A 60,948-nucleotide genomic window follows, 5' to 3' on the forward strand; every position below is an offset into this window, starting at 1 on the left:
GCTGAGGGTGGAAGAACCTCCAGAGGGGGACCAGATTGGAGCGATTGGAGGTCCATCTTCCTCGCGGAGCTCCAGTGGCGTGACGGGGAGCCTCGGAGATAGAGACTGTGTGTCCCCAGAGTCCAGTCAGTCCAGTCACCAGAGCAATGAGACTGGGGCAGCAACCTCGGGAATACAGGTGAGCACTGATGAGATCAGATTTACTCTGTTTAAGTATGAACTCAGAGACATTGATTAAAAACTGGCTTCTAACTCACTCACTCACAAATCGACATTTAGTTTCCAGTTTAGATGCACCATCTGTATAGATTGGGGGGGGGGGATTGTGAGTATATCTTAAAATGCAGTTGTAAAATGTTTAACATTTTGCTTTTTTTAATTAACGTTATGATCCTCATTGGCAAAAAAGATGACGAATACTTATTATGCAATCCACTCCCACCCCTAGTCTCTCTCTCAGTATATTTCCTTGTATTCTATTACTTGATATTGCCCATGCAATACCATGCTGTGTTCAAGACAACTCAGAACTAAAAAAACGTAATTTAAATTATTTTTATTTATTTATTTATTATTTTTGAAATTAATTGAATGGTTGTCAAACCCAGAATTAAAGGCCGGAATTGCAGGTATCATTTCAGAATTCCAGTGTGTTCGACTTGAGCTTTGGTGATGTCACAGCAAGAAAAAGATGAAAACTGCATAAGTTTGCTAGATAGATATCTAGATTCCTATCCTGCTTCTAGAATATCATTGTATTATAAAAAAATATTAAATGTGTAACATATTACAATATGTATTTATGATTGTTTTCATTAAGCTTAATGAAAGCTCAGTTTAGCTCAGTTCTTCAAAAAGTTTGGAGATAAGTGTATGCTGCAGCATATATTCGGTATATTCCTTCACGGAAAAAAATAAAGTTTCCTGGGGCGTCCTTTTCGTCCATTTTTTTTTCTGGATTAAACATTGTGAACACAGTCACTTGGAAGTTGCAAATTTCCAACTTGAAATTTTGGACTTCCGCGTTGTCTTGAACGCAGCATCACTTGAGGTAGGATTTCAGTGAAACGCCATTGACAGAGATGCGAGTAAGACACATTCGATCACCTTTAACGTGTTCGGACAAATCAATCTTTTGATAAAAATCTCTAAGTCTTTCTGGTGTGTTAGCTTGTTTTTCTGGGTGTGTGGGTTACCTAAAAATATGATTCAGACAAGCAAACTGGAACCAGTGCAAAAGCATCTATTTTACAATGTCAATGTTAAGCATCCAATCAGGATATTATGTGAGCAAATATGTAGCAGTAGTGACTCACTTGAACATACACGATTCACACAAGGCCTGCTTCCAATGTAACCAACCAAGACAACGATCCCGTGTAGTCCTGTTCACAGCAAAGTCACACAACAGTTGTGCTTTAGCAGATATGTGACACTGTGTCCTTAAACAGAATGGAGGGTTTATACCGCACAGCGTTGACAGTATGAATCTAGGTCACTGTGCTCTCTCTTTATCTTTTCCTATCACAGTCCTTTATTGTCTGCCTCTGTCTCTCGCCCTCTCTCTCTCTCTCCTCTCCTTTTGGACGTGTCCTCCAGACGGACAGTGGCTGTACCGTACCCGGACCTTCACTCCACTGTCAGAGGATCGCTCGTGCCAAGTGGGAGTTCTTATTCGGGACTCCTGCCGAGGAGGACGCCGGCAGGGGGGAGAGAAGTGAGAGCTCTGTCAGCCACATTCACTCCCATCTCCCGTTTCCTCTAGTAGCTATTACTGTCACGGCAGCGCTGATACGAAGCGAGCCTCCATGTTATGCCAGCGATTAATGGGGTTGTATTACAGGTGGTCACGATCTCCACCAGAGAGAGCTAGAAAGGGATCTTGGTGACATAGTGTGGGAAAGGTGGCGGAGGATCAGTGTTTTGTTTTAAGGCCTGTGTATGTGCTGTTTAAGGGCTTTACGCTTGAGTGTGTTATGAGGTTATGCATATCTGAGGTTGTTTTTTTTCTATGATTGTATGTCCTTTGTATTGATTTGCTGATTTTTTGCACTGTGCACCATGTGACAAAAGCAAAGAATTTTCCAGTACCTGTAATCCGTGACAGTCAGTCGGTAAATGTGTCATGCCAAGTCTTTTCCCGGTCACATAAGACTTTAAAAGTCTACTAGTGTGTTCCTGGCTGCATTAATGATTGGCAAATTCCAAAAAAAAAATGTAAAATCATAAAATTATATTAAAATGTACATTATTTATAAATTATTATTATCAGTATTGTTGAATTAAAATAATGGTATATTTGTATTGTTTCTAATGGCAAACTACGATCGTGAAAAAAAAACGAACGTTAATCACCACCCAAATTCGGCTTTTTTTTTTCCCCCTTTTCCCCCCAATTGTACTTGGCCAATTACCCCACTCTTCCGAGCCGTCCCGGTCGCTGCTCCACCCCCTCTGCCGATCAGGGGAGGGCTGCAGACTACTACCACATGCCTCCTCCGATACATGTGGAGTCGCCAGCCACTTCTTTTCACCTGACAGTGAGGAGTTTCGCCACGGGGATGTAGCGCGTGAGAGGATCGTGCTATTCCCCCCAGTTCCCCCTCCCCCCGGACAGGCGCCCCAACCAACCAGAGGAGGCGCTAGTGCAGCGACCAGGACACATACCCACATCTGGCTTCCCACCCGCAGACACGGCCAACTGTCTCTGTAGGGACACCCAATCAAGCCGGAGGTAACACGGGGATTCGAACCGGCAATCCCTGTGTTGGTAGGCAATGGAATAGACCGCTACACTACCCGGACGCCCCCAAATTTGGCTTTTTAAGCTGTAACACAGAACTATTTTCTTATTGGCTACAGTGCATTTATTTAAATTGCACAATGCTTTGTGAACAAGCTTCATAGTTGCTGGTGTAATGACCCTGACGTTATCAAAGCAACACATCACATCTGAGTAAAAGTCAAAGTTGAGTTAAAGGCAAAACATCAGCACCAGAGGTAGGAAAGGTTTAGTGTGCATCTTTAAATTTTAGGTTTTGACTCTCTCCCTCCGCGGCAGATTCTTTGGAAGCCGCCACAGCGCCTCCCAGCGGTAACTCCAGCAAGTCCCCCACCCCGACTCCCCCGTCCTCCCTGCCTCTGCTCTCAGCCAATCACAACGTGCAGCATGTGGAGGTGGAGCTGGTGACGCCTCCTCCCGCGGCACCCGGGACGTCGCCCAAGACGGGCATCATCCGGTGGACCCTGAAGTACTCCGAGACCGACCTGGATGCCGTCCCGTTGCGCTGCTACCGCGAGACAGACATAGATGAGGTGCTGATGGCCGAGCAGGAGGACTCTGACTCTGCGTTCGGGAGCAACCGCAGCGTGCTGGGCACGTCCGGCACAGGCAGCAGCCCCCTGGGCAGTCTGCCCTACGAGAGGACGAACAGGGGGGAGGGGGAGGAGGGGGGGATAGAGGATGGTAGGGGGGAGGAAGAGGAGGAGGAGGAGGATGAGGAAGAGATGGTGAGCTGGGCCAGTGTTAGGATGCAAGGAGACGACAGGAAGAGGCAGTACGCCGCCCAGGAAAAGCCGGAGGTGTTCGGGCACCTGCTGAAGAGGTGAACGTGATCATGTGTGTGTGTGCACACATAACACACACGTATGTTTGTTTACACAAGCAGGCACGTGAACAAACACACATGAACTCACACACCAACACATAAGGGCACACATGCAAGTTCACGTATAGTGCATGAACATAGTCAAGTCAAATTGTTTTGTATAGCCCAAAATCACAAGGTAGTCCCAAAGGGTTTTACAATATACAACAGTATACAGCAGGAAGACATAAAACACATCACACACACACACACACTCACAAAACAAGCCTGCAAAAGCACAAAAAAAAATGAAGCGCACACGTGAGTACACATATAGTATGCACACGCACACATTTGTTTTTCTGTGCCTGTGAGTATCCTCACTGAGCCGTCCGAACTAAATGCCTAACTTAATCCTTACCCTAACCTTAACCTAATCCTATTTCTAACCCTAATGTTACACCCAAGTCCTAACCCGAAAATAGCCGTGAAGAAGTGAGGACTGGCCAAAATATCCTCATTTTGTAAAGATGCCCTCACTCTAATGGTTCAAAACTGAAATTGGGCCTTATAAATATAGCTGAACAAGAACACACACACACACACACACACACATTTATGAATACAGTACTGAGGCAGGACTTTCCCTTGACCCATATTTTGATCTCTATTTTGATCACACTCACAGCCTAGTTTTACAAGTAGACCCACAAACCAGTTTTCTGGCGTTTAAGTATAAACTAGTGTATATAACTTTAAAGTACATTTTACAGTATAGCACAACTGTAATGTTGCATCTTTGGTTTGAATTGACGTGAAGATTTTTGCTTCATTCACATGCAGGTAAACAATACAATTGTTATAACTCATTGGATTCTTTTCTTTGTAAATCTCTCTTTCTCTCACCAGGCCGCCGGAAACTTTTTTTGACAACCACCACCCTGCCCTGAAATCCCCAATTTTGGTCTCCGGTCCTCGACACACCTCAGAGGACACCTTCAGTCGCCATTTTGAGTGTATCATGGAGTCCCACCGGGCCAAAGGGACGTCTTACAATAGCCTGGACAGTGAGGAGCTGCTCAGCTCCAGCACCCAGACCATCCTGACCTTTGACCTGCCCACTTTGACACCGGCCATCCAGGCACCAGTCTGCCAGAGCGCCAGGCAGATCGTCCAGCTCAGCTTCGCCCCGCTGGCCCATGATGAGAGGCCCAGCCTGTCTGAATCCATCCTCACTGTAACAGGGGACTCAGACGCCACCCGCGCCCCCTCCAGCGAGAGGCTGAGCAGTGGTTCGGATGACGCGCCCCCTAGAGGAGAAGAAGCACAGCTGGGTAGCAGCTGGTTCAGCAACCCGTCTTTCTCTTTCCCCAGGTAAGTTGGTGGACAACAAAACAAACCGCAGTCAGGATGAACTTAGAAATCCTTCCCTGAAAAAGTTCTGTGGATGAGGAATTTATAACTCTGCTCAGCAGAACCTACATTAATTGCTGTCAATTATTTTTCTTCAATCTGGAGCCATGTATTAACACCAGGCCCATGTACAGCACGGTGGCGCAATGGTTAACGCTATCCCTTTATGGAGAGAAGGTCCTGGGTTCGAACCCCGGGGTTGTCCAACCTTGGAGGGGTCATCCTCTGTGTGGCGTTTACATGTTCCCCCCATGTCTGCGGTGGGTTTTCTCCGGGTGCGCCGGTTTTCCCCACCACCGAAAAAAAAAAGACATGCATGTTAGGGTTAGTACTCCTGTCTGTGCCCTTGACTGAGGCATGGCAAGACGAACTGGAGTTGGTCCCCACTGCTCCTAGCTACACAGCTAGGGTGGGTTAAATGCAGAGTGTAATTTCCCCATCAGAGAATTCGCTATGGGCAAGTGGCCAGTTACATACCCTAGAGATAGACCTATGCATTTGATGATAGTTCAAGCCCACTGTTGTTTGGAGTTTACAGTGTATGTCTTCTGTTTCCACAAGATGGCGCTGTCTTTTAAGTGGTTGGATGTAGCCAAAGCCCAGAACCAGCTAAATTTAACAGGCTAAACCCTGACCATCAATTATTCTCAATTTTTCTTCTTTTTTTTCCTTCTTTTGTTTAAATCCCATAATTGCTCTCTACCAATGTTCTGGTGTGTTGGTTAAAATTATATAAAGCCTGTTTTGACAAAAAGGAATGAGGAGTATATATAGGCGTAGGCGTTTTGGGGACTCACCAAGGGAGAGCATATACCATCTGCTCACAACTTTGTTGGTGTGAATCTAGTATGTGGCTTTTTCTCATGCCAGCCCCTCTCTTATCATCACTTTTAGCCCTCACTTTGAAATTAAAGATCCCTGAAAACAAAGCCACACTCCAAATGGAGGGAGCTTTTTGTTTTGCAAAGTTGTAATGGCCACCTCCAAAGCTTTACCTTTGGACCAGCTGTATCTTACAATGTCTGCACAAGTCACAAGTATTGGAGAGAACCTCATAAGTGGCTGCAAAATCAAAGGTTTTTTTTGTGCAGTTAATGAAACCATAATACATTTTTGACTGACTTTTTTTTGCAGTCGGTATACCGGTAATGAACCATTGTTCAGCAGTGAACCAGTCTCAAGTCACGAGTTTCTCAGTCTTTACATGTCATTCTCCTTCCTCAAAGAAGCACTGCAGTGCTCTTCTGGAGCAGAGCAGCTTAGAGTGAAGGTCACTAGAAGGCTGGCTATGGTCCCTCTGCTGTCTAGCAGGCTGTGCGTGTGTGTGTGTGTGTGTGTGTGTGTGTGTGTGTGTGTGTGTGTGTGTTGCCGCGTGCGTGTTTTCACGGGTATATTTGTGTGCTTGCGTCCACACATCATCGTGTATTGTTAGTGTATATGCAGGCTTGCATGCAAACGTTTAGACACGTGCATGTTAATGTATGGCTGTCTATGTGAACGCATCTGTCAAGCACCATGTGTGCTTTGTGTGTGTGTGCTTTGTGTGTGTGTGTGTGTGTGTGTTAAAGAGAGGGAGAGTGAAATAAAGAGAGAGAGAGAGAGAGAGAGAGCTCCTGCAGGTGAGTTAAGACAGCCAGATGGCTGCTGCAGCAGTAAAGGACTCACCTTCAAAGTCACAGGCCTGAAGACACCATTATAACTCTCCCTAGATTCCCAACTTAAAATCAAGGGATTATTTGGTCTTTATGTCCTGTGCAGCTTGATCCCTTGTGCTGTGTGTAAAATATGTGGACTGGTACCCTCTGGAATGATTTTATCCTGCACAAGATAAATTATTGTGTTAAACATGTTTCTGGTCAGGGTCTATATAACGTTTATATTTCTGGTATAGTAGAGAAATTACTGCTATAAAGCCTGTGAATGAGAGAGAGCTAGGCTATCTTTATGAAAGCTACTCTGTGTAACAGCACTGCAGTGCACAGGGTCACCTTGTTCTACTTACCACTAGATGGCGGTATAGGACCATAATGTCAAAACTCAAGTACTTGAAGGTAAAAGTGAAAATACACTACTCATTCTTGTCATTGATATTATCTGGATTACTTATCAAAAAAAAACGCAATGACACACATGCAGGCCTCGTTGTTAAAGAAATACATATGGTTGGGTTTGGTAGACAGTGATCAGCATTGTTCGACTTGTGTACTTTTCTTCCTTGTTACTCACCTTTCTTATCTACTCTGATTTTAGTGTATTCTGAAATCCCAAGCCCTGCTGCAGTCTTAACTATTACCCATTCACATTCCTCCAGTGTGTGTGTGTGTGTGTGTGTGTGTGTGTGGTGTGGGGGGGGGGCATCAGCAGTAATGCATGTGGTCACACATAAGTGGCGTTTGTTCTATAAGCCCAGGTGTCTAGGGTTTGTGGATAAATGGGCCAGCTTTGGTCATCCTTCACAAACATGTGACATTATTCAGTATATTTTATAGAGTGTTTTTCACAACCATTCCCGTTCTTGGTTTCTTCCTGCCATGTATTGAACAGTGGCCTGATTGTGTGTGTGTGTGTGGCTGGATCAACACTGCCAGCCAAGTGACGCAGAAAAAGGCACCATAATCCAGACTCAAGTCTTAACCGATCAGTGCACAAATGTGACGATTAAGGAGAGAGAAAAGAAAACCGTACAGTAGCCCCACTGTGAAGTCCCTACCCTAGAAGCTGTTTTTTTGTAGTCATGGTTATCCCCATTAGTAATGTCTTTTACACTAAAAATAATATTCCACGCCTTTCAGATCATTTTAAATGAGAACCAAATAATGCTTAACTAGTCAGGTAACTATTTACATTGCACAGGTGTTATCAGGCTTTTGAGACCTGCCCAAATGTGGCAGCCCTGCAACAAAGGAATCCAGGAATCACAAAGGAGGGGAAATATTTCCGAGGGCTTGTCCATACTTTGAAAAAAGTTGGAATTTCTAACCCCCCCCCCCATCATGCCCCCTTCTTCTCTCACATCCTCCTCCTTTTGAGATGGTTTGTGCCGTTAGACAGAGGCCCATTGTGTGGAACTGGCCATTGGATGGAGAGAGGGGGTCCAATTATGTGGTGGAAAACCGTTGAAGCAGAGGCTGACATGAGGAATTCTCTCAGGACCTCAGCATTGTGCTAGCTCTCCATGAGACAATGCTAACAGGTGGCGTGCACCATACTACAGTGCCGGCCTAATCCAGCCAGTTAGCCCCCCACATTCCTTCCGAGATGGCCCTGATACGGAGCGTTATGCAAACCAACCCCACAATGGCCACGTGTGTTTACAAAAGCCTACCTGTACTTTCCCCTGGGTGTTCATGGCTGCAGAGGAAATAGTATGAAAGTACACACCCAATGGGTATTTCTTTGGGTTTTCAACCTGACACCTTTGTCCTTGGGTTTTCTCTCTCTATCCTAATTGCTCGCACTTAAAACAAGGTGGTATGAATTCAAACAACTTACCGACTGTGGGTAACGAGAGAGAGACAGACAGACAGAGAGAGAGAATGGAGGGAGATGGAGACCTTCTTTGGTGAAAGGCAAGCCAGGTTTCACGCCACACTTAGAGCCCAAGGTCAGCAGGGGACAGTGCTAAAGTTTGCACAGTGGAAGAGGGCGGGAGACAAAGAGAGAGAGAGACACAGAGAGAGGGAGAGAGAGAGGGAGGGAGGAGTGAAAACAACACCAAACAGATAGCTAGAGAGAGAGAGAGAGAGACACACACACACACACACAGGGAAAGAAAGGGAGGAGGGAGTGAAAACAATATCAAACAGAAAGTAAGAGAGAAAGTGTGTGTGTGTGTGTGTGTGTGTGTGTGTGTGTGTGTGTGTGTGTGTGTGTGTGTGTGTGTGTGTGTGTGTGTGAGAAAGACAGAGCGAGAGAGCAGGGGGTGAGAGGCATGGACATTGCTGGACAAAACAGTTCCTTTGCTTAGGGGAGGAGGAGTGGGGGGGTCGCTGTGAGGATCGAATGACGGCAAATAGTGTAGGGGGGGGTGAGAGAGGGGAGAAGAAGGGACTCATTCTGTCTCCCAGTCAAAAGCTTTAAGCTGAGGGATGTCTCACTAGGCCTAAAGGGTGTTGCACCAAATTAGCATGGCACTACCCTCTGCTCGGGGACACACGTGGACCCAGGGAGGGGAGCCGGCGATGCGGTCGGTGTCCAGGAGGAGAGCTGGGGCCAGTCGGGTGACCAGTGTGAGGCGCACTGCCAGGCAGGGGACGGGGACAGTGAGGAAGACACCCTCTGTTTTCTGCTGCAATGGCTCTGGTACTGTCGGAGAAGAGCGATATTTGTCAGCAAGGTGCTCCCACCACAGGTAGGTTCCCATTCATGAACCGCTCTGTCCTTCCTCTCAGGCAGCACAGTAAACTCAAATATTACCTTCTGCCAGGTGGGAAAACTCAAATCCTCTTATTTATTCAGTTGTCATACTAGTTGGACTTTGGCTTGATTTGTGTATCGATGTTTCCTTGATTTTCAGAGTATTTGTAATGCTTTGGGCTGCATGGTCTGTACATGCAGGGTAGATGTGTTGTGAGAAACTTGCACAGTGGCTTTTGTAAAACAGATGCCTGTGGCACCGCTCAGGCATCTGTTATTTTGAGCTGCGGTGCTGACATGAAATATCAGCCCTGCGTTTACCTCCTATTCTCTTGCAGCACAGTGCTTGCTTTGTAGGGTTGTCGAGCGAAAGTTGAGTGGTCGACTGTCGCAGCCCAGAAATCTCAACCCAGTCGGCTGCTTTCATGGCTGCTGGGTTTCCTTCGGTCAGTTTTTTTCCCCTTTCTGAAAGAGATAATGATGTCTGTGTGGCCAACTGGGGCCTGTGTTGTGGGTTTTCTTGGCCAGCTCCTCTGTCAAGAGACCCCGGACTGAGTGTTTCTATTTCTTGCTTTTTTGGATCACAAATCTGAGCGGTTGGACCGTCATTGTTTCCTTTGGCTGGCGTGACTTGAATGGTCACACAGCTTTAGGCAATGATATTGGGCGTCCTCCTGAGAGAGCATGGAGCATTCGAACAGGGCGAACTCGGAGGCCTCTTTTCTTCCCAGCCGTATTCCAGCACAGCCCAGGAAAGTAGCGCTCTGCTGGCTCATGGTGAGATAACGGGCTTAAATTATTATCGCAGAATAATTCAGATATGGTAAACTCTGCACTTGTGAACTCGCTAACGCTTTGAAGAGGCTTAATGAGGAAGTGATAATGAGAAGGCAAGGAAACGATGGAGAGGGCAGATTTTGAAAGGAGGTGCAGTATTACACCAGCGCATAATGAATACCATGTGGGTTTTTGTCTAAATATGAAACATTTCGGACAAGCTTTGGTACCCAAATGAGCATGACAATAGATAACAGCCACAGTGCATTTGCTTGTCTGTCTGTGCCCGCTCCTACGCCCTTTTTTCCAACTTTTATCGTTCCTTTTCGTTCCACACATTCCTCTCTCTCTATCTCTCTCCTCCCCTGACTTGTTGTCTCTCTCTCTCTCTCTCAGTCCAATTTCATACCCTACATTTCTCATCACTCCCATTTCCTTATCTCCTTCAACCTACCAGTCTTTCTAACACTTCACATTCGTTTATCTCATCCTGTCTCGACCGCTTTTCACTCCTCCTACTTCCACCTCTATCCATTTCCCGTTCATCCCTCCGTCTGCGTCCCACTTGACTCTTCCTCCTCTCCTGCTTCCATCTCTCTCCATCCCACATCCCTCCTCTACTCTCTGTCTCACTGCTACATCTGTTTTCCTCTTCGGCATTTTCTGTACATCTTTCAATCTGCTTCCATCCATCCCTCTTTTGTTCTCCCTCTTCCTCCCTTTTTTAGTCTCTGTGATTTCTATACTTTTATGTTTTCTCCCTTTATTTCCCTCATGAGCATTTTTTCTTTTCCTTTATCAACTCTCTCACCACTCCTCTCTATCTCTCTGTGTAACACATACACGCATTCACTCACTTTCTCTCTCTCTCACTTGCTCTCTCTCGATGTCTTTCTCTGTGTAACACAAAAACACTCTCTCTCTCTCTCTCCAGATCATCTCCTGTATCTGTGTCTCCCTCCAGAGAGAGAGCCCGTCTGGCCACAGACTCTGAGTTGGACCAGGACCTCAGTGAGCGGCTGGGTCTGGGGAGCAGTGACACCCTCACCAATGGCAGTAACCGAGCTGACGTGCAGGCTGCCAAGCGTCTGGCCAAACGACTCTACAACCTGGACGGCTTCAGGAAGTCTGATGTGGCACGTCACCTCAGCAAGAAGTGAGAAGTTGTGGATTGGGAAAAACATAAATCTTGGTGTTCTTGTTCCTATGTTCAGTCGCATAATTTGCATTTGGCAGTCTTAGACAAGGGTTGTGAAGTGCTATCAATTATTAGTATAGCTCTTGTGTGTTGGATTTTATGAGAAAAATCTATCATTGATATTAACCATCTCGTTTTAATATATACAAATAAGATATCCCTCTGTATTATAGAATTATATGAGCATTAATAGCTGTGATTCCCTTTCTTCCCTATGTAATCCTGAGTGAACACTGATCCACTAGCAGGCTCAGTTTCCTGTGCATGTCAGTTTACATTCTGTCTAAAGTCTGCAGAGGTGTTTTGTATATCTGCCTTCCTCCACCACTGTGCCCCTGGATCACCATGTCAGTCCGTCAGTAGATGAGAAAGAATTTGAGATTCAAGGGTTTTCCTCGTTTTTGACAGACGCACTCTGGGAGTGTCTTCTTTTTTGGTCTCCAGTATGTATGTAGCAGAGTTCTCTGACTGACAGACTGAATTGGGGGCTGGTGAGTGAGATGAGATGGCCAGTATTTGATTGATGTTTTATGTTTTACATTTCTCCACTCCTTTTTCAAACCCCCTTCCCTTTCTCTCCCTCTCCATCTGTCTGTCTGTCTATCTATCCGTCTATCTATCTATAGCAATGATTTCAGCCATATGGTAGCAGAAGAGTATCTGAGCTTCTTCAACTTCACAGGCCTCGCTGTAGACCAGGCATTGAGGTGAGTTAGCAAGGCTGACTGATGTAAAAAAAAATAGACAATTAACGTCTCAATTGAAAACCTGTACTGGATTTGTTATCATTCCAGTTTTTAGCGCCCTTAGCGATTCTCCTATTCAAGTTGATACGAGTTTTATCACAAATGTTTGTGTACAATTTGCCCCTAAATCATCGTAATGGAAAAGCAAGACATTGCATCATGACCTAAAATGTGTGAAAGCTTCGGGAAGGATTTGATGAAACTAATGTTGATGCTGCAATGGATGCTTCTGTTTAAAAAGTGCATGCACCGATGACACGGCACGTGGGCGGCATGGTGGCCCAGTGGTTAGCGCTGTTGCCTCACAGCAAGAAGGTCCTGGGCTCGAACCCCAGGGTTGTCCAACCTTGGGGGTCATCCCAGGTCGCCCTCTGTGTGGAGTTTGCATGTTCTCCCCGTGTCTGCTGTGGGTTTTCTCCAGGTGCTCCGGTTTCCCCCACCATCAAAAAGCCATGCATGTAAGGGTTAATACTGCTGTCTGTGCCCCTGACCGAGGCATGGCAAGACGAACTGGAGTTGGTCCCCGGGCGCTGAATGACGGCTACCCACTGCTCCTAGCTACACAGCTAGGATTGGTTAAATGCAGAGAAAGAATTGCCCCACGGGGATCAATAAAAGTAGTAAAAAAAAATAAATCATGCAGTGTTTTTGACATCCCAGACTAAAATACATTTGCAGCCATGAGAAACTTTGGCTGCTGTTGGTCCAACGAGGTACCTTTCAACAGCGAAAGAGCTTTTTCTGATGGTCCCCATCTGCTCCAAAAGTAAACAGTCTAATAAGGAAAAGAAAGTCAGACATTTGTAGATTTGTGACTGGTACACAGGTAGCTAAAGGACAGGTTAAATATTTTTTTTAGCTAGACCTCATTAAAATGTCAGGTATCATTCAGAATCTTGCACACAGAAACCACTTCAGTGTGGAGAAACTGACCATTTTGCTGAATCTTCTCGCTGGACTTCAACACAGTATATATCTCCTTTTTCAAAAAGGGGAAGCCCACAGTACAGCCACACTTTCTATCAAGATAAACTAACTTTATTTTGCATTTAAGCAAATATGTTTTCCTTTCTAAATCGCTGGAAGTACACGACTGTGTGAAAACGTTGGGGGACCGCCGGCCTGCAGGACTTCCTGCTCTCAGCAGCACAAGTTTACAGATGGTTGGGACATACTGCATCAACTGCAAACAGTCATCAAAAGTCAAATCTGATTTTTCTCCTGTTGAAAAATATGTTGTGAGTAAACATAAAGATTGGTTAGACTGCACCGTGAGCGTCCCATTTTCAAAAAAGAGCTATAATCATGTCTTTGTTTAAGCTTAAACGAAGGCTGTGTTGAAGTCCAGTGAGACATTTCTGCAGAGTGTTAAATTTCTCAATACTGAGGCAATCAGTGAAGCTCTTGTCCTTACGATTATGACTCAAAGTGATGCCCAACAACGTTTTAATGAGCAATCGCTGCAAAAAATAGTGAATCTATTCTCTTAATAAGTCCCTCAGCTGCAGAGCCCCCATGCGCAGCATTCCCCTCAGGGCCTTGGATCACATCTCCTCTGTACCGTCTCGCTCGTGTCTCCTCTGCTCTATATCCCACACCACATTCCTATTCCTAACGCCTCGATGCACAACAACAACGCAGGAAAGGTCTCTGGGTCGCGCTCGCTCTCCCTTTTTGGATAAAAATATTGTGGCTGTTGACACTAGTCGTCAGTTAGCAAATGCAAGCACAAACGTGGCCGTCGTCTTGCAATAGAAGTCCTTTTGTATCATGGTGACCTTCACATGGCCTCAAGTCAGACGCAGGGCTGCACACTCTTGATGCGTTTCAAAGATATTAGGTGGGTGGTTATACTGCCGTCTAGAGGACAGTAAAGGCCCTGCAACTGGTGTCAAGCTGAAGTTGGCAAGTCAAAATTATCAGTTTATTCATCACTGTGCTAAGATAATGATGATGATAGGTAGTACGTTGCATTTTTCTATTAGTTACACTTGTTAAAAACACAATAATCAGACTATTCTTGAGCTTTTGGGTAAAAAATAGGTCACTACTGTATGGTTTACTCCAAAGAATCAGAATCAGGTTTATTGGCCATATAAACTTGCATACACATGGAATTTTACTCCGGTTTCGTGGCTCTCACAGTGTACTTAACATAGAATAACAACACAGCAACACAACAATCTTCATATATATACACAATGATTGACGAAGAAGTTGTGAGGAAAAGTGGTGGTGAGATGTGACTATGGATTTATTCCTCTTGTTAGGGATAATAATCACGGTCTACAAATTGGAGTCAAATCTCTGTTTTCCTGTCATGGATTGCTAGAGATATAACCGTAAAATCAGATAACAGGAGGGCCGTTTGATTGTTTCAGTGGATAATGAAATTGTATCCAATTACAAAATAGTAATCAATTATGTGTAATGGGAAACATTTGAATGTATAAGTCATATTGATGACATGAGTTACATTGAAGATAACCTTCCCCGACCCTGATATGACCCTATTCTCCTCCCATATGTGCTGTAGGACCTTTCTCAAGCAGTTTGCTCTGATGGGGGAGACTCAGGAGAGGGAGAGGGTGTTGGCCCACTTTTCCAAGCAATACCTCAACTGCAATCCAAAGGTTTTACCATCAGAAGGTAAAGGTACTGCTACGGAGGTGTTCCTGTTGTTAACAAAGGGGAAATATGTCCACTTAAAATGATGCTTGATATGTAATGCCACATATGGAGGAATACCGGCAGCACTGAAGATGTCGTTATTCTGTAAGCAGATGTGGTACAAATACCAGTAACCTCAGCATTATGGGCTATGTGGCGGTGCCCCGGCATCAATGATCCTGAGGGCAACTCCATTTGGGAGACCTGAATAGAAAAGATGACGCCCTTCGTGTACACCAACACACAACAACACACAGCACAGGCTAGATTTCACATTTTACAAATTGAGATCAAGTTCAGCTTTTACTGAACGTTTAGTAAGTTTGGACCAACAATTCAAACTGACTAAACAAAGTAAGGTGGGCTGTACATGACGTACAATCATCTTCACTTTGACTGATGCTCATATGAAAGACACGGGGGGACATGATGCAGCACTCACGAGTAAAACAGGTGAGTAACACACCTCTGTGGAGCCATCTTGGTGTAATAGCTGGATAACTCATTTTGGCAGTTAACCAAGTCTTTTTGCAATTATTTTCTGATGCATACAGAAAACAAGGTGTTTTTTTAGGTAAACCGGCAAACTGAAACAATATACCTTCTTGTGCTTTAGATGCAATTCACACTCTTACCTGCGCCCTCATGCTGCTGAACACTGATCTACATGGTCATGTAAGTAGATAACGTGTGTGTGTGTGTGTGTGTGTGTGTGTGTGTGTGTGCGCGCGCGCTTGATTATATGTATCATATTGTGGCCCAAGCAGGAAAGCTCAGTCAGACGAAGGATAAACGAAAGATAATGAAAAGTTTGAAGTGCCCCATTCCTCCCAAAGCCCCTTTTGATTAACTGTGGAGACAGCGTCGGGGAGTTTAAGACCCAGACTGATCACCAGCTGATGCGTGGCCAGTCTGCAGCCCTGCCAGCCAGGCCCCTTTCACCCCTCAGAAAGCCGCTACTTTTACAGTTAAAGCCTCCCTTTGTAAATCAGAGCCATCAGTAGCTGCTTTGTGCGATAAGGCATTGCTGCAGATAGATGATTAATGGAAGCGGCTTTAGAAGTGAATGGATGAGGGATCCGCCTGCTTAAGGAAGGGAGAAAATCAGAGAAGACCGAGTAAAATCAGAAGGACACCCATTGGATTTGTCTCCGTCACTGCCATCATCACAGTATTCATCATCATCATCAAAATTAAGAAGATGACTATGACGTACATGCATGCCGTAACTTTGTCATTGATATGATTATCGTTATTGTCATCACACGAGGTGTCTCAATGGTCACTGACTCTGGCATGCTATACCCATCAGTCTTCTGTTTGTAATGATCATTACCACCAAATAGAGCTAATGATCAATAAAAATATCTATTGAACCTGACCCCCCCCCCCCACACACACACACACACACACACACACACACACACACACACACACACACAATCTTCCCACTTGCACCATCTGCGGTCAGTCAATGTTGGAGATAGATGAAGTCAGGATTGGGTGGTCAGTAGATTTTGTTGGCTTGTGGTAGAGTAGTTTATTTGAATCCCTCATGTAGAGGCAGGCGTTGGAGACATCTCACTATAAATTCAGTCTATTCTATTAACTTTCCTTTCTCCCTCTGATGCCCAAAGGTATCGTGTTTCAGAGTAATGACGAAAACGCTGAAATGATGGAAACAGAAAGGAATTGTTTGCAACCCTGCATGGCTGCAACTGTCATTTAATTAGCGGTGTGAAAAAGTGACTTCGTTGTTGTCTGCCCTCCTCAGAACATAGGCAAGAGGATGTCTTGCATACAATTCATTGGGAACCTTGAGGGAATGAATGATGGCCAAGATTTTCCAAAGGATCTGCTGAAAGTAAGTTATTCACACACACATACACACATACACACACTCATTGTGTGTATCATTGGCTGTATGTGCATTACATTGTCCCTCGGATGTTTGTTATTAAAGTCAGTGGTTTGGCCTTCACCCGACACCAGCTGGTGTCCACCTCCAATTAGAGGCCTGGAAGGGCCCACCGCTTCCTGGTACACTCAAGCTATGGCAGGGGCAGGAGACTTATTGTATTGTCTGGGGCCTCGGAGAAGGAGACAAGGGTCCCCTCAGGGTATGTGTGCTTGGCTTGAGCAGTATTGGATTAGGCTATTAGCTTAACCCTGTTGAGTTTGGTTAGCATAGATTCAAAGCCATCAGACTCCGAGGGCTCTGATGCCTGGAGGCGCATGACACGGGGAAATAACCCAATCAGAGTTAGTTGCCTGCCCGTTGACGCACCTAATGATGATGCCGTTGATTAGTTTTGTCCGCAAAGCGGTCTGTCAACATGCCATGGGTCCCCGGAGCGCAAGTCAACAAGTTGTAATAGGCTATCTATAATGTATGAGGGAGATAGGGGCCAGGTCGGTCTGTAGAAATGAAGGAAATGAATTCTGAAATGAAAGGCTGTGGATGTTATTAAGGGCAGATAGCATCAAGCCCCCATGCAGCCGCACAGCTGCAAGCTGAGCGCAAGCATGATAGAGAGACAGAGGAAGAGACAGACAGATAGACAGAGAGAGGAAGAGAGAGAGAATTAGGCCTAGGACTACCCTGGGTAGTTGTTTTATTAACGCTAAATAGATCCAGGAACAGTCTTTTAAATCATGATTTCTGCTGACTCACACTCCTCTCTCTCTCTCTTTTTTACCCTCAAGCCATGCTCTCTCTCTCTCTCTCCCCCTTTTCTTTCTTTCTCTCGTTCCCTTGTTCTCAAACTCTCCGAGTGTTTAGCCTGCCCACTATCGCTTGCTCCATTCTCTCATAACTGTTAAGTTCTCTCACTTTCTCTCTTGTTCTGTTTCTCTTGAAACTTCATCCTTATCATATTGTTAATGCTCTCTCGCCTCAACCCCCTCCTCACCTTTCCTCTCCTCTCCTGTTTGTTTAGTCATCTGCCATTTCCTCTCCCCTCCTTCTTGCATCTTTCCTGGCCTCATTTCTTGTCTCCTTTCCTTTCCTTTCCACTCTTCTCATCTCTGTTCCTTTTTTTTTCTTTTCTATTCACTGTTCACCTTTCCTCTCTTTTGCTCTCTTATCACTCTATTATTTCCTGCTACAGTCCAAAATGACCGTATTCCTCCTCTGGCTATTTCCTGCCGTCCTCCTATTCCTCATTTCCCCTCCTCATTTTCTCGCCTTCCCATTTCCACCTTTCATCTCTGCTCCGGCTGTTTTCTGGTACTGTAAATGTGTGAAATATAAGATGGAAAAATCCTCTTCTCTATCTCCCATTTCTTTTCGCTGCCATTACACACACACACACACACACACACGCGGTGCACATGCACTGAAAACGTGCGCAAGCAGCATTCAGTAACAACAACACGCGCACAAATGCACACATGCACATTTCCATCACTGACATTTTGCAACTACTGTACCTCACAGCCCCACTCCTCACACCTCCCTGCACAGCCTTTCCTCTTCTCGCCGCCTCCCATAACTCCCTTTCCTTGGCATTTTTTCCCGAGGTTCAAAGTGTTTTATTTTCAGCAGAATTTAATAACAGTGCCCCCCCCCCCCCCCCGCCACCACCACCACCACACTCAACCCCTCAACAGCGGAGCAAACCTTTTGCTGTTCCTTCTTTTCCTCTCTCTCTCTCTCTCTTTCTCTCTCTCTCTCTCTCTCTCCTCAAATTGGATCGCCAAATGAAGCCATATCCACACCAAGGCGTTGACGATTTCTTTTTTGGCTGTATTTTATCGTAAACGTCTGAGTGAGTTGTTCTCTTAATTTTTGACTCCTGGTAGTGAAGGAATTGTCCGGATGGCACTGGTGTTTAATTGCGAGGCTAAAGCAACGTGTCCTCACTCTGTAACCTCCAAAATAAGCAATACATTTAAGGATTAAAATTATTAAGTGACTGATGTGTTGGATGTGAAATACAGATGAGTGACAGGTGATCTTCCTCACCACATCACCCTCAGGTCTTTGTCTCATTTGTTCATACGTGTGTTCATTCGTTCTTTCTTTTTACCATTTAATCCACTCTTTTATCTTGTTTTTTCTTGCATTAGGTCCCTGCTCTCTCGCTCTTTATTCCACTCCTTCAGTTAGTCCCTCAGCACGTCTCTATTTTGTCACCCTCTCCGTCCCCTTCCCTCTCTCTCTCACACACACACATACACCAGTGCAACTCCTTATGATTAAACCCACTGATATGTTTTCCTATTACCACCATAATAGAGTAGAGAAGTGCAAGAGCAAATTGGAGCAGAAACTCGGTGTGTTACACTGAGTGTAAATTCTTGGGTGTGTGTGTGTGTGTGTGTGTGTGTGTGTGTGTGTGCATGTGTATGTGTGTGTGTGCGTGAAGCCACCCTCCGTATCCCAGTCCTCTTCTCTTCCACTTCCCAGCGACAACATTTTGCCCACAATTATTTCTGTATGTCATCCTCATTCATCTCTGACTCTGACCCGCATTTTGCCATTTACGATGCCATTGGAAGCATACATCAGTAGTGGCATGTTTGCACGGCTTCAGTAGACGCAAGTCGCTTTCCCGCCGTTGGTAATGTTGATTATCCATCAGCAGTGACGTTGTGGTAAAGCTGAAGGTGCCTTTGAAGTCAGCCATCAAGATGTTGTCAGATAATTGCCTACACAGCCTGAAGTTATATTCATTATTGTTATGGTTTTATCTCTGCAAATACTGTCCTTTTTTTTTAGACCCAAGGCAAAACAAGTTTAATCTAATTTAGTTTTAATTCAATTTACAGCCCTTGTGATCATGCACAATTAACTCATGCCAAAGAGGTTCACCTAAGTTTTACAACTGTGCGACACAAATATACTAATAATTACACCGCATCCATTTGTCTCCGACTCCAGTTTATCACTGAAGACGGTCAGCTGGGTGTGCCATACATTACAGCATAGTGCACTTGTCTCCTCAAGTACTCAGCATGTTTGTCTCAATCAGTGTGTTGCTATTATAGGATTCATAATGAGGTCATAAACTATCTTAATGTACACCAGGGGACGTTTCTTTCTCCGGTCCCCCGTACTTTAACTCAACTGGAACGTGACAGGCTGACAAACAGACACGCTCTCCCACACGGGCTTCAAACTCTCAGTCAGCTGAGCGACAACTAAGGGTTTCGGTTGTAAGCGTTGGAGAGCAAATAAAAATGACATTTCCGAAACGCCGTTCACGTAAATCGTCCCTTATTCCGATATTCAGAGCATAGAAATAATAATAATAATAATAGAAAATTGGGGCTTTTGAGGTGATATCATGGGCATTGTATCATTTGGTCAAACGAGAAACTGCATTGTCATGCTGTCCCTTATAAAGGTAATGTCACGTGTTCTGCCGTGGGCGGCACGGTGGCCCAGTGGTTAGCACTGTTGCTTCACAGCAAGAAGGTCCTGGGTTCGAACCCCAGGCCATCCCAGGTCCTTTCTGTATGGAGTTTGCATGTTCTCCCCGTGTCTGCGTGGGTTTCCACCGGGTGCTCCGGTTTCCTCCCACTATGAAAAAAGGACATGCATGTTAGGGTTAATACTCCTGTCTGTGCCCCTGAGCAAGGCAATGGAAAGAAGAACTGGAGTTGGTCCCCAGGTGCTGCAGCTGCCCACTGCTCCTATACAATAAAGATGGGTTAAATGCAGAGAACACATTCATTGTAACCGAACAACTGTTCAGTGACAAAAATAAAGTGGCTTTCTTTCTTTTCTTTCACTCATCTGATTCAGCAACAGATCCCCTCATTTCTGTTCTGTGGACTGCCCTATATGAGCTCAGTGTGTCCAAGATGTCCAAGGCTAGATGAGTGTGCCTCTCTGTCTCTTTCGCTTTCTCTTTGTCTCTCTCTCTCTCTCTCTCTGTTTTCTCTTTCTCTTTGTTTCTTTCTCTGTCTCTCTCTCTGTCTCTCTCATGCTCTCTCTGTCTCTCTCTCTCTCTCTCTCTCTGTCTCACTTTACCAGTAGTCAGGGCTTGAAGTGGCAGCTAAGGGTGTGCTGAAGTAGGTTACCAGCCCACATTAGACCAAGGGAACAAATGCAGCTGAAATGAAAATCCTGTACATCTCAATCAGATGATGCCGGTCCACTCCTCTGAAACAGTAATTACGTGCATCGATGTTATCGGGTATGCAGCTAAATCAACTAAGGGGAAGGGGAGATGGATGGCTTATTTGCTTCTGGAAATGGAGGAGAAAATGTGATCCTTGCTTTTCTCTCCCATGCTGATGTGGCCAAACTGTGAAAATGACTGAAATCTGCAGCAGAACTAGTCAGTGCCTGGTAGCCTTGTAAGTCTGGGCTCAGGTGAGCAGTTCATATCTGAGGAGATTTAAAAATGCAGAGACAAAGAAAAAAAAATAAAAGAGCACTCTGCTTTTCTTACACTTTGTGGCTACATACAAAAAACACATTCAGAGGAAGAAGGAAATATCAGTTTTGAATTTTAAAACCAGAAAATAGAAGAGAGCTGAGAGGGAGATTTAGACAGAAAGAGAGAGTCACAGACCGCAAGAGAAAAAAAGAGAGGGAAACATAGAGAAAGACAAAGAGAATCACACAGAGGGAGATAAAGGCAGAAAAAGACAGATGGTTTGAGAGAGAGAGAGAGCTTGCTGTTTAGGTCATCAGAGGCATAGGGCTCTCTATCTTAGACCCAGCGCAAAACGCAGCGCAGCATCTTTGCTAGTTTCAGACCAACGCAGTTGTCCTTTTCCTGCCCAGCACCCAGGGATGAGGTGTGGTCAGGCGCATTGTTGACTCGTTGCTATCTTGAGGCAGCGGAAAGCGATTGACCAACAACAGGCTGGTCTTAAGTCAGTGGTGCAGTATTTTCCTATTTTCCGGCCATTATTCAGATAGTAGGATGCGTCTGCATAGGTGGGTGCACAACGCGCGTACACTCTGCTTGTTACACACACAGGGACACGCAGCAGCGCACAAACATGCAGGGGATTACAACTGAAAACATTACAATGGCAAAGATTATTATTGTGCACATCACGATATCTAAAAAATAAATGTCAGAAAGGAATCTGAGCTTTGGCGGATTCCTGCTGCACATGAGCAGATCAAGTTCCTCCGCAGGAAACCATTTATTCCTCCAACTTGTTGAATCTGTCATCTAGCAATATGACAAGGTGCAAGCCTACTTGGCTTGTGAAGGGAATGGGAGCTGACACTCTGATTGGTTTAATTCGTGTTACGCCCAAAACACACCTGTGATTAATTAAGAGACAAAGTACAACCCCTTTGCGCTTTGTGGCCTACTTTGCACCAGGATTATGTGCCCTTTAACTAGCAAAAGTGGATTTGGACATGCCCTGAATGCGCTTGCACCATGCACTTTAGACCATTTACTATGGACCGTTTAAATAAGGCCCGTAGGGTTTACAGTGCACTGCCTGCACTCCCCAAGCTGTCTCTGTGTTTGCCTTGAGGGCTGGAGGGAGAGGTTTAGGCAAGAAGGGAAGTTTTGATCGGAGAGCATGGGGTGACAGACAGACGGAGAAAGAGAAACATTTTCACTGAGCACAGGCGGTGACACAAGACGACAAAAGAGGAATTCCTCTCTTTGTGTTCTTTTTTTTTGGTTCAGAAATTGGCCGAGTGACCTTTAGTAAAACAACTTGACCTCATGTCCACACAGTTGACATCAATAGCTCTGATAACGACTGTGGTTGCTAAACATCGGAACACAAAAGAGCCATTGACATCAATAGCTCTGATAACGACTCCAAAGTGGCTAAATATCTGAGTTTCAATACCAGCCAGTCAGACTAGCTTGGTCTAGTCAGAAAGGCATGAACTGATGAAGCCTCTTGGATGAGAGGCGAAACGTCTTCATGGATATATACCAAGTCCAGTTGCACTTGATTCAATTCCTTTGGATAACTATGACCTGGATGAATGAGAACATTCACAGACACGTCCACACAGTTACACATGATCAGTAAAACCACAGTGTAGTACATCTGGGTACTGACCAGACCCACATGAGTAATTAGAGACTAAATGCCTTGCTCAGGGGAACATCCAGGGACATGCGGTCAGGGGAGGCAGGTGAGGCAGAGCCTCACCTTTCATCATGAAAAGAAAAAACAAATGATGATAAAATAAATATTAATATTTGTCTACTGATCTGTGCTATAAATGTAATTAATGTACAATTCCAATAATTTAAATCATTTTTATTATCCAAATCGCTGAATTTGCATATTTCCTGTTCAATTAGAGGGGAGATAGGTGAGTTGAGGCAGCGAGGAGTGGAGCCTCACCTCGGATTGCGCAATCCCTCACAAACTGGGTTGAGCGCATGCCTTTTGCTTTCTCACTGTTTGTCACCAATGTAATGTTTGTATACACTTTTATTGTATTTCCTCACTTTCCTTAAAATAGTTAATGTATTTCATGTATGTGTATAACATATTTAGTCTTGCTGATCTTACATAAAACCGCACTGAAAAAGCGCGAGATGAGGCAGCCAGTACCTCTGCCTCACTGAAGGGGGCGTATGCGTGAGCCCACGGGTTTACAGGATGCTTTCTTCTGCTGTTGCTCTTCTTTAACGCAGAGTCAAGTTCACTACAGCAGTTTGTTTATTTTGAAAAAAAATTCTGACTGCAAAATGGTAGATTCTATATCTAAGCTCAAATGTTTCTCAAAACTGGACTTTCAATCAAAAAGCGAAGTAATAAATGATGGAAGACCAATGTCGGAGCTAAAAGGTTTGCTTCAAACAACGGGACAGAAGATAACTTGCTCTTTTCAAACGGAGTGGTACACCCGAAAAGACTGGCTGTGTGGCTGTGCTACAAGAAACCGCCTTTTCTGCTTTCCTTGTCTTTTGTTCTCAACATGCGATAATGTCTGGACTAACACCGGATTTTGTGACTTGACAAATCTACCAAGAAGCCTCAGCAAACATGAAAGATCAACTACTCATATTCAAAGCAAAATTGCTTTGAAAACTTTTGGATCTTCAAGAATAAATTTGGCTTTGTAGAACAACGGAGACTAAATATTTCCGTCCACAATGCTAAGGTAAAGGAAAACCGAGAGATTTTAAAAGACCTCATTAATGCAACCTGCTTCCTAGCCAAACAGGAATTGGCCTTTTATGGTAACGATGAGAGTACAAGCTCTTCTAATCTTAATTAATTAAATACTAATAGTAGTAGTAATAATAATAATAATAAATTTTATTCATAAGCGCCTTTCTGGACACTCAAGGACACTGTACAAAGATAAACAAATACAAAAAGCAAAAACAGATAAAAACTACACGATATAAAAAATAGTAATAGTAATTGTGGAATTACGATGGGAAATTAGGAAAACACGCACGGTGCAGAGCAAATGCGCTCTTTCTCTGAGCCGCTCCTTGTCCAAATATGTACCTTAATTATGCGTGTGTAAAGAATGCTGATGAGATATGAAACACAAGCAGTAGTCAATGTGCAAGCTGCCAAATGAATGGTGAATTGAAGCTACTATATTGGGTTCATACATTTGTAAATCTGACTCTGAAAAAGTCAGTGCCTCACCAGCCACGAACCTCACCGCACGTCACTGGGAACATCACTCATATCTCAGTGCCCAAAGACAGATTAGGACAGTGCATATCAAAAGACAGGCTGTGATCATGAGATGGTGGGAACTTTGTGTTTAGTTTATAGGGGTTGGGAGTTTATTTGTCCATGGATTTTCATTAGACCATCGATGTCCTCGCCACATTCTCACTGTAAGATTTCCGAGTTTTGATTTGTTGAAAGCGGTTATCCTTAATTTCTTCAGTTTTGGTGGATTTGGTGATATATTGTGGTCACAATAGTTTGTATTCAGACTGTGAAATGAACATGATCCCGAACACACAGAAAACATTCATGGGTAGGACACAATTTTCGAGAGTCGCAGATTTTGGCTAAACACCAGCGTGGTTTGCTTGGTAGTGGATTACAGCAGTAGGAGTGTATTAAAGCGGTACTAAACACTTAAATTAGTTTTTTTGAGTTATAAATTGAATGATATGACTGAACGGTCTGAATCACATCAATGTGGGTGTTAATAATGACATTTCTTACCAAATTTATAAAACACCGCATTTCATGGATTGAAAATGGCTCAACATGCCTTCTACTGTTTTAAACCAGCCCTGAACTTACAAGGCCAATGCTGATGTAGAGTTGACCGGTTGGGACTTATCCACATAAAGAATGTTAACGCTGTCTAATCAGAGGTGAGCAACCCACCTCAACCAGCCCCCGCCCTTGAGTGTGAGTCTGTGAAACCACGTTCATTTCCAAATATATGCTGCTCGAGACTCATTATTCACAGTTTACTAGCTAACCTTGCACCTTTATTACATTTTCTACCAACCTTTTGAATTTCTCTCAGTTTACAGTTAGTTATAGTTATATTATTTCATCATTTTCAATTTTGGTGCAATGCCTCGGTCTTGTGCTTTTGACGGCTGTAGAAGCACCACCGGACAACTGGGTTGGTTGGGCTGGGTTCACACCGCAGCTGGGGGAGCAGTTGCTCTGTCACCCGCCTTTCTCCGCTGCCAGAAAGCCATGGCCAGTTTCTTGGGGTCCCCTTCTGTCTGTGGCACATCTGCAGTGTAGTGGTCGAGGCGTCTTTGTGGGGTGATGTTTGATGCCGTGCAGGAAGGCTGGCCAGTGGAAGGGACTGGGTGCGGCAGTGAGCCGGCAAAGCACCAGGCCCTTCTTGCGGCTCTCCCCAGCTACTTGTGCCCATGCTCCTGCCTTACACATACATGCCCCCCTTCCCCCTCCTCAGCCCCTCCCTGCCCCCTCTCTCAGGCCCTCCCCCACTTTTTAGCATTTTCTAAGATTATGCAGTGGGGGAGTTAGCCTCAGACCGGGGGTAGAATTTACACTTCAAGAAGATAATTCAGTGGTAGCTAGGGGTGGGATGATATAGGATTTTATCACAGATTGCGATTAAAAACACTCACAAAAACTTGGTCATGGTGAATTTCGAAAAAGGTGTTGGCAAGTCAGATCCGTAACTTTGGGATAAGGATTGGCTCTAGACGGGAATCCCCATAGGAAGCAAGATGTGAGTGGCACTTAAGTGTTCTGTCATCCAGTCCACACTGACTCCATCCTCCGTAAACGCCTACCCAACCAGATGTTGACGACTGTTCTAGGATGTACAAACCACTAGCATTGAACCATCGTAGAAAATAGGTAAAGTTTTGTTTATTCTTGTTATGTACTACTACTACTACTACTACTACTTTCGGCTGCTCCTGTCAGGGGTTGCCACAGCAGATCATCCATTTCCATTTCTTCCTGTCCTCTGCATCTTCTTCTGTAACACCAGCCACCTGGATGTCCTCCCTCACTACATCCATAAACCTCCTCTTTGACCTTCCTCTTTTCCTCCTTCCTGGGTGCTCCATCTTCGGCATCCTTCTCCCAATATAACCAGCATCTCTCCTCCACACATGTCCCTCTCAATCTCACCTCTCTTGCTTTGTCTCCACACTGTCCAACCTGAGCGGTCCCTCTATTATACTAATTTCTAATCCTGTCCATCTTCGTCACTTCCAACGAAAATCTTAGCATCTTCAACTCTGCCATCTCCAGCTCCGCCCCCTGTCTTTTTGTCAGTGGCGCCATCTCCAAACCATACAACATAGCTGTTCTCACTACCATCTAGTAACCTTCCCTTTCATTCTTGCTGGTACCCTTCAGTCGAAAATCACTCCTGACACTCTTCTCCACTGACATCACCTTGCCTGCACCCTCTTCTTCATCTCTCTTCTGCACTCCCCATTACATTGAACCGTTGACCCCAAGTATTTAAACTCATCACCTCTACTCCATGCATCCTCACCATTCCACTGTACATCCTTTTGTTCATGCGTATGTATTCTGTCTTGCTTCTACTGACTTTCATTCCTCTTCTTTCCAGTGCATACCTCCACCTCTCCAGGTTCTCCTCAACCTGCTCCCTACTCTCACTACAGATCACAATGTCATCTGCAAATATCATACTCCACGGAGACTCCTGCCTGATTGCATCTGTCAACCTGTCCATCACCACTGCAAACAAGAAAGCCATCAGAGCCAATCCTTGGTGTAATCCCAGCCCCACCTTGAACCCATCTGTCACTCCTACTGCACACCTCACCACTGTCACACTGCCCTCATACATATCCTGCACCACTCCTACATACTTCTCTGCTACTCCCAACTTTCTCATAAAATACCACACGTCCTCTCTCAGCACTCTGTAATATGCTTTCTCTAAATCCACAAAGACACAATGTAACTCTTTCTGGCCTTCTCTACACTTCTCCATCAACATTCTCAAAGCAAACATCACATCTGTGGTGCTCTTTCATGGCATGAAACCATACTGCTGCTCACTAATCATCACCTCTCCTCTTAACCTAGCTTCCACTACTCTTTCCCATAGCTTCATGTGTGGCTTATGTAGTTTATACCTCTGTAGTTACTACAGCTCTGCAGATCACCCTTATTCTTGAAAATCGGTACCAGTATGCTTCTTCTCCACTCCTCAGGCATCCTCTTGCTTTCCAAGATTGTGTTAAACAATCTGGTTAAAAACTCCACTGCCATCTCTCCTAAACATCCCCATGCCTCCTAAACATCTCCATGCCTCTGTAGGTATGTCATCAAGACAACCGCCTTTCAACTCTTCATCTTCTTTATAGCTGCCCTCACTTCGTCCTTGCTAAGCCAATCGGTACAAGTCCTTTTCTCCTTCCTTAGTGTCTAACCTCTCATACAACTCACCATACGTCTTCTCCTTTGCCTTTACCACCTCTCTCTTCACTTATCTACTTTCTTCATCTCTATGACTATCCCACTTCTTCTTTGCCAACGACTCCCTCTGTATACTTTCCTGTACGTTGTCATTCCATCACCAAGTGTCCTTGTCTTCCTTCCTCTGTCCAGATGACACACCAAGTACCTTCCTAGCTGTCTCCCTCACTATTTCTGCAGTAGTTGCCCAGCCATCCAGCGACTCTTCACTACTACCCAGTGCCTGTCTTAACGCCTCCCTGAACTCCACACAACAGTCTTTCTTCTTTAACTTCCACCATTTGATCCTTGGCTCTGCCTTCACGCTCTTCTTGATCTCCAAAGTCATCCTACAGACCATCATCCAGTGCTGCCTATCTACGTTCTCCCCTGTCACCATCTTGGTGTCTCTAATCCCTTTCAGATTGCAGCTCCGGCATAAGATATAGTCCACCTTCCTCCAGTCTTCTACATCACCTTTTTTCCCCCTCCCTCTTCTTGAAATATGTATTTAGCACAGCCTTTTCCATCCTTTTCGCAAAATCCATCATCATCTGTCCTTCCATATCCGGATGGCTTGGTGGTCTCTTCCGCCACGCCACCCAGCAATTATTTTGGCCAGGATAATTGTGACATGAAATTTTCTTATTATCCCACTCCTAGTGGTAGTATGCGTGTATGTCTTACAAAGCACTGATACATGGAATGGCTGTTGCTACAAAAATGCCAGGGTAAAAAGTATCAAGTAAAGAATTTTTGATATAATAGAAATCATGGATCATAGTGTCATTATTGTAACTGTGAATTCAGTTGTACGACATCAGAAGGTTTTAGGAGAGTTTGCTAAATACATGGATTGTGCAAGTTCAAGTATTTATCGCTCGATATTCTGGTTGCAATGCTGTTAGCATGAATTGTGGCTGTTTTTTTTTTTGTGAGGACAGATCAAGATCAAGGTTACTGCGTGGAGTCAGTTTGTTCTTCTGCATATATGCGGGTTTCCTCCATGTGTCCTCTATAGCTTCACAGATTAGAGGAAATTGAGACTCTATAATGAGGTGGGCCTTGACTGGCAGGATATCCTCCTACCTCATTCCTTTTCCCTGTTGAGATGAAGACCGGCTTCTCCAAAACCCCTTTTAAGTCCCATGATAATTTTATCTTCTACCTTACGCAAATGGCCAAATGCAGGGTCTACCATGAACATGGGGGATAGTTGCTGAATTTTACAACTACCCTTTACTCTCTTATAAAAATCATCCCTTTCAGTGCATCAACCCCGTGAGTGACACGATTATTAAATCTCCTGTCGGACCCTCAGCTCTGGATTTTGTTCTATTTGCTTTCTCTTCTACTGATTCGAAAGTCAATAATTCTATGTGACAAATGTCCTCCTGGGACAGCGCCTCCTTCATCTGTCTTCTGAGCCCTGGCTTCAAGCAGGTGCCCCATTTTCTCCTCCATCTATCTCCTCTTTCTTTTCTCCTTGCAATTTCTCTCTTTGCAGTATGGTTGGACCGGTGTTTCTTCTGATGATATTTTGTAGCTGTTCTTGTTATGTGATATTTTTTTCATATATATATATATATGGTCTTGGTTCCATGGTGGTCACCAATGAAGTCCCGGTTCAGGTCATAATACAGGTTGCTGCACCTCCCTATCTTAGTTATAATGAAATTACAAACATCTGAACAATGGGCATATTCCTGCTTCTGTGTTTTTGGTCGGAAATTAGAGTGTGTACATATCATACACACACACACACACACTAACACACATACATTTATATATATATATATATATATACAATTAATATATATACTTGTGTTAGCATTCTTGCTGCAGTTGCACACTACTGCTGTATGAAAGCAGAAGAGATCTGAGTTTAACAGCTAGAGTCATGAACAAATCACATAAATCTGCAAACCGTCATATCAGCTTAATTTCAGGGACCACAGTGCTGTCTGATATGCTCTTTGGAATGCCTTAAAACCAGACAAAACCCGAATCTTCAGTGGCGTTCAGACAGAAAGCTGATAGGACAAGCACAAATTTGTATGAAATACGATGCCTTTGCAGTTTTTTTTAATGTTTTATTCATAGTTCAGTTGCAGTGAAGCTGAATTTTAAATATAATTTTGTCACGTTTCCATGTACAAAGGCTTATTTCTATGCTTTTTTTTTTAGTGGTACTGAAACGTGGATCTAGGCAAGCATGCACACATGTAGCACATGCACACACACACACACACACACACTCTCTTTCCGCATATTCTTTGCATCTCTCTTTCTCACCTCACCTCAGCTAGAAGACAAACTCTGAATGCTAATTGCCATCAAAGTATATTAAAAAGTGTGCATCTCCGTGTGTTTGCGTCAGTACCTGCATGTGTCTGTGTGTGTATGCGCAGAGGAGGCAGTTGGGAGACGATGATTTGCTAGCGAGTGACTGAGAGAGGGAGGGAAGGAGGGGAGGGAGGGAGGTACGCACGCATTGACGGCGTGAAGGAGGAGAGAGAGAGTGAGAGAGAGAGAGCACAGTCCCTGTCAGCGTCTTCTCTCGCTGTGATTCAGCCAGCTCTGCTCTCCTCTCCACCGCAGAAGAAGGGGGCAGGAAAGAGGGAATTTAAAAAAGAAAGGGCTGTGGATCGGCGAAGGGGGAGATCGGACGCAAGAGGCCTCATCAGCGGGAGGATTACATTTTATTTTTTTGTCCTTACACACCCGCACCCACGCTGTGTGCAGCAGCGGTATACTGAAACCTGTGGGAAGAGCGATAAAGCCAATAGACACCGACGTACCGAGGTCCTCAGAGAAGTGGATCACGGTCAGGAGGAAGGAGTAGCCGGGTGACAGCCGATGCAGCCACATGCACAGGAAAACTAAGGAAAAACTGATTTACTTTCCTCAATCCATTTTCCAGAGGGGGGGGACTAGATTCGTTCATTATCCCCTGTTGAGCGTGGGCTGAATTTTTTTTTTTTCTTCTGGTCGTCTGCGTGCTGATTTCTTCCCCTTTTATCTCTGCAGCACTCTTTTGTTCCCTTTCACTTTTCTGTCCCAAATATATTTTGTTTGTATCCCCGGGCTGGTGACGCAACCGAGAACGCTTTTTGGAATCCCTGTTCTGAAGTAGGAGGGCAGTCGTCCCTCACTTCATCCTTCTCCGGTGTGTGTGTGTGTGTGTGTGTGTGTGTGTGTGTGTGTGTGTGTGTGTGTGTGTGTGTGTGTGTTCATGTGGCTTTTTTTTTTTTTCTGCCCAACTGTACGTTTGCATCCCTGGAAGCAGAGGGAGCTCACGGTACACCCGTCTCTCTTTACCTCTTCGTTTCCACCCTTTGCACCTGTCTTGTTTCACGCTGGCTGTCCGTTCGCACTTCTCAAAGTGTTGCGTACCATCTGTGAGTGTGTCAACTGGTGTCTCTGTGTGCGTGTATATGTGCGTGTAGCCGTCCTTGTGTTGGTGGTGCAGCCCGTTTTTGTTTTTTTTCGTGAAAATGTGGCAGCTGGGAAAGTGCCACCTCTTGGGAACTTGGCAGAGGCCTCGGTAGAAAGGTAATGTTTATCCTCTTTGCTAACAGCTGTTTGGAGAAAGTACGGGGTTTTTTGTTCCTCCGTTGGCCTCCCCTGTCCTCTCATGCATTCTCCCGCTTAAATTGGATGGAAAGGCATATGACCTGAGAGAACACACCTAAAGAAAAGCCCTGGATTTGTCCCAAGATAAATAATAAATACGTTTGCTGCGCTGTCGTCTCCAATAGGCTCACCTGTGAAAGAAAGCGTCTCTCTCCCACAGGAGAGAGTCCAGTCTGAATTTCCGCTGGGACACTGACTTCTGGTAAAGCGGTCGTTGTCATTTTCGTGCATGTATAATACATGGCCGTCGGATCAATTATTCACAGTCGAGTGGGCATTCTGGTGTTGCCTGGTGGGCGTCGATCATGACATTCAGGGCACAGGCTTTTGGGATTTGACGCCATCCTACAGCATACGCCACCGACTGACCGACTGGCAGTAGCCCTACGATGTGCTCCCTCCGTGAGGCCTCCCTGTCCAGCAGCTGCTTTCTGTGATAACTGAAGTCTATTTCTGCCGTCTGCCATCTGCTTTGGCACAGAAGCCTCTCATGTTGTAGCCCGAGACCAGTCAGGGCCAAGCCGACTCTTATTGGACGTCATACAGATTAGAACCGCATCTCGCATTCTCTCCCTCTCATTGGATTAAAGACTTCATCACTGATTATACATCACCATATAACTTTGGCAGGAAGTAAGAAGTACAGAGACAAGATATTTGGTGGATGGGAAGTTGTGTCGCAGATTCGCTCAAGCGGAGGAGAACCTATTTTTGAGTTGACGGCATCCCATCCTCTCTGGCCATGATCGGTGTAAACAGCTTGCACTCAGCGGGGCGCTTGCGCTCACGCTCACTCTGTTCTGTCCGCTATGGACGGGACTTTCGGATGATGGACCCATTTCGATATCCCAGAACCCCCCGCTCCCGTTCACTGAAACCACTGGTGTTCCCAGACCTGCTCGGGAAGGCACAAGATGGACAGAACCATCCACAGGCCCGAAAGAGGAAGAAGGTACAGTATGCTGAACACTGTTTAGTGTATGGAGTTCAAATAGCACGGGTTGGTTTATTTCAAAAATAGAGAATCCACATGCGTTGAACATTTTAAATCAAATAATTTTCAGTCAACTGTTTTATCACTAAAAATTACTGCAGCTTGATTGTGCAAACTGCCAATTAAATCACATCTCGGGAAACCCAGAACCGAACCTGTTTTTAAACTCGGAGTCAATGTCAATATGTTGCCTGTCAGGGGGATTGTACTGTGCCATATCCAATATCCCATTGTCAAATGGCATCTTGTCATTCAGAGATAATTAAAAGCTAAATTTGTTAAATGGCAAATCTTTTTGTATTATGGGTGCAAAAACAGTGTAACAGCTTCTCTCCATCTGTAGATGAAATAAATGAACAGCATAGCAATATTTCATGCACTAGTACTTACTGCATGATGTTATACTGCAGGCTGTGCTATTAAATAAAAGCTTGTCAAAGTCTTGGCTGTTATATGGCTGGATTTACAAGCACCTTGTCTAAAGAGGCTTGTCTGTGTTTGTACATGGAGACACTTGTGATTTACCATAATGGGGTGGAGTTGATGAAGCAGATTGTCTCATTGCAAAGCCTGATGGGCCATACTCTACAGTTCACTGTGTAAGTCAGTCACTCAAGGCTAATGGCCCCCGTCGGCTGGCGCTGTGTGACGTTGATGAAGCGAGTAGGTGAGGGTGACGAACATCCATCCTCAATGAGCTCTGAGGCTGAATGGGATTGATTGATGCCCTGACTGATGCAACCAACCCCACCCTCCTTACCGCTGTCTACCTTCTTTGAACCCTCCTCCACCCCAGCCTCTGTCTCCTAAACCCAGAAGAGTTTCCTTTATTTCCCAGTTGAAGTGGACAGGTGCTTAATTTGTTTGGTTTGGTTTTAAAAGTGTACATTTTCTCCCAAAGGTAAATATTCCTTTGGTAGATTAGCTCTTTGGGCTGTGGTGCATCCTCTTTGCATGCATGTCTTATAATCAATGAACCGCACATCTTCAAATGCACAAATGTTGACATTTGTAAAGCCCACTTTTAGCAGGTTTCCTATGCAAAAATATTTCCTTGCTGAAAATTTGTGTTACTTATCATCAAATATGTTGCATGGAAATTGCTTACCATAGAGCATAAAACCAACTCGTCTTTCATCGTGGTTGTATGCGGTTAAAGGGTAAGTTTGGGCACGTAGAGTGACTTGGCAATGTGATGTTTTGCCTGGTCTTGTGGCCATTTCAGAAAGATTTCTTTTTATTTATTTCCACAGAATGAGCCTCAGCCATCAGAATAGGCGGCTGCTCTCCCAGCAGCAGCAGCAGATCAATACACTTGTACAGCTGACAAATTCACTCTGAACATTTTATGTCAACCGGATCCATGCTACAAACGAGGGGCTCGGCAAAAGCGCCAGCCACATTGAAATGGGCCAATTCTGGCTTTTCCCGAAAAGACCAACACTATCTGTACCTCTTCAGGTTATAAATATTTATGTAAGATGGGAACACAGCTGGGGTTTTCAGATTTTACAGCATATATGAAAAGTAACCTTTGGAGACCAAACCTCAAAAATTGTAGAGGTCTAGGCTCGCTGGTCATGAATATTCATGATGCCCTGGCAACCACGTATTTTTGATCGGGCCCAGTTTCAAAGAGAATTGGGAGGAAATTAAGCTGACTAGACACACTGCATTAAACCCATTCCAATGACTTCTTGGATAGGCTCCAGCATCCCTGCGACCCTGAGAGCAGGATAAGCGGTTTGGATAATGGATGGATATATATACATGTTTTTTTCCCCTTTTTTTTTTTCCCCAATTGTATCCAGCCAATTACCCCCTCTTCTAAGTCGTCCCAATCTCTGCTCCACCCCCTCTGCCGATCCGGGGAGGGCTGCAGACTACCACATGCCTCCTCTGATATAGTCCATGGGCCAGAGCCCAAAATTTCCTATTTCGGTACACTCAAGGTGGCAAAACTTACTTATAATTTTTGAAAGGATCCATGTCTGTAGATGATATTTTGGTATGATAACCATTCCTGAGTGGCAGCTGTATCACAGTTATCAGCTCATGAAGTTAACCACCCCCTAAAGTAAATTGCATTTTAGACGCTGGTGCATATCCTGGTTTAGCCTCATGGTCAGGACATTTTTCAATGTTCTATAATATTGTCTTTGGTATCATTTTAAAGGGGACCTTCTTAGCTTTCATTCAAGCCCTGTTGTGGATATTTCTCACAAATATAGAGGTCACTTGAGCTCTTCAACCCGTCAATAACACACATCTTTCTGCAATGTTCGCCTAAACTATATACTTTCTTTTAGGCCTGTGGCATCTAGGAATATCAGGGACACAAAACACAAAAACTGGAATACTCACAGAACTGTAAAGATTCAGGAAATGTATAATATACCCATACTATTTCATTGTGTGAGGTGATTGTGAACCTTAAATTAGAAGGGCATTATTACTAAGAAACTAACTAGACCAAAGCCAGTTAGTCCATGGGTCAGACCAGATATCGATATCGCCCAAGGTGACACAACTTCACTGGTGCCATTTTATTTGGTACACCAACAGAAGTAAAATAATACATGATAACCTTTCCAAATGAGCAGCTATTTCATTTTTCTTTCAGGAAACCTGTTTCTGTGCCTCTCACAATTGTGTATTTGCCCAGATTTTTACAAATATAGCATTTCAACACCCCTGGTACTGATTAGCCTAGCTTAAACTCTGGGACAGTTCTTAGTTGGCCAACAACCAAGGATAACCAGTACTGTGTACTTCCATTCATTGTGCTAAGCTAGGCTAACGTGCAGCCAGATAGCTTTCTACTAAACACATATAGAGGAAACTGGTATCTATCTTCTTGTCTCACTCTGGAGAAGATTGTAAGCTAATTTCCCATAATGTTAGCATGTTCTTTTAATGTATATGTTAATATGATTAGTTAAAGTGGCTACGAGGAACTTTCATCTTGTGTTGATTTTAGCGGCCTCATGTGGACAAAATACAGCTGTTGCATAGCAACTAGGTAATGTATCTATTTGTGGCTATGTAAGATAAATAATGGTAATATGACGCTGGTGAAGCAAAGTAAACTTTGTTTTAGTAGTGTTCATACACCTAAGTTACATTTATTTGTTTGTATGTGGCAGGTGAAAACTGACTGAATATGGCCACTGGTGAACAAGCAAGTTTTTACCCAATACCAAAGCGCCCACGGGTGGAGTGCATTATCCACTGTTCTGATGATACAGATAAGCTGGTTTCACTACAAAGTGTCGACTCATGGAGAACTCTGCTCAGGGCAGCTCAGATACGAAATCATGCACCAGTTTTGAAACTGGCAAAAGACATTCCTGAGGGACAGATTCCAGCAATCTACTACCACAGAAAGTGTCGCAGTATCTTCACTATGAAGCAAATTCTTGATGGCCTCCTTGCAAAAGAAAAGAAAAGTTGTGTCTCTGCTGAAGAGAAACAATCTAAGAGAGTAGTTCGACATGCTCCAAGTACATCTAGGACTTATGATGCAGAGTGCATATTTTGTCAGAAAAACAGCAAATATTCCAAGAGACAGAATACGTGAGAAGTACTGGTGCAGTGTCGAGAACTGCGAGCTGATGCAAAGATCAGGAGTGCAGCCACAAAGAAAAGGGACAGCAGAATCCTTGCCATTGTGAGTAGAGACCTTGTAGCAGCTGAAGGGCACTACCACAGGTCATGCTATAGACTTTACACCAAAGAAGAGGTTTCCAAAGGAGAGGTTGCCAGCAATGAAGATGATGATGCTGCAGCCCAGTATGAAGCTGCTGTGAATAAGGCATACAATGAGCTGTTCCTCTTCATCAGGATGGAGCTTTTTGGCAATCCTCAAGTGATGACAATGACTGATCTCTCTTCTAGACTGGTAGCTTCAATGAACTCCCAAGGCATTGCCCAAGTCAAGGAATCAACCAAGAAGCACATAAGGCGAAACCTGGAGAGTGAGTTTGCTGGAGCCTTGCAGATATTCCCTGATGAGAAAGGAAAATTCCTCCTCTATCCCGATAACTTGTCCATGAGGGAACTTGCCAAAGAAAATCAGTCTCTCAAAAGGGAGCTGCAGACCCTGAAAAGTGTCAGTGCACAAGATGTTATAGCCAAAGCAGCCATCAAATTGAGAGCAGACATTAAAAGTCAAGATGTTCCTCAAACCTGGCCGCCTGAAGTCAAACCAGAAGCAGAATGTCCTACCATTCCAGAGTCGCTCATTATCTTCCTGTACTCTCTACTCACAGGCTCAAATGATCCTGATCATGCATCCCAGAGAGTGCAGTGCCTTCTGCAGTCATTTGGCCATGACATAGTATATGCAGTGGCATGTGGAAATACCAAGCCTTCCAAGCACATTGTTCTGCCATTCAGTGTCAAATCGTTGACAGGAAATGTAGAGTTGATAAACATCCTCAACCGACTTGGTCACAGTGTGTCCTATTCACAGATGGAAGAGATCAACACTGCCCTGTGTCTCCAGAAACTCTCATCATCAGGGAGTGGCATTGCCCTTCCAGCTAACATCCATCCTGGCATATTCACAACTTTAGCCTGGGACAATATCGACCATCTTGAAGAAACTGTCAGTGGTGAGGGAACATCTCACAGAGTCAATGGGATTGCTGTGCAAGCAAAGCCAGTCAACCCACTTCCTGTCCAACCCATGCCCACTGTTCCCAAAACAAAGAAGAGAAGCATTGATGGACCCCCACCAATGTTACCAACTTACAATGCTGGACAACGGGTAGGGCCACCACAAAGCAAAAAGTCAGATGCCGATACTGCAGCCAATACTAAGCTTGCCAGAGAGAAAAACCTTCTTTGGGTCCTAGCACGCATGTCACAACAAGAAGAACAGTCAGTCAGCAGCTGGACAGGCTTCAACATCCTGACTCGAGGAGAGATGACGGTCCTCCCCGACAATATAGGCTATCTGCCTACCATCAATGCTCCAGCAACACAAATGTCTACTGTCAACGAGGTGCTTAACCAGTCACTGAGCATCATGCAGTGCTTAGGCCTGAGGAAGATTGTCTGTGTCTTTGACCAAGCCCTGTACGCGAAGGCTGTCGAGATCACATGGAAACACCATGACAAGTTCCATGATATCATCGTTAGGCTTGGGGTATTCCACACCATCTGCACACTGCTGGCAATAATAGGAAAGCGTTTCCAAGATGCTGGACTCAAAGACCTCTGCATTGAGTCTGGCATGATTGCAGAAGGCTCAATTGCTGGTGTTATGGATGGCCGCAAGTACAACAGGGCAGTGCGACTACACAAGCTCCTGTATGAGGCTCTCATGCGACTGACCTTGAATGGTTTCCTGTCCTGGTTGGAAGAAACTCACAGGAATGACATGGTTCACCTGAATGAGACACCGAAGACCATTGACAGCCTTGGGAAAGAAGTCTCACAACATGCTTTGAAGGAGGTCCTCGAGAACAGCTCTTGTACACGCATCATGGATCTATTTGAAGTCTACCGTGAGTTCCTTAGAGGTGGAAACGGCAGCCTCTCGAACTTCTGGATGTCCTATTTGGACATGGTTGAAATCTTGTTGGGGCTCATCCGAGCATCCAGAGAGGGAGACTGGATGCTACACTTGGCTAGCATTCGAGCAATGATCCCATGGTGCTTTGCTTATGACAGGATGAATTATGCACGCTACCTCCCCTACTACTACGCCCAGATGTCTGAGCTGCCCATCACACACCCAGATGTGTACACAGAATTCATGGAAGGAGGCTTCTCAGTCCAACTGGGCTCCACCAATCCCTTTGGCCGAATCCCTGTTGACCAAGCTATAGAAGAAACGGTGAACAAAGACACCCAAACAGCTGGAGGGACAAAGGGATTCAGCTTGAAGCCAGGAGCTGTGACCAAATATTATCTCACAGCTGAGTATAGAAGCATGTACCTCAGACAGCTGAGAGACCTGACAGGTCAAGGCAGGTGCAAATGGTCTCATCCAGATCTACAGAGTCCAAGGATCAAGAGAGATGAAGCAGATGTCCAGTCTCTCATGGACCTTATGGAGAATAACTGGCTCAATCCTATGTCCCCTGATGAGATTGATTTGGTTAGCCTCTCCACTGGCAACACGGCTCCACCTGATGTGACCATAGATCTCTTGAGAGCTCTTGAGAAAGGAGAAGAGGCCTACCAAGCATTCCAGCAAACAAGCTTAGATGCAGACCCACCACCTGTGAAATTCCACGACAAGATGACCAAGCAAAGTCTGAAAACATTCTCCAATGTCAGCACAAAACAAGCTCATGGAAAGAAAGCACAGGATGTGGTTCTGAAGGCAGATAGAAACCTTTTCAGTCACATGATCCTGGTGGCTGAAAGCAGGAAGGTGAATCTGAAGGATGTCCTTGCCTACCCATTGGGCCCACTACCATGGGCACTGGCAAATGCTGATGGGTCCTTACGAAAAACAAACAAGGCAGCACTTGCCAGAGAGCTTGAAAAGAATATCTCCTGCAGAAGACATCCCAATCCCATCTACTTCCATCATTGATGGGATGAGCCTGGTCCAAAAAATGAATGGCAACAACAAAACCTTTGCACAGGTGGCAGAGTCAGCCTTGACCCAGGTCCTCCATGAGGGAGCACAGAGTGGGAGGATTGATGTTGTTTTTGATGTCTATCAGCAGACTTCGATCAAAGATGCTGAACGACTGAACCGGGGTGGAGACATCACTCTCCAGTACAAGAATCTTGCAGGGGGACACCACGTCCAGCAGCGGAGAAAATTTCTGTGCAGTTCCTCCAACAAGACCAGTCTCATCAAGTTTCTGGTGGAAGAGTGGAAACTCCCACGATACAGAGCTATGCTGCATGGCAAGGTGTTGTACATGACCTGTGAGGAAACCTGCTACAAGTTGACAGAAGATGGGTGTGAGGAAGCAGCAGAACTGCACTCCACACATGAAGAAGCTGACACCCGTCTGCTCCTGCATGCATTGCATGCAGCAAATGCGGGCTCAAAGTCAGTTATCATCACAGCTGAGGACACTGATGTCATGGTGCTTTGTCTTGGCTTCCAGAAGGACATCACCTGTCCCATCTACCAGAAGTGTGGGACTCAGAACCGCACACGGTTTGTCGACATCACCAAACTGGCAAGTTCACTTGGAGACAGCATCTGTGACAGCCTAATTGGCTTACATGCCTTCACAGGCTGCGACACTGTCAGTGCATTCGCTGGTCGAGGGAAGCTGACTGCCCTGAAGATAGTGAGAAAGCACACTTCCTGCCAAGAGACTTTTAGTCAACTGGGACAGATATGGAATGTGAGTGATGAGCTGTTCCAGAAAATTGAGCAGTTCACCTGTCGCATGTATGTTGCTAATAGCAGCACTGCTGAGGTGAACAAACTGCGTTACCAGCTCTTCTGTACCAAAAGGGGAGAGGTTGAGTCCAGCCAGCTGCCACCATGTAGAGACTGTCTCTTTATGCATGTTCAACGAGCCAACTATCAGGCAGCAATATGGAAGTGCTGTCTGCAGGCTAACCCTGTGGTGCCAAGCCCTACTGAGTATGGATGGACAGACGATGAAGGCAAGCTGGCCATTTACTGGATGCGCTCCCCACCTGCACCAGATGTGGTCTTGGAAATGCTAACATGCAAGTGTGTGCATTCATGCAAAATGCCAAGCTGCATGTGCCTGTCAAATGGACTTCCATGCACAGACATGTGCAGGTTACAGACCTGCAGTAACCAAAAACAGCAGGATGGTCCAGAACTGGACTTTGAACTTGGGGAGTCAGATGATGAGAGAAACGAGCAGTTTGATGAATGACAGTGTGATGATTCTGATGGTATTACTGTGGTAGTAGTCTATTGATGCACAGGATGTTGATTCTGGACTTGGTTACCCAGAGCTTGATAACAATAATGTAACCATATTCACATATACCCATTACCTTACCCATTACCATTACATACACTACCGTTCAAAAGTTTGGGATCACCCAAACAATTTCGTGTTTTCCATGAAAAGTCACACTTATTCACCACCATATGTTGTGAAATGAATAGAAAATAGAGTCAAGACATTGACAAGGTTAGAAATATTGATTTGTATTTGAAATAAGATTTTTTTACATCAAACTTTGCTTTCGTCAAAGAATCCTCCATTTGCAGCAATTACAGCATTGCAGACCTTTGGCATTCTAGCTGTTAATTTGTTGAGGTAATCTGGAGAAATTGCACCCCACGCTTCCAGAAGCAGCTCCCACAAGTTGGATTGGTTGGATGGGCACTTCTTTGAGCAGATTGAGTTTCTGGAGCATCACATTTGTGGGGTCAATTAAACGCTCAAAATGGCCAGAAAAAGAGAACTTTCATCTGAAACTCGACAGTCTATTCTTGTTCTTAGAAATGAAGGCTATTCCATGCGAGAAATTGCTAAGAAATTGAAGATTTCCTACACCGGTGTGTACTACTCCCTTCAGAGGACAGCACAAACAGGCTCTAACAGGTACTATTTAATGAAGATGCCAGTTGGGGACCTGTGAGGCGTCTGTTTCTCAAACTAGAGACTCTAATGTACTTATCTTCTTGCTCAGTTGTGCAACGCGGCCTCCCACTTCTTTTTCTACTCTGGTTAGAGCCTGTTTGTGCTGTCCTCTGAAGGGAGTAGTACACATCGGTGTAGGAAATCTTCAATTTCTTAGCAATTTCTCGCATGGAATAGCCTTCATTTCTAAGAACAAGAATAGACTGTCGAGTTTCAGATGAAAGTTCTCTTTTTCTGGCCATTTTGAGCGTTTAACTGACCCCACAAATGTGATGCTCCAGAAACTCAATCTGCTCAAAGAAGTGCCCATCCAACCAATCCAACTTGTGGGAGCTGCTTCTGGAAGCGTGGGGTGCAATTTCTCCAGATTACCTCAACAAATTAACAGCTAGAATGCCAAAGGTCTGCAATGCTGTAATTGCTGCAAATGGAGGATTCTTTGACGAAAGCAAAGTTTGATGTAAAAAAAATCTTATTTCAAATACAAATATTATTTCTAACCTTGTCAATGTCTTGACTCTATTTTCTATTCATTTCACAACATATGGTGGTGAATAAGTGTGACTTTTCATGGAAAACACAAAATTGTTTGGGTGATCCCAAACTTTTGAACGGTAGTGTATACCCACTAATGATATGGGATTACATGTATCATTGACTAAGTATATGTAAATGTCAATGTTGTTTAAAATATTAAAATAGTTCATTACCTCACTATGGTATTCCTTTTTATCATGTATTTTGATTGTGTATTTAAACAAATGTATAGAGACCAGTTTGTGACCTAACTGGCTTTGGTCTAGTTCTCATTTAAGGCTCACAATCACCTCACACAATGAAATAGTATGGGTATATTATACATTTCCTGAATCTTTACAGTCCTGTGAGTATTCCAGTTTTTGTGTTTTGTGTCCCTGATATTCCTAGATGCCACAGGCCTAAAAGAAAGTATATAGTTTAGGCGAACATTGCAGAAAGATGTGTGTTATTGACGGGTTGAAGAGCTCAAGTGACCTCTATATTTGTGAGAAATATCCACAACAGGGCTTGAATGAAAGCTAAGAAGGTCCCCTTTAAAATGATACCAAAGACAATATTATAGAACATTGAAAAATGTCCTGACCATGAGGCTAAACCAGGATATGCACCAGCGTCTAAAATGCAATTTAGTTTAGCGGGTGGTTAACTTCATGAGCTGATAACTGTGATACAGCTGCCACTCAGGAATGGTTATCATACCAAAATATCATCTACAGACATGGATCCTTTCAAAAATTATAAGTAAGTTTTGCCACCTTGAGTGTACTGAAATATCGTCTGGCCCATGGACTAATACAGGTGGAGTCGCCAGCCGCTTCTTTTCACCTGACAGTGAGGAGTTTCGCAAGGGAGACTTGGCGCGTAGGAGGATCACGCTATTCCCCCCAGCCCCCCCCCCCCGAACAAGTACCCCAACCGACCAGAAGAGGCGCTAGCGCAGCGACCATGACACACCCACATCCGGCTTCCCACCTGCAGACGTGGCCAATTGTGTCTGTAGGGATGCCCGACGAAGCCGGAGGTAACACGGGGATTCAAACCGCCGATCCCCGTGTTGGTAGGCAACAGAATAGACCACCACGCTACCCAGACGGCCCATCAAACCCATTATAAATCCAATTTTGTTTGACTAAAAACCACAACGCACTAATGTGATATTCTGAACCGGTCAGAACATGAAAACTGCAGAATTCCAAGTGAAAACCGTCCACCAGAGGAAGTGTGAAAAGGAAGAGATCGACCCTCGTAATGAACGAGAACCCTCTCCCCAGATGGCTATGGTGGCCACTGTGAGAAATGGAGGGAGCGTGGAGTATCGGTCAACAAGGAGACTCCAGCCATCCTAATGCTGGATGAAGTGGTGATGAACTGCTCACGGCTATCATTTCAATCACTTTAGCTGTCACAGTTGTCTGTCTGCTGCTTTCTCCTGCTTTGATCTGCACCCGAACGCCACAGCGTGATGGCTTAATGTTCATATGCCCTCTCCTTTTCACCTCCGTGGCAGACCCGCTGCTAAGCAGAGTCTCTGTATCACATTCGGTTGGCGTATCCCATTTGTCAGTCAGTGGCGGGATTTGAATGAGAAGAAGTGTCTCGGCTGTCCAAAAGATTTTGCGGCAGTGAAAAGGCCAAACATGCTGTGTGCCCTAAAGCCTCCTGTACTTCTTAATGAGGCACAGATGGGAGGAGGTGCTGGGGCTGCCCCGACTCCCTCAGCCCATCCCCGATAAACGAATTCATACTATTCAAGGGAAAAGATATAAATGTACTCATGAGGGTGTTCATTTAGGCTTCATTTTGTCGAGGAAAATTATGAAAGCTGATGGTTTTCTTCTCAAAACTTTGAAAATCATCAAAACATTATTATGGAAAATACATCAAAACCAGACAGAATCCAGTTTAAAAAGTGGAAAGGAAATCATAATTGAGAATCGCACACATAGACAGCATAAAACCCTAATTACAATCATTACGCTAAATGACTATTTCACACTATTGGCAGATTTTCTCAGATTGCAGGTTCAACAGTGAGTGAACTCGTTCTTTCTGAGGTATGTAAATATGTATAGGCTATCCAGTACTTCTTCTGGGGTACAGCTAACTCTACCAGTACAACCAGTCTTTCTTCAAACCAGTTTTACAAAATTACCTTTTTTGGGGGGGGATTTCCCCCCCCTTTTCTCCCCAATTGTACCTGGCCAATCACCCCACTCTCCGAGCCTTCCCAGCCACTGCTCCACATGCATCCTGTTATACATGTGGAGTCGCCAGCTGCTTCTTTTCACCTGACAGGGAGGAGTTTCACCAGGGGGACCATGCTATTCCCCCCAGTTTCCCCTCCCCCCTGAACAGGCGCCCCTGACTGACCAGAGGAGGCACTAGTACAGCGAACAGGACACATAACCACATCCAGCTTCCCACCCACAGACACGGCTAATTGTGTCTGTGGGGACGCCCGACCAAGCTTAAGGTAACACGGGGATTCGAACCAGTGATCCCCGTGTCGGTAGGCAACGGAATAGGCTGCTACGCTACCCGGATGCCCCAAAATGGCCTTGTTTTACCATTTCTCAGTCTGTAGACAAGCAGAGACAGAAGTATATAGAAAGCCAATATGGCTGACATTATGGCAGACTAAGAACAACGTTGTTTTACTTGGTTCACACCTGACTAATCTCCCTTTGCGTGTAATTTTCCATATGTGTGTAGCTGCGCTATAACTTACTTTGCTCCATGAGCATCAATGAATTAGTGATACACTAAATTATTCATTGGTTGATTGATTTGTTCATCTGTGCATCGACTGGCTGTTTGGTCATTGGTCATGGCTATGTAACTGATGAACTGGTGTCTGAACGGCTGATGAATGGATTGATCGACCGAGAGAATTAGTTAAGCTCAAGCAGAGGGTTGACGGAGGCTGGCTGCTCTCCCCTGTCGAGGACAAGTGATTGCATCAAACCAGCTTGCTGGGTATATAGATTGTATAGACAAACACAGTTCCCCTGCTCATGTCCGCCCATTAAATTTGAACAAATCACCCGCCGAGTGCAGGAGAAAGCATATGCTATTTGTCAGGATGATCTAAAGGTGTGCTATTCTGGTTTCCTCCTACAGGCCCTATACAACTCGATCAAGAATCAGAAGCTTCAATGGACACTGTAAGTAATTCACCTCTTTTTCTCCCTCTCTCTCTCTGTACTTGTCCTCCCTGATCCACCAAGGTTGTTTTGTTTTGTTTTCTTATTTCTAGGTGTCCAACTAGTCACAAGTAAACACACGCATTAGAAGAGGTAGGGAAGAGATTCTCCTAAAGAGCCCACATGTGTACAGTGAAGGGTATTGATTAACTTGTTAGCATTCTCATTAATGACGTGAGCATTGTCTGGCATGTGACGGAAACATTAGTGTGTCAAGGGTTGCTATTCTGGATCGCAGCTCCAGAGATGCCAATTAAGTCACTTCCTTTCCAAGCTTTGTTGCCATAGCGATGGCACCATGGATACGACTCCATAGCTACAGCATTGCTCTCGTCTCCCTGAATCTCTCACTAGTCACACACACACACACACACACACACACACACACACACACACACACGCATGCACACACATAGACACAAATTCTAACACAAACAATATACAAACAAAAACACACACACTAACAAGTGTATGAAACATACAGTAAGCTTTATGTATCAGTCCATATGTAGGGAGAGAGAGAGAGAGAGAGAGAGAGAAAGAGAGGCTCTCTACCTGCATTCTGTACAAAGGTGTGACCACAGCCTCCCACTACCATCCCAAAAATAGCAGCCGTGTTCCCGCAGCAGCTGAAAACTGGTCAGAGGAGCAGATCGAGGAGGAGATCCACAGAGAGGGAGGCAATCCAGTTCAAACATTCCCACTGAAATATACATCGCTATTAAAACTCCGTCACCGCTACGCACCACGCAGCAGGCCAGGGGGTGGATAGATGATGTGGTTTTTCAGGCACGTAAAACACCTCATGGTCAGCTGTTAACTTTAACACACAGACCCAGAGCTGCCCCCCCCCCCGAAGCACAACATCGTCGTTGTTGTTGTGATGGAGATTTTGAGTGACACTTATTAACAACTCTCTCAGATCTGGAAAACCCAGGGCCGAATGTGGGATCAGTAAGACCAGAGGTGTCAAAGTGTTGGTCAACAGGACACACATGTTCACAAGTTGGTTTTTCTTTTCTATTTCCCTGACACACAATTGTGTAATGTTCTTGTGTTGTCTGGCTTTAGGAGGCAGTTGTTCATGTTCGCGTACAACATTTTAACTACCCGCCATCACGGGAATACCAATATTTCAGTGGTCTTTTGTGGTGCTTTTTGTGCATGAAGCAGTGTTATCTGTGCCACCACCGTCACAACATTATTGACTTTATTCACATGTGTTTTATCACTACAAAGACGAAGTAATAAACTGAGGTCTCGATACAGGATGAAGATAAGGAGTCACGTGACATGACAACTAAAACCTGAGTGTTTCCTCGGCGCTGCAGATGATGTCTTTTCTTATAGCCATCATTTGCCATTGGTACGCTTGCGCGAGAAAAACAAAATCACTGATGTGAAACATGCAAAGTATGTTTTTCCAAACTTAAGGAAATAATGTGTGTAGATATTTCTTCCCATGATTAATTTGCCTAATTTACCCCCAGATCGGGGTCTAAATGAAACACGCCGCCTGCCTCGCTGTACTTAAAAGACCGAGGACTGAAGTGTCAGCTTTAGATGAGCAAACACCTGGCAGTGAATAGATATTGTCCATGTGAATTCTGCCATCTACATCTGATTATCTGAGCGCTTGTGTGTTTTGATGTGTGTATGGGAGTGTGTGCATGCACGCTCTGATGAGATGAGAAACACAGCGATGGATCCTTCACACCCCCACAGAGCAGACACGCACATGGCCAATCTCAACGGTGCAGTTGGATGCTCCCACATGTTCTGCAGTCACGCACACGCCACGCATGCATGCGCGCTGACACACACACACACACATACATGCACACATACGTGCATGCATGCACACACACACACACAGTCACACTTATGCACAACATATGCAAACAAACACACATGCTTCCTCATTCAGGAGCGGGGGTGGAGAGGAGCTCTGGGGGTTCAGAAAAACGAGGTTGGGTATCAAGCAATCCAGAGAGAGAGAGAGAGAGAGAAGAGAGAGAGAGAGAGAGAGAGAGAGAGAGAGAGAGAGAGAGAGAGAGAGAGAGAGAGAGAGAGTCAACAAGTCAAAGCTATAGGAGGATACAGATTTCTGTATAGAAACGGCAAGCAAGTGTGGTTTAGGAGAAGCATAAAGAGGTTGAAAGAGGCTGAGAAAGGAATAGCGCGGCAGCACGGTAGGAGACGAGCGTAGCGAATAATAAACAGGCTACAGTACATGAAGTGATGAAGGTAGGAGGAGGAAGAGGGAAAATGAGCCCCATCTGCTCGATTATTCCTTTTATTCTGCTAATCCCCGTCTCTTCCTCCCTCAATGGCTCTGATCATCCTGTCTTTCTATTGTCTACTGCCACCACCTCGCACCTGGTGGAGCAGAATGGTTTCTTTCAGTAAGACAGTAAATTGTAGAAGTCAAGTGAATTTTATTTGTATAGCCCAATATTACAAATGTAAATTTAAATAGAAGTGCTTATGAAGTCTGGATAATGTAGTCTATTGTGCATAGATTGAAGATTGTGCCCATGATTGGTTGTATTTACGATGATGGTCATTTGAATGAACATCCTGTGATATGGATTAAAATGGGTAAAGAATAAACAGTAAAAAAAATGTGAAATGGCTTTCTTGCTGAATGATGACATGCTTTGCAGGGTAGGCATTGGCTGGATAGAGGCAGAGAAGGGTGGATGGATGGATGGATGGATGGCTGGATGGGTAGATGGATGGTTAGTTGGTTGCCCTCTTTCACTTCACTTAAAGTGTTTAGTTCTAACAAGCCAGAGGAAATTCACAGGTGAAACAGAGCATATCCATCTACGTTGGTCATCAGTGCAGCAACATTAGCTCAAAACCTCCAGTATGCACGTCCAAAAAAAAAAACTGATCAACCTGTTTAGTCATCCCTCCCTCTCATCACGTCACTATCCCGCACCCACCACTCCTCTCTATCTGCCTCTCACCTATTGTCTGTTTATAATGTTCTGAAATGGTTCCACTTTGTCTTTTCTGGCTTTGTTTCCTCTCCCCCATCTCTGGCTCTCTGTCTCTCTCTCTCCCTCTCTCTGTCTCTCTCTCTCTCCTCTCTATCCATCCCCCACTAAGGCTCCTTTCTACTTTGTGTCTGTGTAGAGTGGGAATCAGGCAGGCCAGCAGTTACCAGGCAACAGGCTAGAACTCTGCACACATGCTAACTCTTGGCTTTCTCTCTCTCTCTCTCTCTCTCTCTCTCTCTCTCTCTCTCTCTCTCTCTCTCTCTCTCTCTCTCTCTCTCTCTCTCTCTCTCTCTCTCTCTCTCTCTTCTGCATGGGGTTAACTGATCTTATGTACCGTTAGTTACTCCTAACGTGGTCTCTGGGGGGGCGGCCATTTTTTTTGTTTTTGTTTTTTTTTTTTTTTTTTTGTTAGGGGTTTTTTTTTCACATGGGCAGGTGCACAGACACATGGGGTTTAAGGCTGACTGTAGGGTGTCCTGCTTTCTAAACTGTAAATTATACAAGGAGCTTATTTCACTTTTGGTAATTTTTTTTCTTTTTTGGTCATTGTTTTTGTGAAGGAATATTAAATGTGTACTACTTATCATCTAAATAACATTTAGACAGATTTCTCTCCCTCCTGTACATTTCAATTTGCCAAAATAAAAGAACTAAAGATATATTATTGTTCACATCACTGGAAAGACAGTTAGGAGAGCCGAGTCCAGAGAGATGTTTTTTCCTGAGTTATACACACACACACACACACACACACACACACACGCACACACACACACACAACCACACTAAAGGCATGAAATGAGGGGGGTCTTTCTGACCTGGGAGCAGTTAGTCGGTAATAAAGCTGACGTTGGACAGAGCGAGTGCTAAGTAGCTCATTAAAACCCTCGCTTGCCAAGGTGGCTCCTCAAGGCCACTTTCTAATGAGGGATGCTTTAAAATGCACAATCTTTAAATCCCAGATTCGACTTCCAGGCCCTTAAAGTTAACAAGCAATACAGTTATGATCAGCTGTATTCTGGGACATGTAGTCACATGCCATCGCTACAGGCAAAACCACAAGCTGGGGCTTGGGAAGTTTCACGTTGGGACGGAGGGAGTAACTTTTCTCACCTCCAAAGTGTTTTTCGTGAGCTATGACAGGGCGACCAAGGAAGAGCGGCACGTCTGCAATTTTATTTCCAAAGAGAATCGGTCCCTAGAGGCAAAGATGCCCCCATTTTTCACCTCAAAGCTGCAACAGGATCGATGGTGTCGCTACTCTGCTGTGTTGCTTTATGATCAAGGAGAGTGGACTGCTCCCCAGGAGAACAGAAGGAAAGCACAAAGAGATGGGAGAGAGAGAGAGAGAGAGAGAGAGAGAGAGAGAGAGAGAGAGAGAGAGAATTTCATTCACTCAGCTTTCCCCTAGATAGATGGAGCTTTGTCTATACCTTGTGCTAAAGAGGCTGCATAGACGCCAGCATTTAAAAGCAGTCTTACTCAAGTGTAGTAGATAACAAGTTTACTTGCAAGGAGCCTGGACTTTGTAAGAAATCTCTGCGCCTATTGTCCTACGCTGTTCCTGGTGTAACGGACACAGTGTGAGAGGCAGAAGGACAGGAACGGATGATGATGTGTGAGTGTGCGCGCCAATGAGGCATGACACACAAGTGTGGATCACCGCAGAACTTTTTTTTTCTCTTTTGTTTGTCTCCATAGTGATGAGGAAGAGCTGCGGAAATCGTTTTCAGAGCTCGGGGACAGCCTGTGTGAATCCACCGCCCCCAGATCAGTGAAGCGGGTGGGCAGTAGTGGGAAGCCCCTGTCGGAAGTGGACCAGCCCTCCGGAACGCTGCTGTACAAGAACGGCTTCCTGGTCCGCAAAGTCCACGCTGATTCAGACGGCAAGAGAAGTACGTGTTAGACACACTCTCATTTAGCAATCTGAGTTCTGTCATTACATGGAAAGAGAAAAAAATCCCAGTCAGGATTGCAATGTTGAATCCCAGTTCGAATCCCTGTATTAACTCCGTCTTCGTCAGGCATCCCTACAAACACAATTGGCTGTCTGCGGGTGGGAAGTCGGATGTGGGTATGTGTCCTGGTCGCTGCACTAGTGCCTCCTCTGGTCGGTCAGGGCGCCTGTTCGGGGGGGAGGGGGAACTGGGGGGAATAGCATGATCCTCCCACGCGCTACATCCCCCTGGTGAAACTCCTCACTGTCAGGTGAAAAGAAGCAGCTGGCGACTCCACATGTATCGGAGGAGGCATGTGGTAGTCTGCAGCCCTCCCCGGATTAGCAGAGGGGGTGGAGCAGTGACCGGGACAGCTCAGAAGAGTGGGGTAATTAGCCAGATACAACTGGGGAGAAAAAGGGGGAGAAAATCAAAAAAGAAAAAAAAGGATTGCAATGTTGCGTCACAACATATTAAGTAGTACAAGATCCATCCAACAGATAAGTGTTGCTTCAATACCACCCATACTCGTCTCTCTCTTTCATTGTGCATCTTCTCTCTTTCATTGTCTATCACCACTGCTCAACTCCATAGTAGAGAGTAAAGCATCAAGTCTATAGGACTATTATACATTTGGAGAACAGAAATCGGAAAATTAATGTAGATCCCATACAAGAACATGATTGACGGCAGGGACGGTTGCAGCTAAGTCTTTTCTCCTGCTCACAGCACCAAGAGGGAAGAGAGGATGGAAGACCTTTTATGCTATTCTGAAGGGACTCATTCTGTATCTGCAAAAGGTGAGTTGCTCACACTCATTGTAGACATCACTGTTTCCCCTTGTGTTTTTCTGTGGTGACCTGAGTCATAACATATGGGTGTGTGTGTGTGTGTGTGTGTGTGTGTGTGTGTGTGTGTGTGTGTGTGTGTGTGTGTGTCTCTGCTGTATGGCAGTAACATCATCTGAAAGAGTGAGGAGGGAAATTTTTGGTCTGATATGACAGTTGGCAAACAGTAATCTTTACATTACCAAACTGTATGTTTTGGTGGTTATCACCAGAAAGTTGCTATAAGTATCTGTAGGCAAAGAAAGGCCTTGAGATGGCTTCTAGACTGTAAGAAAGATAAAATAAATAAATAAATCAATAGAATACTTAAGTAATGCTCATCATAGTTGGCTCAGATGTTATTATAACCATGTTTTAAAATGGTCTAAAAGCATGATTATTGTTGGGATTTGTAAACACTTTGACATCGAAGTCACATGAGTATATAAATGTTGACTGCACAGCCTAGTCTGCTTTGGCAAAAATGTGATAGAGAGCACAATTTGGTCACTCACATGTATTTTGAAACTATTGAAGTGTTGAAAGTCGCATATTTGATGTTGCCTGTATGGAACATCACGTTGTTGGAAGCAAACCATTACAGATCGCTGCCGACTTTCATTTCCTCATGAGTTGCACTTTCACACCAGTAATCGAGTAAAGAAAAGTAGGTAACACTGATGGTGGACATCTCATTTGCATTTTTATAGTTAATGTTTTACCTCCTTACACACAATCTTCAAAGTTGTTTATATGTGCGGAAATATCTTGTCAAGTAATCGCTCCAAGGAAGTTATTGGGTTGGTCCCATTTCCTGTTTACACATCTAAAAAGTACAATGACATAATATGCCTGTGCAGACAGTCAGACTCTGGCAATTTACAAAGGGCCCATATGGAGCGGTGGTCCTGGCTTGGACTAACAAGAGCCTCTGCCAGCTTCTCTGGCAGCTTCTTCCTCCCACCGGTTCACTGTGGTCGGGCAGAAACAAGGGTCCCCACCAGGGAAGTTCCTGTGGAGACAACATGGAAATGTTCTCTGGTCCAACTCCAGATTTGTCAGTTTAGACCAGAGTCACCCAGGGTGAAAACAAAGTACCCAAGTTGAGAATAAGTTATCCTGGAATGTTTTTGATTCTGCCCCATTAGCTCAGACATGTCCTTCACCTATCAAGGTTTACCACATTATTGTTGATATTAGCAGGTTGTATAAGTAGTAGTAGTAGTAAGAGGAGGAGGAAGAAGAGTAGCAGTGGTGGAAGAAGTGCTAGGATCTTTTACTTAAGTAAATGTAGCAATACCACAGTGTAAAAATACTTTGTTACAATTAAAAGTCCTGCATTCAAAATCTTAAGTAAAAGTACAAAAGTATTAGCATCGAAATATACTTCCATCCATCCATCCATTATCCAAACCACTTACCCTGCTCTCAGGGTCGCGGGGAGCCTATCCCAGTAGTCATTTGGCGGCAGGCGGGGAGACACCCTGGACAGGCCGGCAGGCCATCACAGGATAATAGCAAAAGTAAAAGTACTCATTATGCAGAATGGCCCATTTCAGAATCATATATATCATATTATTGGACTATAATTATTGATGCATAAATGCGACAGGCATGGGCACAAGTCCATGAATACTGGAATGGCATCCAGCGCTTTACCTGTGCCCCCATCCATAGGGTTAGTGGTTGTGTCAGGAAGGGCATCTGACATAAAATTTTGCCAAATCAGTATGCGGATTGACAAGATCATACCGGATCGACCAAGGCCCGGGTTAACAATGGCCGCCATTGGTACTGTGCCCTCACATGGTACCGATGGAAACTATAAAATCTGCTGTGGTGACCCCTGAAAAACAGGGGACAAGCTGAAAAAAGAAGAATTATTGATGCATAAATGAGTTCATCACTTTAATGTTGCAGCTGGTAAAGGTGGAGCTAATTTTAATTACTTTATATACTGCTGGGTAGCTTGGCCTGTAAAAATATATCATCATTTGTTAGTTGATTTATAATTTGTATTAATAATCTACACTACCGTTCAAAAGTTTGGGATCACCCAAACAATTTTGTGTTTTCCATGAAAAGTCACACTTATTCACCACCATATGTTGTGAAATGAATAGAAAATAGAGTCAAGACATTGACAAGGTTAGAAATAATGATTTGTATTTGAAATAAGATTTTTTTTACATCAAACTTTGCTTTCGTCAAAGAATCCTCCATTTGCAGCAATTACAGCATTGCAGACCTTTGGCATTCTAGCTGTTAATTTGTTGAGGTAATCTGGAGAAATTGCACCCCACGCTTCCAGAAGCAGCTCCCACAAGTTGGATTGGTTGGATGGGCACTTCTTTGAGCAGATTGAGTTTCTGGAGCATCACATTTGTGGGGTCAATTAAACGCTCAAAATGGCCAGAAAAAGAGAACTTTCATCTGAAACTCGACAGTCTATTCTTGTTCTTAGAAATGAAGGCTATTCCATGCGAGAAATTGCTAAGAAATTGAAGATTTCCTACACCGGTGTGTACTACTCCCTTCAGAGGACAGCACAAACAGGCTCTAACCAGAGTAGAAAAAGAAGTGGGAGGCCGCGTTGCACAACTGAGCAAGAAGATAAGTACATTAGAGTCTCTAGTTTGAGAAACAGACGCCTCACAGGTCCCCAACTGGCATCTTCATTAAATAGTACCTGTTAGAGCCTGTTTGTGCTGTCCTCTGAAGGGAGTAGTACACACCGGTGTAGGAAATCTTCAATTTCTTAGCAATTTCTCGCATGGAATAGCCTTCATTTCTAAGAACAAGAATAGACTGTCGAGTTTCAGATGAAAGTTCTCTTTTTCTGGCCATTTTGAGCGTTTAATTGACCCCACAAATGTGATGCTCCAGAAACTCAATCTGCTCAAAGAAGTGCCCATCCAACCAATCCAACTTGTGGGAGCTGCTTCTGGAAGCGTGGGGTGCAATTTCTCCAGATTACCTCAACAAATTAACAGCTAGAATGCCAAAGGTCTGCAATGCTGTAATTGCTGCAAATGGAGGATTCTTTGACGAAAGCAAAGTTTGATGTAAAAAAAATCTTATTTCAAATACAAATCATTATTTCTAACCTTGTCAATGTCTTGACTCTATTTTCTATTCATTTCACAACATATGGTGGTGAATAAGTGTGACTTTTCATGGAAAACACGAAATTGTTTGGGTGATCCCAAACTTTTGAACGGTAGTGTAAATCTTCAAAGTAACTAGTAACTAAAGCTGTCAAATGTAGTAGAGTAAAAAGTACAATATTTCCCTCTGAAATGTAGTGGAGTAGAAAAATAAAGTAGCATAAAATGGAAATATCCAAGTAAAGTACAAGTACCTCAAAACTGTGCTTATGTACAGTAAAGGCACTTAGTTACATTCCACCATTGAGTAGGAGTAGTAGTAGCAGCAGCAGCATATAATAGTTGCAAGCTTAAAAAGAATTAGAATGTTGCTTATTTTATGTTTTTCAGCCCTTTCTGCTTTAATGACTGAATTAACGATTACATGTTATGAGTCAAAACCTACTGGTGTGTTCAGAAGTATTCAGCACTCCTAGTGTATCATATTCACTGTGCTCTGATTTAACAAGGGTGGTGGTGGCAAACTAAAACAAAGGTGTATGATTTTTCAGCAAAATAATCTAAATGCATGTTATTAGGGCTCTGTCAAATATCATATACCATCTGCAACCTTTCCTTAAATCTGCACTCGCAATATATGGATGAGCAAAGTGACCAGAACGAAAACAACTTCTCCCTCATTCTGTGGACCGTGATGCTCTTAGTCAATATTTTCCTGTTCTTTCTGGTTTATGCCCCCCTCCCCCATTTCATTCCAGGGTGAGTACAGGCCTGACAAACAGTTATCTGATGATGACCTGAAAAATGCTGTGTCCATCCACCACTCTCTGGCCATGAAGGCCTCGGACTACAGCAAGAGACCCAACGTCTTCTATCTGCGCACCGCTGACTGGAGGGTCTATCTTTTCCAAGCACCGTAAGTCCCTATCTCCATTATATCCAGCGATCCAGTGGGCATGATTACACTGTCTTGGCAACACGCCCATAAGCGTGTTTGCTTATATGCACTTACACACACATTGTACACAACATCATGCAGTGAGATACACACACACACAGAAACAAATACATATACTAGTATATGCACACAGACAAATGTGTCAGTACATGTGCACACACATATTTGCACACAAATATGCAAGTAATTCACATCAGCAGCTGACATTTTCTTCCATTCCTCATATCTTCGAAAAAACAGTCCTAAATCCTGCAGCCCTGCTAAACAACCCTGTTCTCATCTTGACTTTGCAAGGTCACTCCTGTTTTTCTTTTTCTGGCCACCAGTCCCTGTCCAGAGAAGCTTCTCTCCTTGGCAGAGCTTGGCTTAGCTGTCTTGCAGTTGTAGCAAATGCTGTTTGAAGACAAACGTATAATCGCGTGTGTTTGTTTGTGTCTGTGTGTGTGCGTGCATGTGTGTGTGTGTGTATGCCTACACGATGTGATAAGCACCCATGGGAGAGTTGAATACGTCTCAATTGTGAGATGTTGTGCATATGTATGAGTTTTCATGAGGGTGCAGTCAGGCACACTGGATAACATGTTTAAAATGTATATAGGTTGTACAGAATATAAGTTGTGAGGGAAGAGCAGGGCAGAGGTGTGTATGTTACCAGGATCCAGGGAGCCCTCCATGAGGACAGGCTGTGTGCTCCAGTTGCAGTTTACATTTGTCCCAGATACTGCACCCCCCCCACCTCTCTTTCATTTCTCTCACTCTCTCTTTGCATCTCACCCTCTCTCCCTCCCTTTCTCTCTCTTTGCCTCTCACTCTCCCTCTCCCTCTCTCTCTCGCTCTCTCTCCCTCTCTCTCTCGCCCTCTCTCTCTCTGTCTCTCTCGAGACTTGTAGCATGGCTGTCTGCGTCGATATGATTTCTCTCATGGGCCTCTAATGGCTGTGTTAGTGTATAACAGCCCTTTTCTCATGTATTAATTTGTTAAGAAAGGATTTCTTCGTCAATAGCAAGGCTGCATTCTCTGATTATTATCCCTGTGATTTGGTGAGCTATGTGCCTGTGTGTGCACATGCCACTGTGGAGGGTAACTTATAAGCACTCTGGGTATATGTACCAGATCTGGGGAATGGGTGTGTTTGTACTTTGTGTTTGTAATTGTTTACGTGTATGTATTTGTGTGTGTTTGTATTTGTGTGTGTGCATGCATATCATGCATCCTTCTGTGGGCATGGTGTGCATGACGTCATACAGGAACGCCGAGCAGATGCAGTCTTGGATCACGCGGATCAACACAGTGGCAGCCATGTTCTCAGCCCCTCCTTTCCCGGCGGCTATCGGCTCCCAGAAAAAGTTCAGCCGACCGCTGCTGCCGGGAACCATGTCAAAACTGTCTGAGGTATGATTAGACTATTGATAAGACCATCTTTAAGAAATCGCAGAGAAAACTGGACCTTGCCTTGGATATATCTCAGTCAAGACCAAAACCTGTATTGTGCTACCTCTTATAATAAGCTTATCTGCATATTTTCTTCTCAATTAGATGAAAAGTTTGTATTTTCAATTTAAAAGAAAGTCTATCAATGCACTCATTTTCTTCCTCATGTGTCATCAGGTAGTATGGAAATCCTAAAAGCTGGGGCTCTTAATGTTTTTCAACCTAGTAAACAAACAAAATCAGAAAACCAGCACTTAGCAAACATAGCATTAGATTCAATACAGGAAGACCCAAAGTCATATTAGAAATCGATAAATGTTATTTGTTGAACCAAACAACACCAGCACAGCAACTGGTTCGCATACTGTGACATCACTGTGACATTATATGTGAAATAAGTAAAGCTATATTGGAAAAAACAAGCAAAAAGTTTAAAAAAAAATGTCGAGAAAGGCAGACAGCTGATGGTTATTGTCATCTCCCACATGAATATCCTCTCTGACTGTTGTGCAGGAGGAGCAGGTCAAATCCCATGAAACACGATTCCGTGCCATTTCCACTGAACTGGCCGAGCTGCGTTCTTACCCTCCTGATCGCAAGGTCAAAGGGCGCGAGCTAGATGAGTACCGCCAGCGGGACGAGTACCTGGAGTTTGAGGTAAGCTGGCGTCATCAGCTTGAGCTTTGAAGGACTCTCAGCAAAAGAAATAAATGAGAATCTCAGTCAAGCATTAAGTCATTACTGCAGTCCCACAGTTCACATACAGTTGTGTGTGTCTCTCTCTCTCTCTCTCTCTCTCTCTCTCTCTCTCTCTCTCTGTCTTTCTGTCTCTCACCTCCCTGTTCTCCCCCTTCCTATAGAAAACGCGATATGGGACCTATATCATGCTGCTGCGGGCTAAGATCCGGGGTGGTGAGGAGGACCTGTCTTTGTTCGAGTCTCAGCTCCTGGATGACAACGGGCTGCAGCGGGCCCACTCCAGCCCCACGCTACAGGACAGCAGCCAGGCCAGCAGCACCAGGGATGGCGGCAACAGCAGCAAGGCCAGTGGCAGCAGCAGCAAACCACGGCAAGAGGGCCAGAGACACAGCTACCGACAGGCAGTGAAGAAGTGAGGTGGGGAGGGGTCGCCGGGAGCGGCACGGCGTTGCACTGCCAGCCAGGCTGTCTCCCTGCACAGGTTTTTAATTTGAGATCCAGGAGGGTTTGGAGCTCTGCTTGAAGGGGGAATGGGAGTGAGGGTGTACCTGACGCCCTTCCCCCCCTCCACCCTGCCATGTCGCCCTACCCGGCACCCCAATCTTCTCATCCAATCGAGGAGGTGCATGTCCTGTGACTGGCATGGTGGCTGGCCAATACCAGCAAGGATGTTGGTGCAGGAAGCGGGAGGGACAGTGGGGAGGTCACAGACCTGAGTAGATGAGGTGTTCATAGCCACGCTGGGTGTGGCAGCGTCCGCATCTGTGCAGGAAGACAGAGGATGCTTTGGGAAGTAACAGGGCACAGTACTGGGACTGACATCCAGCATCCTTTCTGCTTTTTTTTCTTCCTCGTCTTCTTTCAAGGCACCTCTCCCTCTCACTTTTTCTTGACCTTTTTCTCTGATTTGGGACCAAACATTTTTACACATTTGAAATATTACATTTCTGATGACTGAACATTTCAATTTCGGTTAAATTGCCACCACCACTCTGGTTTGGTTTGAGGTGTTGCAATAGTCGCTAGACTCGTAAAGATCAGCTGGTCTCACGGAGTCGTTGCGCTGCAGTCTCCTTGTTTTGCAACAGCAACAAAGTGTGTTCACATTCCACATAACAGCATGACATCAGGACATTTGAAGCTCCGAGAATTATTTCACTCAAGGCCAGTGGTGGCATCAAGTTGAAAATGAAATGAATATGGACCGACATCGTAGGACACACACTGGCTGCAGCTTGCAATGCATTCTGGGTGAGGGCAGAAAACAGTTGCGGCCCTGCCTCCTCTGCTGCTCTTCTGATCTCAGAAAGGAGGTGAGCGTGTTTGCAGTTCTCCTCTTTTCTGCAGACGCTGAACAACTGAAGGTGACGAAATCAGCAGAAATTCACAATAGTACCCCCTAGTACACGACGATGAAACTCGATACTGTACTTCTCAGCGAGAGAGACGCCATATTTGCCGCTCTACCTGAAAGAGATGATCTCTTATCCAGTTGCTTGAGCTTCTGTCCTGTGGTGTATCTCCTTGGCTGAATGTTGTTCTCTCAAGTGATCCGCATGCCTGCATCTAGCACAGCTTCTTTTAAACCTTCTATGTCTTTGGGTAGAGGGTGACTTAGAGAGCAGACATGTTTTTCTGGGGTTGTATATTCCTTTTTCCTCATGCTGTTGTTTGCCCATATCCCCCATGTATACCTCCTGTGCGTGCTTATAGCCACTCATTTATAAGTCCTCTTTTAACACTCACCAGGCAGACCCTGAATGTTGTTGTTTTTCAATATTTTTATGGTATTTTACAGTTGTTTGTTGATGTTGAACCTACTCCTTCTGTGTAATCTATGTCAAGTGTATGATGAATTATATCAAAAATATTAAAGAATATGTCGTCCATATTAATTTTAAGCATACAGAATATGTTGTGTATATAACTAGCCACCTGCTGTATGCCTGTATTGTATGATACACAACAGTATATTTACAATATATTCCATACACTATTGTGAATATTCATAGAGAACATGTAGAGTTGACATTCCTCCTATCTAAAGTCCCTAAAGATATTACAAGATTATCATGTCTGCTTGGGTTTTATGTTTTTGTTTGTTTGTTTGTTTTGTTAGTGTCCATGCAAAAGATGTTAAAGCCAGCAGCACAATATGAGCATTACATAAATACCAATGTGTATGTATCAAAAACGTTGTAAGTGATCAAGTATTTGTAAGAGAGAATTAACTCGCACCGGTAGCCGTCAGCTGCTGTGGGAAGTTTTCTGTAGTGAGAGCTTTTGTATGATCTGATAGCACGATTATTTTCTATGAAAGTTGTTTCTACTGTCAGAGTTTTGAAATGTGGTGAATGTGAAAGAAAGTCGATGTAACAGTGAAGTGTTTCAGTTGGTGGACAAAGGACAAGAACTGGTTTAATACATTGAAGGGCATTGACATTTGGATAAAATGATTTTTAACTGACAAGAATAGACAGCCATGCCCATCTCATGGCATGTTCTCTGTTCAGTAATGATACATTATTAATGTATAGACATTTTCTACTCAGGCCTGAAAATTGTACCTTGAACAGCTGCAGTGCCAGCATCCTACCAGCAGGGGAAGCTGTCGACATTCAGTTACTTTTTCTGCCCATAATAGCGCCTGCTATATTTGTGCTGCAGTTTGTAACCACGCTCATGAACTTGAGAATGGGCAGTGCAGGGCTATGAAATAGGTCAAATGACTTGTGCAAACTGTTGGTGTTTGTTCATTTCTGTGTGTGTGTGTGTGTGTGTGTGTGTGTGTGTGTGTGTGTGTGTGTATGTGCAACAGAGTGTATTAGAATGTGTGCGTGCGTGCGTGCGTGCGTGCGTGTGTGTGTGTGTGAATGCTGTTTTGAATATTTGAATGTCACTGAATGCATGCTGTGACCACACTGGCTATTTACAGGGGCCTACCTGACGTGGCTGTGGAGAACATCGTAGCCAGTGGCATGTTGTGGGAAATGTACAACAGGAGCATCTTTCGTCCAGCGCTGTCCGCTCCAGTGTTGTTACCTCAGTATGTGCAGTGTAAACATGTACAGTTTTTAGGCAAGATAATAAGAATGTTTTGTCTTAATTTCTGCATGGTATTTTCTTGCCTCATTTCAATATTTTTTTCCATTGGCTGTCATTTCATCCTCTATGATCTCTCACTAGCGCTCTCCTCTCCTCACAAAGTCTCATTCTTTATCCTATGCTGCAATTTCACTGGTGTCTTTCTGCATTCTGGTGGTTTAGAAAAGCTGCCGTCATCAGTTAAATCTACTTATACATTGTCACTACAATTGACGACATACATATTGCCTGTTATGTAACGTTACATTACAATCGAGTGTATATTGATAGTATTTCAATGTTGTTTTGGTGGGGGGCCAAACTGTCAGAGCCACCAGTCTCATGTGGAGTGCAATCCAGGCCTACTGAAGATTAATAACGGCCCCTCAGTAGAGACACTATTTGGCACCGTATTGAAATAAGATGTCAAAAAGGGATCCTGTGATGAATTGAAATCAAACTGCTGAAAAAGAGTGACGGCTTCACTCATTCTTTTAAAACCTGGGCTTTTAGCACTTTGTCCATGCCGTTGTATGGTAGCTAAGGCGCAGAGAATGAAGTGTGGATGTGCAGGTTCAGATAATCTGTCATTCTGTATTGTAGATGTATCGACGACTGTATTACATCCGCAATTGTTATCATCTGTCACAGTGTGAAAGGAAGGCAGTGTTTTGGAGTTTATGCCTCATCGAGGTTATCCAGTCCTGCCTCCTTCTCTTGTCATAATCTCTCGTTCATTACCAGCACCCTCTGAAATCACTGACAGGGTCTCCGAGGCATTGGTTTGCATGGAGATTGCTGGTTCCCCTGGTGATGGCTCTGCGCTACTGAAATAAAAGCCACCTTGCTTGCACTGTGTTCACAGAAATACGACAGAGAGAACAAATTGTTTATAGCTGCAGTAGAGCACACCCGCAGGCATTTTGGGCAAACCATAATGTGTACGTTCATCTCTATTATTAACATCTCCGTGGTTAAGGTCTATCCAATCCAGCCTCTTTTCTGAATGTGACATGTATATAAAGCATGATATGTTATGGTCTGCTTTCATTCATATTAAGTTAAGAGTATTAAATGAAAGATTAATAATATATAAGTAGGTTAACGGTTTTTGTCCTTGAGGTCATGGACACTTTTTAATATTATTTCTATCAATATGAATGAAAGAAATAACTGAATTTAATGCTGTTTTATGCTGATGTGTTTCAAGGAACCAAGCCAGCTCATTAAACTATTACATATTTGGGTCTGATCCATTTAGACTGTTTTTTAGGCTGGCGCAGGTGAGGCAACGTTCATATTATGCTATACATAGGCTACATTGTGTCACTGTTTTGTTAAAACTCACCAAGGAAATGTTGTTTGTGAGCTTCTCATTTTGGGAGGCATAAAAGCTAAAA

General features: G+C 44.4%; 1 pseudogene; it reads left to right on the top strand.

The window, feature by feature from the left end:
• Positions 1 to 3,531: 3,531 nt before the first annotated feature.
• Positions 3,532 to 57,399, top strand: LOC130127261 (PH and SEC7 domain-containing protein 1-like; annotated as a pseudogene).
• Positions 57,400 to 60,948: the final 3,549 nt, after the last annotated feature.

This window comes from Lampris incognitus, chromosome 17, assembly GCF_029633865.1.
Source record: "Lampris incognitus isolate fLamInc1 chromosome 17, fLamInc1.hap2, whole genome shotgun sequence".
Lineage (NCBI taxonomy): Eukaryota > Metazoa > Chordata > Actinopteri > Lampriformes > Lampridae > Lampris > Lampris incognitus.